Genomic DNA, 72,089 nt, shown 5'->3' with positions numbered 1-72,089 from the left:
AGTACACATTATCTGGGGAGTCCTGTAGTTAAATATCAGCATTTTAAGTAATACAGTCTATGAGTTTTCCTTCTTCTGAGATCACAAGGACAGAACTGTAAGGATTAAAAAGATGTATGTTTATTTTGGATAGTGTTTGGCATGGGGAAATGCTCAATAATTGTTTTGACTACTCTTATCACTGCTCTTGTATGGATCAATAGCATGGCTTGAATGATCATAACACAGTGGCTGTTATAATATTTTTGTTACTGTTACAGATATACAGGAAACACTTGCTGAAAGCTTAAGGAAGTTGACATCAGAAAAGGTTTGATTTTTCTGAGAATCCTTGATGGACTTATAGTTTTACATTTGTTTGGTGCCAAATTGTGACAGAAACCATGTAGAAGAAATTTGGTTAATGTCCTTGTCATGAATAGGACAACTCTACATTGTTATTAGTACAGATAATATTAAAGGTATCTTTTCATTTTCAGTGACCAGTGAGGTAAGATGGGATTAAATGTTTTCCAGTACTTAACAAAGGGATACTGGCAAAAGGTAGACATTGTTGTAACATTAGGTATAAGTATCTTAGAAAATCTTTAAAATGCATGTAAGGACTCTGACCCAGTGGGCCTGAGTTGTCCCAGTTTCTGCTTTTAAATTAGCATTCTCTATTGATTTCAATACAGGTAGAGTGGAGACTGCACTTAGAGAACTCTGGTCTACTACAGTTGGTACCTTGGACAGCACCTCCTGACCTTGCGTCAATCATTTTCAGGACCCGGGACAGCATCCAGGCTCGATTTACTACAATTCTCAGTGGAGCTTGCCCGGTTTCCTAGAGAACAGAATAACTCAGTGTATTTTAAATACTCTGCATACAGTCTCTGGGTATATCTGAAAGAGACTGTTTCCATGGTGGTCAAGTTGACAATCAAGATTAACTGTCATAACCATTTACTTTTAAGGTATTTTTTTTTCTTTTTTTTTGAGATAGGGTTTCTCTGTGTGACAACCCAAGCTGTCCTGGAACTCACTCTGTAGACCATGCTGGCTTTGAACTCACAGAGATCTGCCTGCTCTGTCTCCCAAGTTCTGGGATTAAAGGTGTAGGCCACCACCATCAGACCTGTGGGGGAAGTCCTGTTATTTGCCTGTTATTTGTAAATAAAGTACTGTTGAGCCTATAAGAATCTAGATAGGTGGGGCTAGGAGTCCAGGAGGATTCTGGGAAGGAGAAACACAAGAGAGTCAACATGTAACGCTATGGGGGTAGGAAGCCTGGAACTATTCTCCGGTAAGAAACATACTTAGATTAACAATTATGGGGTAATTACTTAAGTCAGAGCTAGCCAGTAAGAAACAAGCAAGGCCAGCAGCTTCATAATTAATATAGCCTCCTGTGTGTTTATTCGGGACTGATACGGCTCTAGAACCAGGCTGGCAGGAAAGCGGCTCTGGAACCAGGCTGGCGGGAAGGCTCCTTCTCAAGGAAAAAGCTTCTCTTAACACAGACCCAAGCTACTTTTAAGATATTATTTACTAAGGGACAATGTGTGGATCAGTGAATACTGAATTAGGTGATATTTGTAGTGGAGTCAGTGTTTCAAACACAAAGTAAGGATCATTAACAATTCCCTTAAATTTTATTCCCTAGAGCAACATATCCAATAAGAAGCAAACTGGTGTACATTCACCATCTGTAGCCTGTTTGATAGAAAATTTTAGTTTGATATTAAAGAAAAACCTCTGTCTCTCTGCACCCCCAGTGTGTGTACAGGTACTTATTTATGGTGCATGAAAGCCAGATAAGGACATTGGCTCTCCAGGAACTGCAGTTACAGGCTTTTGCAGGTTGCTTGAATTGCTATGTGGGTTCTTGGCTCCAAATGTCAGTCCTCATGATTGCACAGGAAATGGCCTTAACTGCTGATTCAGCTCTTTAGTCCTTCTTTGATTCCTTAACCTGCACAATATATACACAAAGAGGAAAAAGATTCCCTGTGTCACAGTTGAAGACATAGCTATTCATTAGGTGTTTGAATCATAAGAACGATTACATGAAATTCTCTATTCACACCAATCTTAAGGAATTTGATAATGTATACAAGTAAGACATACAAGCATCTAAAGGAGCTATTCTAAAAACATTTTGATCCTTAAGTGAGATCAATAAAATAAACAAATTTTAATGTCCTCATTTACATATGCATATTAATTGCCTTTTGCATTGTCCTTTCAAAGGCGTGACTGGTTTTGATGATCTGTAATGGCTGAGAAGACTCTTGTGAAAAGACATGAGGTATTGAAGTACAGGAGGGGAGGTAGGACTATGCCTATTCTCTTTAGTGTGTAGGAGACCCAGGCTATTGATTTTGGAAGTAGAGTGTGTCCATGACCCTGACACAGTTTCTTTCTATGGGGAATGTTGAGATAGGAACAATGGGCTCAAAGTTTTAAGAAACTCAGTCAACCTTTGGCCCATCTGTGTTAATTTGGGAGCAATGATAACCCACACATTGGCTTTCTTTTTTTTTTTAAAGTAGATTCAACGATCTACCCTTTTTAAAAAAGATTTATTTATTGCATATACAATGTTCTGCCTACATACCAGAAGAGGGCACCAGATTGAATTGTAGATGGTTGTGAGCCACCATGTGGTTGCTGGGAATTGAACTCAGGACCTCTGGAAGAGCAGCCAGTGCTCTTAACCTCTGAGCCATCTCTCCAGCCCCCACACATTGGCTTTCTTGACATCTAAGACACCAGCCTCTCAGGTCTGATACCCACTACCAATCTCACTGGATGTTCCTTTCCAGTCTCTCTACATGCTCTCTCTTGTTTGTGTGACTTCCAGTCATCTCTCTGGGTCTCACCTATACAGTTTTCCTGGTGGATTTAATTTAGTTCCTGAGTATTAAGCCCATCTATATGCAGATGGATCCTCAATGTAAATCTTCACTCTTGACCTTCCTTGAGCTGTAGGCTCATAAATCAAACTGTGTACTGATGTCAAGCTGCTCACTTGAGTTGAAAGTTGCTTTAAATCTACACAGACCCCAAACAGAAGTACTTATCCTCTGCTCCTTTCTCCCTAAACTCTTCCTTGCCGAGTATCTTCCTGAGAGAATGACTTGTCTTTTCCTGGCTTCCTAAGATAAAATATTGAAGCTATTCCACTCCTGTATCATGCATGTTTTGTCTTTAGCACATTGAGTTTTGTCCTAATGTGTTCACTTCTCTTCACTTCCACCACCGTCGCCGTGCTAGACAAGAAACATTTTTTTCCACCTCTGGATTACTTTAATGATATGTAGAGAAATCTTATCTGCATCCGGGGCTCATGTAAAGTTGGCTGCATTTTAATGAGGAAAATCTCTCTTTGGTATAAGTAAAATTAAAAAGAAAAGGCTCTCATAAAAGAACTTGAAGGTTTTCATTGAGAGACCAAGAATATGCTGTCTCTAAAATTAAAGCATATGAGGAATCATGTTTTTCAAAATGCCCCAAGCAACCACAGGACCCTTGAGCTAGGCATGCTCTTTCTTGTTTGACATGAATTGGAATTTTTCACCCTTGTCCCAACCCACGGGACAATCAACATGGGCCTGGGGACACCTAGGAGAGAGATGGAGGACAAGAGAAACAAGAAACGGATGACAAGACAGGATTCTGATCAAGTTGACAACCTTTATTCATCGCAAAGGGATTTATACAGGGGAAGTGAGGAGGGGAAGGAATGGGGGGGGTTAACTGTAGCTGCAATGAACCTGGTGGAGCAAAGGTCAGTGGGAGGGGTAGGTCATCCTGTATCCTCTGGTAACCTAACTGCAGATTCTAACTTTATCTTTCACAATCTACCGTCTATTGTTCAGGCCTATGGCCAGAGTGACTTGGTAAATTACACTAGGCTTAACCTTTAACTGGCAGATAAACTGCAAGCCTGTTTTCTTGGAACTTGGGAACTTTTTTCCTATCTTAAAAGGCGGTGTTTCTGCAGTGTGGCCTGGAGTCACGTCTTCTCTATGAGGACGTGATGATGCTAGAGCTGGATTATGGTGGAGGTCCCTGACATTCCATACACCTGGGTTGTTCAGAGCTGAGCTATGCATCCCTGTAAGTTCTTAAGAGGACCAGTGTCCACATAAGGGGAGGACATCTGGAGACACAGGAGAGTACTGGAGAACTGGCAGTGCTGGTGCAAAGAGGCATGGCCACAGGCACAGGCAGCAGGAGAGCTGACTGCAAGCTAAAGGCAGAGCTTACATCCAAGGTACTATGCACATCTCCATCCTGGGCTGTTAGTCTCTACAACCCAGGGAAGATATCTTCACGTTGACTAATTTGTCTAGTCTGTAGTGTTTTGTTAAGGCACTCTTAACGAACTAATGTACAAGTTCTTCTCTTTTGTGTATAGACCAGAGTTTTTCTTTATTAAAGGGAAAGAAAGAAGGGTTCAGAACCAGAGGGTTTGACTATAAAAGAATCGTAGAGTAAATGGACATTGTCACCTTCATGAACAGCCTGATGTGTAGTTAGATGTCTTTGTGAATGGTGAACTTTCATTGACAGCTTAGAATTAACTATGCTAAGGGTAGCTCAGACAAATTTATGCTCACCTCCATTTGTAGTGTTGGGACTGGTTTCTTAAAAGTCACATTGGGAAAATGGGAGTGTCTTGAAAAATGATTTATCCCATAGAAAATAAAAAATTGTGTTAAATACTAGCTTAAAGTTTATCTTCTAATTTCTACAAAACACCACAACATAGCTGGATGATTACATTTCAGTTTTAATTTTGAAGTTCAGCATAGTTAGTGTGGAGTCATAGACTATAAAACTTTGTTGTGGTTTTCTTTGGCAAAGTGGGAAAACTCAAAGTGTTTCCCTTTCCTTTTGAGACTCAGATTACAGCTCTACTCTACTACCCAAGGTGAGTTCAGTATGCTGAAGTGCCTATGCTAGTGGTTCTCAATCTGTGTGTCTCTGACCCCCTTGGGGGTTGAATATCTATCAGATATTTACATCACAATTCGTAACAGTAGCAAAGTTACAGTTATGAAGTCACAATGGAAATGATTGTGTGGTTGGGGGTCACCACAATGTGAGGAACTGTATTAAAGAGTCATAGCAGTAGGAAGGTTGAGAACCACTGCCCTTGGGTATGGCAATTCCAGGTTGACAGGGGTTTCTCCTCCCTTCAGGAATCAATGTTAGAGAATACAAACTCAATCACAGTTATCTGTGGGTGGACAAGAGCAAGCAGGCATCTGGCAGCCAGAGACAGGCGACAGAAGCAACAGGGTTCTGTCAAGTTGCTTTCTCCAATGCCGTCTTAGAATTCAATTCTTTTTCTTAAGCAGCAACCACGAGCTAATTTGAGAGTTTGAGAGTTTTGCAAAGCAAATAATCTTTTGGTAAAAATTCCCCCACCAAAACAACAACAATAAAAATAAGAAAAAAATGTGTTAACCACATGGCTAAACCAAAAGCATCAGTGTAGAGGAGGCATCTTGTGCAACCGAGACGGGAGCGGAAGAATCAGAACTGTACTGAGACTGCCTCATGCCTGTGTGTCCAGCATCCATCGCCTAGCCATCAGAATGTGTCTTGTCTGGAATGACTGGGACTCTTGATAATAGAATTAGGAGACACCATTCGTGCAAGACTTTCTCTTTTGGGCCACCAACCAGCTTCCAAACCATGATACAGAGACTTATTATTAGTTACGAATGCCTGGCCTTAGCTTATGCTCGCTTCTGGCTAGCTTTTTTTCTTTAACTTGAATTAACCTGTTTCTCTTCATCTACATTTTACCTCAGGGCTTTTTACAATTTTTTCCCCTGTATGTCCTACTCTGTGTCTGGCTCTGGTTGTCTCCCTCTCTATCTTCCTAGTTCTCTCTTCCTTCATCTCTCCCTTTCTTCTTGAGTCTAGATTTCTCCTCATGCTAGGTCCACTTATTCTTCTTCTGTCTAGCTATTGGTCATTCAGCTTTTTTATTAGACCAGCCAGGTGCCTTAGGCAGGCAAGGTGAAACAGCAACACATCTTTACATAATTAAACAAATGCAGCACAAACAAGGGTAACACATCCTTACATCGCTAACACAGGCAGCAGGAACCAATGCAACACACCCTCACATAGTTAAAGTAATATTCCACAGCATGAGCGAATGTAACGCATCTTTGCCCAGTTAAAATAATATTCCACAACAGCCATTCAGCTCCCACATCCATCTGAAACCATGTATTCATCAAAAGACTTAGGAGAAAGGCTTCATTAGCATCCACATTTGTACCCATGTTCAAACCTTCACACACTCACACCACAATGCCAACCGTCTATAGCTATGCCCGCAGGGCTGCTGCGAGTGTGGCCGTGTGTGCCTGAACGAGGTCCTCTTCTAGAGAATTTAAAAAAGGGAAGAAGTGCTTGGGTAAAGAGGGCTTGATTTTAAAATGAGACACAAGTGTTGAGGTTCAGCGCAGTGGCAGGATCTTGAGCTCATATCAACCGAGGCCCGAAGTGTTTTGAGAACATAATGTTTTTCATGGTTGTTTCAGATGGTCTGCCTCTCCTCACCATGATCTTAGCAAAGTCTACACTTTTGGTGTCATTGTTTTGCAAGTGTGAGTAAAGTAGACACTTTACTTTTCACTAAGCCCATTTTCTCTTCCCTACCTTCAATGAAATTGTCTTCATATATTTCCTCTACATACATTTAGGACCACATCAAAGTGTAATTCTCACCTCAGCCTTAAAACACGACTCAGAAAACTCAAGATGGGAAGACTGTTGTAAATGCTTTCTTTTTTGCGCATGCCTTCTTTCTCTATTTTCTTTTTGAGAAATTCATATATGAAGACTGTGTTTACATGCTCTCCTCATCACCCCTCCTTCCATTTCCTCTTGTGTCATCGCCACTCCTTCTCAGATTCATGGCCTCGTAATCTTTACTCATAATCACCACATGCATGTTTATAAGTTTATAAATACAGCCTGCTGAGATCGTTTAGTGTTGCTCCTATGTGCTCAGAGTAACCTCCTGGGATTGGCTAACCCATCAGATGCTCATCCCTGGAAAAGATTAAGTCTGCCTCTCTTGGCTGTAGCTCTTCTACGGGTAAAGCTTTGTGACATTGCCCCCATACACACTGGCATGCCAATTGGTGATGTCAATTTTAGGTCTGGTTCAGGCACCCATATTGTTGAAATTTCCTGGGTACAGCTTCTCTGTCATGTATAGAAGACACTATCTCCCCGTTGACGCCTTGGTCCTCTGGCTTTTACACCCTCGCCCTCTGTGACGCTCTCTGAACTTTTAGAGTAGGGCTTTGTTGTAGATACATCATTTGGGGCTGGGGACCATGCAGTCAACTGTTCTGCATCTTGGGCAGTTGTGACTTTCTGTCTCCCTCTTCTCTTCTGCCCTCTCTCTGTCTCTGTGTCTCTTTATCTCTTCTGTCTTTCATTCCCCTCTCTCCTCCCCTTTCGAATAAAACTTCTCACTTTAGTTCTGTCTGCCTGGTGTGTTTGTCTCTCCACCTAGGTTATCCTCGCCTGCCATGGAATCCGCCAAGGTTCCCCACACTTTATCATAACCTCTCTGTCTGGGGCAGGGAGAGGCCTCAATGAGGGGTGAGAGCTATGCCTACCTAACCTCCATTCTTTCTTTTTATCTGTTGTTATTTTATGTGTGTGGGTGTTTTGTTTGCACGTATATCTGTGCATCAGGTGTGTACCTGGTGCCTGCAGAGGTCAGAAGAGGGACTTAGAGCATTTGAAACTGAGTTATAGATGGTTGTGAGTCACCATGTGGGTGCTGGGAATTGAACCCAGGTCCTCTGGAAGAGCTCTTAACCACTGAGCCATCTCTCCAGTCCCCCTTCTTCTTTCTTGATACTGTAAGGAACTTCTTAGAAACTGCTTTTCTTTAGGTGTTCTCTTAGGATAGGCCCCATGCTGAGTTTCCTTCATCTGAGCATGCCTTGATTTCTCCTTCATTTCTGGAAGACATCTTTAATGTTTTACTGGTTGTTGTATCCTGGGTTGATAGCTCTTTTCTGTTACCACTGAGGAAATGTAACAGTTTCTCCATCTCTCTGGGATATCTGCTGAGGGGTCCCTTGTGATCCCCATTATCTTCCCATTGTAGGGAAGGTGTCATCTGTCCCTTGGTGCTTTCAAAATCCTCCCTTTGATTATAATTCGCTTTAGATGGTTGACTGAGCTCTGCTTTGCTGTGGGTTTCTCTGGCTCTGCTCCTTAGGGAGGAGGTGGGGGGTGGGGAGCCTCATTAGCATCAGCTGAGGGCTGAAGTCTATGTTCCCTGCTTGGCTTTTCGTGAATTGGGATGGGTTAGAGTATTTTTTGGTAATGTTTGACCACAACAAAGCTGTTATTATTATTACTATTATTATTATTATTTGCCACGATCAATGCGTCTTCCTCAGTCCTTTGCATATAGGAAACAAGCTTTCTTTTTGGCATACATTCTTCTGTTGCTAGCTTCTTCAGCATCCAATCTGGCAAGTAAGAGGGAAAAATAAAGCTTAGCCATCTCCCCATTGCGCCTTTCTTTGAATTCTCAGGGCATAAATGAATATACCTTCTTCCATCTAACGTTTAGAATCTTCTCAAGTCCTTGTTTCTAAATAAGGTTCAGGGTTTTTACTTCCTGTCAGCAGGAGATGTTGAGAAAAAGCATACCCACTGCGTGCTCCAGACAGTCTTGGAGTGAGAAAAGGGGTTTGCAGTGGTCTGAACCTGGATTTTAGCTTTGCGGAACTACATGTATCACTAATTACTTTAAGGGATTTTCTGGGAATACAACTACCATGTAAAGGGAGGGGATTACTATATGTTCTCATTGTGTGTGTGTGTGTGTTCACCAATACACATGGAGGTTAGAGGTCAATGTTGAGTATCTTCCTATATTGCTCTCCACATTATTTATGGAGATGGGTCCTTTGCTGAAACTGGAGCTCCCTGATTTGACTGGGCTGGCTGGACAGTGAGGCCCAGAGATCCTCCTCCTGTCTTTGCTTCCCAGTTCTGGGATTACAATTCTCTCCAGATCTCCATGTATTTTGTTCTCAGCTTTACACAAGTCTGTCTCCATTTTAGAAGATGACATCGCTAGTGCAGCGATGCCTGCATTGTGGCAGTCACCTCCACACCCCTGTGCCTGTTAGCACTGGCTGCTATGGCATGCCTAGCGATTCCACCCAGAACTGCAACCATTTGACAGCTTTGTCATTACTTTATGCTCAAATGTCCACATAGGAAAGGAGTATCGTTTACTTAGGAATCAGTTCCTCTGCATTTATTCGTTATACTCAGTGCATATATTGAAACTGAACAATTACACCTATATTTTGAATGGATATCATTTCTCTCTGGAAAGGTGGGTGATTCAGTTAATTGGGATAGGACCAGAGCTTTGGACCAGAGAGCGGTTAGTCAGCTTCTTAGAACTAGAATGAAGTATTTATGGAGATTAAATCATAAAGGAAGAAGGTTTATTTGGGGGTCACCACTCTGGAGCTGTTAGTCCACCGTCCCTGTTTGCTGTGGGTCTCTGCTGAGGGTATAGCATTATGACAAGGCCACACAATGGAACTTAATGAGCCAGGAAATAAAGAGAAAAAGAAAGAGCGCAGAGTCCCACAGTCTTTACTGAATGTATATCCACAATGACATAAGGACCTCCCCCAGCAGGTCCTACCTTCCGGAGGCACTAACATTCCCAGGCCACCCTGGGAAGTATGTCTTTCAGACCTGGCGGGGAGGGTTGAGGGGTGGGGTGGGGGTGGGAGGTGGGGATGTGGTTGGGGAGTGGGGGGAAGCAGGAGGGTGGGGGTTGGCAACAATCATACAAGAAGAGCTGGCAAAGACCACTGATGTAACACAAGTAGCCAATGTGCTAAACTTACAATGATATTAAAAATGTTAAAAAAAACAATATTAACACTGTTAACAATTATTATAGATTATATTAAACAGTGCTAAAGAAAGATGTAATTCTGAAGACAAACCACTAGATGTCTCCCAAACTCCTTTCCAGTGTGAGAGAAACTGGCAGGTCTTTATTTTAGCCAGCTTTAACCTCTTTAGAGAAAGATTAGCAGGGAGGACACTATGCAGAGGGACTGTCGCACCTGCCAAAGATCTCAGTTAACACTGACAGACGCAGTATACATTTAAAGGAACACTTGTGTATCCTTATAGTGACTTAATCTATTTTTTCCTAACTGCCGTTTCTTCACCGTGTATAGCGCAGGCCTAAACAGGACCACTCTGGAGTTCCTTCCATCACAGGGCACAGCCATGATAGCTTTTGATCTTTGCCTCATTTAAAGGGATTGGACACTGGTTATTTGGTGTCATTTTCTTTTCTAATTATGCGAGAAAGAACAGAAGGGAAAGGAGAATTTTCCCCAGCTGATCCTTCTCCTGGGAGGGTGGCCGTATTAGGCGCGAATGAAACTGAGATTACAGAAGGGTTTGGAAGAGACACCACGGTAATCTTTTTCTTTAGCAATATCCACCTTTTCTATATATGCTACCTAGAGACCCTCTCAAACCTATTTCCATGGCCACTTCCGTTTCAGGACTCCCTCTGAAACAGAACACGTATATCATTCCAATTAGTTTTCTTGATGACAGTTTCTCTCTTCTCCATATGGATACCAAAGTTATCTTTCTAAGATGCAGGTTTGTGGCATCATCATTCTTAAAAACAAAAGGCTCAGGGCCAACTCTTCTACCTGCCCCAGGCATTGATGGACGGCAGGGGTAAGGTGGGGATGGCATCTCTCCCCCACCCATGATGCCACATGACAGATGAGTAACTGGGACAGCTCTCCCGTGCTCACAGCCACCCCATCTGTGACCTGCTGGAGCATGTGAAGGGACCAGCCCCACAGACCCAAAGCTGCAGGATCTCCATGACACATGGCAACAGCAGGATAACCAAGAGGAATTCCAGTGACATCCCACCATCGATAGTGTGGCAGAAACCGGAGGCTTTGAACTAGACCAATGACTCTTTGCAATTGATTTTTGCAAGTAAAGATGTAAAAATAAAAAAAATAAAAACAAAAACAAAGGGCAACTTTCACATTAATAAGGTTTTAAATTCTATGATAAAATAGTAATACAAAGGAGGGGGATATTTTTCGGCTGAGTGGGGCTGGGTAGCAAAGCGGCTTAGCTCCTGGCGGACAGGAAGCATAATCTGGCAGGGATAAGAACACACCTCCAACGCCCTGCATCCTTCAGCCAGGCGCCAACTCCGAAAGTTTCCATTACCTCCAGATGATGCCGTCGGGTTATGAGTCCGTGTGTGGATTAATCTATTGCTCTCTTGCTCCCATCTCCTTCCAATAGTGCTGCTAGGTGGGAACCAAGCATTTGACACGTGAGGCTTTGTGAAGACACATCATACCAAATTCAAACACACACCCTCCGGATACGGACACAGGTTCTTTCCTCCTTCTCGGGTCTGCCATCCCTGACCCACTGCCCATGCTCACCTCACATCCCTTCTGCTCTGTTCTTGTCGGGTTTTCCTCTTCCCAGCATGCCCTGCACCTTTGGGTTTCTGGATCTCTACCTGGAACTGGTCTTTTCCTCTTCAACTGGTAAACATTTAACTTCTTTTTAAAGTCTCAGCTCAAATGTCACGTCTCCCGGGAAGCTGTCCTTGCTTTATTGGGTATAATTAAACAATTTGTCTCCTATATTCCCAGTGTCCTTTGTACAGGCTGCTAACTCACTTGTCACACCGTAATGGGATAGTGCTTCCCTCCCCTTCTTCCATCTCTCCTCCTCCATCCCTCCCTTCCCTCCTCCTCCCTTCTTCCCTCCCTCCTCCTCCATCCCTCCCCTCCCTCCTCCTCCCTTCTCCCCTTACTCCTTCTGGCTCCTTTCTTTTTTTTTATTAGGCTGGGAATTGAACCTAGTCTGTCACACATTCCAAGCACATGCTCTAACATTGAATAGCAGCCCCCATCCCTCCATCCCCTGGAAAGCTTTTAAAAATCGAGGTTTATCTTCTATTTCAGAATCTCAGGGTGGACCTATTAATTTGTATTTTGATAAACTCAGGGATTCTTGGGAAGACTTTTTTCATAATAAAAGGAGTTTTCTTTTCTAGATTCAAAGGTATAGCTGGATAAGTAGATTTGTTTATAATCATTATTGTGAAATACTTTAAAAAACAACTTTTTTTTTGAAAATTGCAGACACTTATCTCAACTATGATGACCCAATTTTTGGTAGATAATATATATGATTAGGCATAAGTAGGCAAGCTCACACTGGTAGATTAGCTATCAAATTTGGTCTGACTCTTAGGTATTGTTCTAGAACATTCCATCAGGAATTCACAGATCATTGAAGCATGCTATCCTCATGTTTTTTTACTTGAACTTTAAAAGGAAACAATTCAGATGACTTTGATACATGGGAAATTTAAAATTATTCTGTGGTCTCCAAAAAATGACAGAAAGCAAATTCCATGCCTGGGCCCAGCCTTTAGCAGGGGCTAGGGAAGAGCCGTTGTGGTCACATGTATTTTGAAACTCTGGGAGACTTTGGTTGGCCATACTCTATTGCTGTGACTTAGTGCTTGTAGGACACAGGTGATCCCTGCATTTCAGCTGTTCATACTTAATTTTGGCTGAGTGTTTTGGGATCAGACAAAAAAAGCCATCCCCTCTTACTGTGCCACATCCCTCAGAACAAGTTGGCATTCTTATGCGTAAAGTGGTTGTGAATGGCAAGCTACCCTTGGCAGAAAAAGAAACGCAGCTGGCTGGGTAAGGGAAAAATATATATGCAGTAGAATGTGCCATTATGGGTTTTAAGAGTAACCCATCATATTTTGAAAGTTTTTCAAAAATTCCTTATTCTTATTTTTTCAAATTTGTTTAACCTGACAAATAAAAATATATGTATTTGTTACATACAACATAATGCTTTAGGTGTGTGCATACTGTAGCATGGCTGACAGGACCCATATAGACTGGCTTCAGTTGTAAGCTGTTTGTACAGCCAAAATGTTGACTAATTCAGGATGTCGACGCTTCAAGCTGGGGGCAGCTTAAAGAGTTACCGAAGGCCCAAGCTATCTCAGCAAGTGCTTGTGATCTTAAATTCCCAGGCTACTCTCTTTAAAATAGGGTGACAACGGTAGAGAAAGGAGAACGTTTGAGGAGACGCCACTGTTTGACGCCAGGTGGCCTGTGCATTATGTCCTAGGGCTTGCCTTTCGAGCTCTGACTGACTTTAGAAATTTTTACTATTCTCTAATCACACAAAGGCAGGGAACGGTGCGGGGAATCCCGGGTGGCCACCTCACAGCACGTCAGTGTTCAACATTTTGATGTCGTAGTTCCATATTTTTCTATCAACATTTCCCCCCACCCCAAGTATTGTATTTACTTGCTTGTACTTAACCACTTGGCTTTCATGTGATATAGAATGTATGTGTATTTTACACGTGACATGAAAACAGAAGGGAGGACTATTTGGGAGGAAGGAGGGGACCAGCAAGAGGGTGCAGGGTGGGTGGCGAGAGCAGTGGGGGACAGGAATGAATGAGAAGGAAATACAATGATACACGTGTGAAAACACAATAGTTAAGCCCACTTCTTTGTGTGCTAGCTCAGATAGTAATAAAAATGTATATGTTCTGAGGACAAAATAGCTCTGCAATGCTTGTTTTCGACCTTTTATTTAGAACCTGCAGTTAGGATTACAGGAAATCCACACCAGCACAGAGAACTCACATATGCCTTGGCTCAAGTTATATAATTATAAAAAATTATAAAATAGACACATTTTGTAATTTAAAAAAATTTAAAATTAAGAAATATTAAAATTTTATCACATTTACACATACACACATACATTCAACATGTACACACACACACACTTTTTCTAATATGCAATCAATATAATCAGCACCTTACACCTAATGGAAAAGTTATTTAATTTGGCCTAGTCCTAGTACTGTCTTTATTTGATGTTTTCTGGTTGTTGAAAAATGTCTTTTGTAGCATTTTTTTTCAAACTACCACTCAAATACACTGCATTTGAGTATTGGCTGTCTCATTCATTCTTTCATTCAGCATTTCATTTTGCAATACTCAAACCTTCAGAGAATTGAATGGGTCTCTGTAGCCTGAGCCTTTGGCTTCTGAACTCTTGGTACTGCCCCTTTCATGACAGCTTACACACGTGTGTGGTGGCAGGGTTATCGGTGAGCTTACCAACAGTCGGATTTTGGAGGTCCCCAATAGTCTCTTCATCTTAAACCCTTTCTGTCTATTTTTGTCCAACTTGGGCATTATTTCTACTGAAACAATTTTCTCAGTAACACTGAGAATCCCTGCAGGATTTCCCCTATGCTCACTTGACACAAGCCATGATGACAGGTATTTTTTTTTTCAGATAAATCCTTTAGTATTTCAGTCTCCTATTGAGACCCCTGAGGGGGCATACCCCTAAGCTTCCAGGAGGCCCCCTGGTTGTCCGAGAACATTTGTGAGCATGCCTTTAACTCCTTGACAGGTCCTTCTCAGAACTGAATGTCTGCTCTTTGTCAGTTTTTAGCAAAAGATGGTGTAAAATCACACTCTTGGTCTGTTCTCTAAAGCTCCCTTGGTGTGTGTGTGTGTGTGTGTGTGTGTGTGTGTGTGTGTGCCACAACAGGCATGTGGCAGTCAGAAGACAAGTTACAGGCACTAGTTTTCTCCTATCACGTGGGTCTTGGGAATTGAACTCAGGACCTTAGGCTTGGTGGCAAGTGCCTTTACCTGCTGACCTAATATTGCTGATTCTTGATGTTGAATCTCTTGATTTTAGTGTCTTTTGGCATCTGTAAAGGCTGAGACATTTCAGGTAATCAAATTCTCCTCCCTTCCTGTTGAGCAACCTATCCTCATTTTGCGGCTAAATAGTCTATGCCATCCCCCTTGCCTCCTTTGCGGTTCACAGGCCCGCAAAAGTTAATTTCACCAAGGAGTTAGCTTTGCTCAGCGGGGATCCCTCTTATTTTATTTCTAGCAACATTCTCTTGCCTTCTCCCAACTCCTTATCAGTATAATAAAAGCCCAGGTTTCCACTGACAGTGAGAACTTAGATAACAGGAGAGTTAGAATTCTATCCATTTTTAGCTGACTTGTAAGTATAGTACAAGATAGGGAGTCAATGTCGCTCTTCTGTATCTGAATGTCTACTTTTTTGCAGTTTCTTCTGAAAAAACTTAAGTGAAAATAGCATAGTTTTGCATGTGTATGTGTGTACAGACTCTCTGTGTATGTTCTCATGTATGTGGATATAGACATGTGGAGGCCTGAGGCTGATGGGAGTCTCTTTGTGTGTGTGTGTGTGTGTGTGTGTGTGTGTGTGTGTGTGTGTGTGTGTGTGTGTGTGTGTGTGTTTGAGACAGAATTTTTCTGAATAGCCTTGCCTGTCTTAGAACTTCCTTTGTGGCTGGCCTCCAACTCAGAGATCTGCCCGCCTCTGTCTCCTGAGTGCCAGGATTAAAGGCGTGCGCCACCACTATCTGGCTGATGTGTCTTTCTTAATTAGCTTTTGGTATCGTACACCATTCCCTTCTTGCTCATGTGGTTGCTGAAGAGAACGTTTAATGGTTTGCTACAGAGAAAGTCTTTGTCTTCATGCAGAAGACTCAACATGGTTAGTATGTTAGTTTATCCCACATTATAGCTACAGACAACCCCAATAAAACTCCTTACAAATTACATGTGGATGTCAACAAGCTGATTCTAAAGTTCATACAGGAAACCAAAGGTTCCAGAACATCCAACACAATGTTGAAAAGGGGAATAAAGTCAGAAAATTAACATCATATCACTTCAGTTTTTACTCTGAAGATGAGAGGGGAAATGTAGGTGAAAGGATAGTTACACCTTTAGAGCAGATAATCTGGTAGATACCGACGCCCATTGTGAATTTGTCTTTGACAAAGGAACGAAGGCAATCTCACAGAGGATGGAGATCTCAAAAGTTGCACGTGTGTATGCAAGCACCATTATGCCTTTCCTGCTTTCCTGAAACTTAACTCAAGTAAATCATACAACATTTAGGAAGTGACAGAGGAGAAAATCCAGCTAACTTCAAGTGCAGCGATGATTCTTGATTGTGTATAGATCCCATCATGATGCATGGGAGACACGTGACTCAGCTGAGTTTCATTAACCTTAAGATCGTAAGATTGCATGTTCTGAAAAAAATTCAGTTCGTGCAAGGGAATAAAAAGTCAATTCTGCAGACTGGGCATAAACACTGCGTTTGGAAAAAGGCCTACCTAGTTTAGAAAATCTGCAAAAAGACAATTCCTTAAAAAGAAAATAATTGAAGAGACACCTCACTATAGAAAATACACAGATGGCAAACATGTGCATGAAAACACCCGCAGTATCCTAGTCATGAGGGTCCCGTGAAATTTGGAAGCAGTGTGTGAATCAGTAAACAAATGGAGGTATATTCATACAGTGGAATGTCAGTCAATGATAAAAATGAGCCATTACACCACGAGAAAGCATAGAAGAACCTAGGGCATACTGCTAGCTGAAAATAGCCACACAGGATATGATTTCAGTGACAACCATTTTCAAAGAGTAAAGACACACACTGTGAAGAGATGAAAAGGTGGGAAGGTTTTTGGGTGGTGGAATTTCTTCCTGTAATGTGGTAATAATGGGCATTTGAGGATGTGAATTTAGCAGAACACAGTAACGTATGGGATAACAAGAGAATCTTTGTGTGAAGTGACCTTGGACAAATGTGTCTTCTTACCGATGTACCGTATCAAGGCAAGGGATTCAGTTTAGTGGGAACTGTGGGTGGGCGGAGAGGATGTATGCAAGGATATTGTTTTTGCTTACTCTTTAGAAACACAAAAACTATCTAGAGGCATAAATAAGAACAGTTGTAAGACATTTAATTTGGCCCAAACTGCCCTCCATGGGCCCAGGACTTCGAAGAGCCTGGATGAGAATGTCAGGTGACTCATTGAGGTCACAAGGTTGGTGACATGGTGACTCAGGGCTCTTCACCTGTCACACTTGTCCTCTTGCTGTTATTTCATAGCATTAAAGTGACAGGAAAGCCTTTTTGTAGCACAAACAAGAAACAACGCCAAAACTCCAATTAAAATCCCAATGGGGACAATGTGGGCTTCTGATCTGTCAGGCACATTATCCATGGAAGGCTGGCCTGACACCAGCGCAGGTTTCAAAGGGCACTTCTTTATCCTCTAGAGAAAGATAGATAGAGGGGGGAAATATGGAGGCTGCCACTTCTTAAAATATTTTTCCCTCCACTTGTGAGCTGCCATTTCTCCTAAGAACTCTTACTGAATCATGTGGTTCATGCTTTTATGTCCCCGTGGGAGGGATTTGGCTTTTCTGTTTCTGTGAGTTTTGATAATGCAAGGAAGGCCTCATATTTAGCTAGTGTCTCTGTAGGCACCGGGGAGGTGAGTTTGTCAATGCAAATTAACATATATAATCTCCACACTTCTAGTCACTGGTTTAATATGTGCTCTGTTGGCAAAGGACTCCCTCAGGTAATAAATGTTGAATGCTTGGGAATAATATGCACACCTACAAGCCCAGCTGCTGAAGATTCGGGCAAAAAGACAAAGTAGTTGTTTTGCTCATTAAAAGGAAGGGAGAAAGAAAATTCTGACAAGTTTGCTTTAGGGAAAAGACAAAAATTGTGAATACTTTTTTTGTGGAAATGTATGTGTGTGTGCAAGGTGTGTGTGTGTGTTTGTGTGTGTGTGTGTGTGACTATCAGAGGTTGGTATTAGTGGACTCACTGCTCTCTATTCTGTTTTTTGAGACAGGGTCTCTTATTGAAGCCAGAGATCACCAGTTTGGCCAGATTGGTTGGCCAATGGGCTCTGGGAAGTCAGCTGTATCCATCCATCCCTATCCTAATCCAGGGCTTAGGTTATAAATGTGGGGTGTCTGTTCAGTTTCTTTTTTCTATGAGGGTACTGGGGATCTGAACTTAGGTCCTCATGCTTGCACAGCAGGGATTTTTTTCAGTGGCATAACCTGTAGCCCCAAAACTATCATTTTAAAATTTAACATTAAAAGACATTTCTCAGCAATTTTATTTGATTACTCAACTAAAATAATATTGCTAGCTCTAGGGATAGAGTTCTGTTGCTTTCCAGAGTGGCATAATGGGTCATGATGGTTGTCATGCTAACTTGACACAAGCTAGAGTTATCTGAAAGGAGGAAACCTCATTTGAAAACCTCATTTCTTAATTAATGATCAGTGGAGGAAAGCCTACCTCATTGTGGGAGTACCATTCCTGGGCTGGGTTCTATAAGAAAAGCAGGCCAAGAAAGTTATGGAGAGCAAGCCAGTAAGCAGCATCCCTCCATGGCCTTTGCATCAGCTCTTGACTCCAGGGTCCCGCCATGTCTGAGTTCCTGTCCTGACTTCCTTTGATGATGAACAGTGATGGAGAAGCCTATGCCGAGTAAACCCTTTTCTCTACATCTTGCTTTGGTCATGATGTTTTATCACAGAAATAGTAACCCAGACTAAGACTAGTTGGGACCAGGATAGTGGGATATTGCTGTGACAGACTTGACCATGTTTTTTTGGGGAGGATTGTGGAAGAACTTTGGAACTTTGGGCTAGAAAAGCCATTGAGTGTTGCTGTCTTAGTGAGCTGTTCTGTAGTATCTTGGAAGTTGAGCAATGCAGGTGATGGAGGCCTGGCTTGTGAAGTTTCAGAGGAAAGCAAAGATGCTACCAAGCCTTTTGTGTGAAGAGTCTGTAGTTTGTTGTAGGAATAATCTTCTTGTACACTGTGAAGATGTGTCTTTGCCAAGGTGAGTTCTGATTGGTTTAATAAGGAGCTGAATGGCCAATAGCTAGGCAGGAGAGGATAGGTGGAAGTTCTGGGGAGAGGGAGGAAGAGGAGAAAAATCTAGGCACGTGGAGATGCCAGGAGATGCCGAACAAGTTGGATGAACAGAAAGGGAAAAGAGGTTAAAAAAAAGTCATGTGCATAACATAGATTAATAGAATCAGGTTAGTTTGAGTTGTAAGAGGTAGCTGGGGACAAGCCTCAGCTAAAGGCCACTCTTTCATAATTAATAAGAAGTCTCCATGTTGTTATTTGGGGTCTGGCTACCCAAAGGTAGTCCAACAAGAGAGGTCGCTTGTCAGGTGGAGCTGAAGAATCAGTTGTGATTAACAAGAGACTAGAACCACCAAAGTAAGACCTTTGCTTTGCTGGATGCTGGTTAGTTGAGACTGAAGAATCAGGATCAGTTGTGATTAAGAAGAGGCCAGCATCACTAAGGCGAAGTTTTCTGGGAAGTGTTTTCTCAGGGTCGGCACATAGAAGCTGTGGTCTGGAGGTAGCCAAGGTTGTACATATTGCTGGAAGCCAAAGTAGTGTAAAACTTGATAGTCACACAGATGGTACTGATTTTGAAGGCATGAAGAGCAGCTGGGGGGTGTGACACTCTATGGCAAGTATGGAGTCTCTAAAGAGAGTCCAGCAGAGGGTACTGGTGAGGATGCAGCCCAGTTGTATCAAGGGACCCTGTTGGAAGATCTGCTGCCTAAGGTTGCAGTTCACTATGCTGGGATAGCTCTCTGAGCTTGGTGTAACACGGAGAACTCCCTTTGTGGCAGGACTCCCTCTCTACCGTATTTGGATAATGTCTCTAGAACTGAATGCCTGGCCTTATTTAGAAGCTGTCTCTGAGCTTGGATGCCTAACTTATCTTAAGTATGACCTTTGTTTGATACAGTTCTCTGAAAATGCTACCCCTTGCCACATGATAACTAGGTGTTGTTCTCCAGCTGTATCACAGGACCATGATGCCAAACACAAATTAGGCGATGCTCCAGCTGTTGTCCCCATCCTATATATTCCCATTATCCTGAAATAAAGTTGAGCTGTCTTACTGAAGGCAACTTCTGGAAGGCTGTTTCTGTTGTACTCACAATCATCCAAACTCTGCTTGCCACTTCTGCTCCTTCCTCCCTTGCAGACCAGTGGCCAGCAATATCCAAGTAGGAGGGTGACCCCCAGGACTCCAGCATTTTGGAGACGCTAGTACCATAGATTACCACCAAGAAGAGCAGATGCTGTGGAGTGGAGTCAGCCAGAACATAGAATACAAGTTATGTGTGTGTGCGGCTGGAGGGCAGACACACATACATGACCCAAACCCTTTGGAGAAGGCTAGAAGATCACAAGTGAATCCCAGACACTGGAAATAGAGCTGTTTATACTGTTGGTGTTTGGTTTTGCTCTGTTTGGATTCTGTGCTCTGGTTCTTCCCTCTTGATTTTACTTTTGATTTTAAAAGAGATTTTAGGTTTTAAAAGAGACTGAATTTTAAAGTGTTCGATTTTGAAGAGTGTGGAACTTTTTTATCATTTTAATTTTAATTTTAAATAGCTTGTTTTACATGTCTATCCCAGTTCCCTCTCCCTCCCCTCCTCCCACACTCCCCTTCCCCCCCTCCCTCCCACCCTGTTGCCAAATCCTTCCACATAGGGGATTTCTAGAGTCTGTCATTTCACTCTGGGTAGGGTCCAGGCACTCCCCTAAGAGTCCAGGCTGAGAGAGCATCCCTCTTTGTGCTATAGGCACACGATGACTGTTTGTATTCCAGGGATAGACACTGATCCACAGCTCAGGGCCCCATAGGTTGCCCAGGCCTTCTCGCTGACACTCACATTTGGGGGGTCCAGATCAGTCCCATGCTGGCCTCCCCACTGTCGGTCTAGGGTCCAAGAGCTCTCCCCTGTTCAGATCAGCTGTCTCTGCTGGTTTTGCCAGCCCATTCTTTGCCAATTTGCTCATCACTCCTCTCTCTCTCTGTCACTGGGTTCCTTGGGTTCAGTTCAGTGATTAATTGTGTGTTTGCCTCTGCTTCCATCAGTCACAGGATGAAGGCTCCCGGATGGTTATAGACATCAAGTTCATTATCAGGAATGGGCATTTGAGGTGGTCTCTCCACTATTGCTTAGCTTGCCAATTGGTGTTATCCCTTTAGATCACTCCAGGTCACTCTGGTGCCTGATCTGTCTTCTATCCTATGATTCCCTCTTCCCCCTGTTCTACCCCCACCCACTCAACTGAGGATGTGGAGAGAGGGGAACACTCCTCCATTGCTGGTGGGAGTGCCGACTCATACAGCCTCTTTGGAAATCAGTATGGAGATTCCTCAGGAAAATGGGAACTAATCTACCACTAGACCCAGCAATTCCACTCTTAGGCATATATCCAAATGAGGCAAATTCATACAACAAGGGCATCTGCTCCACTATGTTCATAGCAGCATTATTTGTAATAGCCAGAACATGGAAGCAACCTAGATGCCCCTCAACTGAAGAGTGGATAGAGAAAATGTGGTACATTTACACAATGGAGTATTACTCAGCAGAAAAAACAATGGAATCTTGAAATTCACAGGTAAATGGAAAGCACTGGAAGAAACCATCCTGAGTGAGGTAACCCAGTCACAAAAAGACAAACATGGTATGTACTCACTCATATATGGATTTTAGACATGGATCAGGATAGTGCCAGTCTGCACTTCCACTGATAGAGAGTCTGGGAAACAGGAAAGAACCTAAAAGATGTGCATATATGCATAGTACCCAAGAGAAGAGGATGGAGACAAGATCCTCTGAATGGATGGGGAACACGGCAAGGGGTGGGGGGAGTGGGAGCTGGGAAGAAGAGAGGGGGTGAAGAGGAAGAGAGTGTGGAACTTTTAAAGGTTGTAAAATGTTTTATCTTGTGATGTTGATGTTAAGGTGAGATCTTGGGGATGAACAAGAAGTAAAGGTTATGACTTAACAGTGATATGTTTGTGTGTCAGGTTGACAGGCAGTCAATTGTCCTGGCTACTTTTATGTCAACTTGACACAAGATAGAGTATTCTGAAAGGAGGGAACCTTAATTTAGGGAAAGTTTTTATAAGATGGCTATAAGGCATTTTCCTAATTAGTGATCAATGTGGGAGGTTCCAGTTCATTGTGGGTGGTGTCATCCCTGGGCTGGTGGTCCTGGGTTCTATAAGGCAGCAGACTGAGCAAGTCATGGGGAGTAAGCCACCAAGCAGCACTCTTCTGTGGCCCCTGTATCAGCTCCTGCCTCCAGGTTCCTGTTCTGCTTAGGTTTCTGTTCTGACTTCCTTTGATGACAAATGGTGATGTGGTAGTGTAAATGGAATAAACCATTTCCTTCCCAACTTACTTTGGTCACAGTGTTTTATCATAGTCGTAGTAACCCAAACTAAGACTTTGGAGCATGTATATAAGGCCAGCATTGGGAGGTGGAGGCAGGAGGATTAGAAGTTCAAGGTTAGAGGACCCGCCCACACAGGAAAGACATCAGCCCTTCCAAGACCCCAACCCCAGTGAGTCCAGCTTCAGGTGAGATTGGGTCTCTGGCAGGAACGCCCGCCCAACACCCATCCCCTTGATCTTCCTGGGTGCTCCTGGCACCCAGAAGACCCGCCCACACAGGAAAGACATCAGCCCTTCCAAGACCCCAACCCCAGCGAGTCCAGCTTCAGGAAAGACATCAGCCCTTCCAGGCCCCAAACTCCGTGTCAGCATCCCCAGCTTCAGCTGCAGGAAGGAAGGAGACCAGTGGAGACGGAAAGACCCCACCAGCACCCACTGGAAGAAGAGATGGGAAGAAGACAGAATAAGAGCTCACTCAGCAATAGAAACACCAACATGACCCCACCAGAATCTAGGGATCCAACACCAGCAAGACCCAAAAAGCACTACATAGACGAAGAAGAAGAGACAGACCTTAAAAATTATTTCATGAAGATGATGGAGACCCTCAAAGAAGAAAAGAGGAAATCCCTTAAAGAAATAGAAGAAAAAACAAACAAAAAATCCATGAAATGGGGGAAAAATTCAATAAATAAACAAATCTCTCAAAGAATCTAAAGAGCACCAAGAAAAAACAACCAAAAAAATTAAGGAAACAACTCAAACAGTTGAAGGATTGAAAGCTGAAATAGAAACGATAAAGAAAACACAGAATGAAGGGATGCTGGAAATAGAAAAGCTGGGTAAATTATCAGGAACTACAGATGCACGTATCACCAATAGAATAAAAGAGATAGAAGAGAGAATCTCAGGTGTTGAAGACTCATTAGAGGATATAGAATCGTCAACCAAAGAAAATCTCAAAACCAACAAATCCTTAACACAAAATATCCAGGAAATATGGGACACCGTAAAGAAGCCAAACCTGAGAATAATAGGTATAGAAGAAGGCGAAGAAATACAACTCAAAGGTACAGAAAACATATTCAACAAAATCATAGAAGAAAACTTCCCTAACCTAAAGAAAGATATGCCTATGAAAATACAAGAATCTTACAGAACACCAAATAGGCTCGACCAGAAAAAGAAGTCACCTCACCATATAATAATCAAAACATCAAACCTACAGAGTAAAGAGAAAATATTAAGGGCAGCTAAAGAAAAAGGCCAAGTAACATACAAAGGCAGACCTATCCGAATTACACCTGACTTCTCAATGGAAACGATGAAAGCCAGAAGATCCTGGACAGATGTCCTACAAACGCTAAGGGAACAAGGATGCCAACCCAGACTACTATATCCAGCAAAGCTCTCAATTACCATAGATGGAGAAAACAAAATATTCCATGACAAAGCCAGATTTAAACAATACGTATCCATGAATCCAGCTCTACAGAAAATTCTAGAAGGAAAACCTAGATCCAGGGAAGATAACTACATTCACAAAGACACAGGCAATATATAATCCCACTTTACAAAACACCAAAAGAAAAAGGGAGGAGAAACTACACAAAATAACTTCACTAACAATAAATCAAGCACAAACAAGGATCATCAATCAATGGCCATTAATATCACTCAATGTCAACGGCCTCAACTTGCCTATAAAAAGACACAGACTAGCAGAATGGATACGAAGACAGAACCCTTCCTTCTGCAGCATACAAGAAACACATCTCAACATCAAAGACAGACGTTATCTCAGAGTAAAGGGTTGGGAAAAGATCTTCCAATCAAGCGGTCCCAAGAAACAAGCGGGTGTAGCAATCCTAATATCTAACAAATTAGACTTCAAATTAAAATCAATCAAAAGAGATGAAGAAGGACACTTCATATTCATCAAAGGAAAAATACATCAAGACGAAGTCTCAATTCTAAACATATATGCCCCAAATACAAAGGCACCTACATTCGTGAAAGAAACATTACTAAAGCTCAAAATGCACATAAAATCTCACACACTAATAGTAGGAGACTTCAACACTCTGCTCTCACCGCTAGACAGGACCTCCAGACAGAAACTTAAAGAAACAAAAGAACTAATAGAAGTTATGACCCAACTGGGTTTAACAGACATCTATAGAACATTCCACCCAAATACAAAGGGATATACCTTCTTCTCGGCACCACATGGAACCTTCTCGACCACATACTTGGCAACATATCAAACCTCAGCAGCTACAAAAAAATTGGAATAACTCCATGCATCTTATCAGACCACCATGCTTTAAAATTAGAATTCAACAACAATACAAATTGCAGAAAACCTACAAACTCATGGAAATTGAATAATGCTCAACTGCACCATCCCTGGGTCAAAGAAGAAATAAAAAAAGAAATTAAAGACTTCCTCGATTTCAATGAGAATGAAGACACAACATACCCAAACCTATGGGACACTTTGAAAGCAGTGCTACGGGGGAAGTTCATAGCACTAAGTGCCCACATGAAAAAACTGGAGAACAGTCATACTAGAGAATTAATAGCACAGCTGAATGTTCTAGAACAAAAAGAAGCAAACTCCCCCAGGAGGAGCAGACGCCAGGAAATAATCAAATTGAGGGCTGAAATCAATCAAGTAGAAACCAGACAAACACTGAGAAGAATCAATGAAACAAAGAGTTGGCTCTTTGAGAAAATCAACAAAATAGATAAACCTCTGTCCAAACTAACCAAAAGACAGAGAGAGAGCATGCTAATTAACAAAATCAGGGATGAAAAAGGGGACATAACAACGGACTCTGAGGAAATCCAGAGAATCATCAGGGCATACTTTGAAAATCTGTACTCCACAAAATTTGAAAATTTAAAGGAAATGGACAATTTCCTGGATAGCTATCACTTGCCAAAACTAAATCAAGAACAGATAAACAATCTAAACAGACCTATAACCCCTAATGAAATAGAAGCAGTCATCAAAAGTCTCCCAAACAAAAAAAGCCCAGGCCCAGATGGCTTCAGTGCAGAATTCTACCAGAAATTCAAAGAAGAGCTAATTCCAATACTCCTCAAAGTATTCCACACAATAGAAGCAGGAGGCTCACTGTCAAACTCTTTCTACGAGGCTACAATTACCTTGATACCCAAGCCACACAAAGACACAACTAAGAAAGAGAACTATAGACCAATTTCCCTCATGAACATCGATGCAAAAATACTCAATAAAATACTCACAAACCGGATTCAAGAACACATCAGAAAAATCATCCACCATGATCAAGTAGGCTTCATCCCAGGAATGCAGGGATGGTTCAACATTAGAAAATCTATCAATGTAATCCATCATATTAACAAACTGCGAAAGAAAAACCACTTGATTATCTCACTAGATGCTGAAAAAGCCTTTGACAAAATCCAGCACCCCTTCATGATAAAGGTCCTAGAGAGATCAGGGATAACAGGAACGTACCTAAATATAATAAAAGCAATATAGAGTAAACCAACAGCTAACATCAAACTAAATGGAGAGAAACTCAAAGCAATTCCTCTAAAATCAGGAACAAGACAAGGCTGTCCACTCTCTCCGTATCTCTTCAATATTGTACTTGAAGTTCTAGCTACAGCAATAAGACAACAAAAGGAGATAAAGGGGATACAAATAGGAAAAGAAGAAGTCAAACTTTCACTATTTGCAGATGATATGATAATTTACATAAGTGATCCAAAAAACTCCGCAAGGATACGCCTAGAGCTGATAAACACCTTCAGCAATGTGGCAGGATACAAGGTAAACTCAAAAAAAATCAGTGGCCCTATTATATACAGATGATGAAGTGACTGAGAAAGAAATCAGAGAAACATCACCCTTTACAATAGCCAAAAACAGCATCAAATATCTGGGGATAATGTTAACCAAGGAAGTGAAAGACCTGTATATCAAGAACTTTGTGTCTTTAAAGAAAGAAATCAAAGAAGATACCAGAAAATGGAAAGATCTCCCATGCTCTTGGATTGGTAGGATCAACATAATAAAAATGGCAATCTTGCCAAAAGCAGTCTATAGATTCAATGCAATCCCTATCAAAATTCCATCACAATTCTTCAAGGACCTGGAAAGAACATTAATCAACTTTATATGGAAAAACAAAAGGCCCAGTATAGCCAAAACAACCCTATACAATAAAGGAACTTCAGGAGGCATCATCATACCAGACTTCAAGCTCTATTATAGAGCTATAGTCCTGAAAACAGCTTGGTATTGGCACAAAAATAGGCAGGTAGACCAATGGAACCGAATCGAAAGCCCTAATTTTAATCCACACACCTATGAACACTTGATTTTTGACAAAGAACCTAAAACTGTACAATGGAAAAAAGAAAGCATCTTCAACAAATGGTGCTGGCATAACTGGGTACTGGTATGCAGAAGACTGCAAATAGATCCATGTTTATTGCCTTGTACAAAACTTAAGTCCAAATGGATCAAAGATCTCAACATAAATCCAGCCACATTGAAACTTTTAGAAGAGAAAGTGGGAGATACTCTTCAACGAGTTGGTACAGGAGACCACTTCCTAAACATAACACCAGTGGCACAGGTACTGAGATCGACAATTAACAAATGGGACCTTCTGAAACTAAAAAGCTTCTGTAAGGCAAAGGACACAGTCAAAAAAGACAAAAAGGCAGGCCACAGAATGGGAAAAGATATTCACTAACCCTACATCTGACAGAGGGCTAATCTCCAAAATTTACAAAGAACTCAAGAAACAAGTCTCCAAAACACCAAAGGATCCAATTAAAAGGTGGGGCACAGAACTAAATAGAGAATTCTCAATAGAGGAGGCTAAAATGGCCAAGAGACACTTAAGAAAGTGCTCAACATCCTTAGCCATCAGGGAAATGCAAATCAAAACAACTCTGAGATACCATCTTACTCCTGTCAGAATGGCTAAAATCAAAAACACAGAAGACAATTTATGCTGGAGAGGATGTGGAGAGAGGGGAACACTCCTCCACTGCTGGTGGGAGTGCCAACTCATACAGCTTCTTTGGAAATCAGTATGGAGATTCCTCAGGAAAACGGTAACTAATCTACCAGTAGACCCAGCAATTCCACTCTTAGGCATATATCCAAATGAGGCAAATTCATACAACCAGGGCATCTGCTCCACTATGTTCATAGCAGCATTATTTGTAATAGCCAGAACATGGAAGCAACCTAGATGCCCCTCAACTGAAAAGTGGATAGAGAAAATGTGGTACATTTACACAATGGAGTATTACTCAGCAGAAAAAAACAATGGAATCTTGAAATTCACAGGTAAATGGATAGCACTGGAAGAAACCATCCTGAGTGAGGTAACCCAGTCACAAAAAGACAAACATGGTATGTACTCACTCATATATGGATTTTAGACATGGATCAGGATAGTGCCAGTCTGCACTTCCACTGATAGAGAGTCTGGGAAACAGGAAAGAACCTAAAAGATATGCATATATGCATAGTACCCAAGAGAAGAGAATTGAGACAAGATCCTCTGAATGGATGTGGAACAAGGCGAGGGGTGGGGGGGGAGTGGGAGCTGGGAAGAAGAGAGGGGGTGAAGAGGAAGAGAGTTGGTCATGGGGGAACAGGAAGTCGAGTGGGTGGGGGTAGAATAGGGGGAAGAGGGAATCATAGGATAGAAGACAGATCAGGCACCAGAGTGACCTGGAGTGATCTAAAGGGATAACACCAATTGGCAAGCTAAGCAATAGTGGAGAGACCACCTCAAATGCCCATTCCTGATAATGAACTTGATGTCTATAACCATCCGGGAGCCTTCATCCTGTGACTGATGGAAGCAGAGGCAAACACACAATTAATCACTGAACTGAACCCAAGGAACCCAGTGACAGAGAGAGAGAGGAGTGATGAGCAAATTGGCAAAGAATGGGCTGGCAAAACCAGCAGAGACAGCTGATCTGAACAGGGGAGAGCTCTTGGACCCTAGACCGACAGTGGGGAGGCCAGCATGGGACTGATCTGGACCCCCCAAATGTGAGTGTCAGTGAGAAGGCCTGGGCAACCTATGGGGCCCTGAGCTGTGGATCAGTGTCTATCCCTGGAATACAAACAGTCATCGTGTGCCTATAGCACAAAGAGGGATGCTCTCTCAGCCTGGACTCTTAGGGGAGTGCCTGGACCTTACCCAGAGTGAAATGACAGACTCTAGAAATCCCCTATGTGGAAGGATTTGGCAATAGAGTGGGAGGGTGAGGGGAAAGGGGAGTGTGGGAGGAGGAGGGGAAGAGGGAACTGGGATTGACATGTAAAACAAGCTATTTAAATTTAATATAAATGATATAAAAAAAAGAAGTTCAAGGTCATTCACAGTTTCATAGGGAGTTTGAGGTCAGCTTGGGCTAGAGATTTTATCTCCAACCAACCACTAAACTGAATATATCTATTTTCCATGCTAGTGCCACTAATTTATCAATCAAAGCCTTTCTTTTTCTCTTTAGATTAAGTTCAAATGTGAAATTAACGTATCTCCATCAAAGTGTTTTTTTGACAGTGGCACTATTGAGATTATGGGATTTTGTAGGGGCTATCCTTGCAATCTATAGAAGTCAGCAGCATCTATAGTCTATACTTATTACATGTCAACAATTTATACTTCTTCATGTATGACAAGCAAAAATGCCTGAGACTTTCTAAGTGTCTGAGAAACATTTGTCTAAGCTATTGAACTATTCAATATAGAGCAGTTAAAATGACTAAGTCTAATTAAACAATGAGCACAGAAGACAGGATCTTCAAATAGAGTAAAACACTGATGTGTGAGTGTCTCAGTGATATGCTGATAGGGAGGTTTTTGGGTAAATACCTAGGACTGGAATAGCTGGGTCATATAAGAGACCTAGTTGTATCTTTTATGAGGAATCTCCATACTGATTTCCATAGTGATTGGACTAGTGTCTGTCAACAGGGAAATGAGTAAATACAAGGTGAGATACATACACAGTGGTTTCTAACAAAATCCACAAAGAAAAAAAACCCCGTATCATTAGAAGGAAAATAGTCGAAACTGGAGATATATTAAATAAAGTCAGACCCAGTAAGACAAATACTACATTTTTTCTCATGTATGGAGCCTAGATTCTTACACACACACACACACACACACACACCTATAAATACACATTGACATGAAAGTAGATATGACACTGTCTAGGAATTAAAAGGGGACTAACAGGCCACTGGGAGGTGATTTCTCACTTGCTTGCCTTGGAAACATGGGAACTTAAATTCGATTCCAAGAACCCATGTAATTAATATCTGGGGGTCAGGTGGGGTGGGGTGTCTCACTGGTCCAGTTAGCTTTGCTTACTTAGTGAGCACTAGACTAATGAGAGACCTTGTTTCTAAAGGCAAGGTAAATGATGACTGAAGATTGACCATTGGCTTTGACAGGCATTTGCTTACACACCTGCCTACAAAGGAACAAAATGAGTGCACACACACACACACACACACACACACACACAGAGGCATAAACAAATGCACCCATGCACGCACCCATGCACAGACACCAACCTCAACAAAGGGACCGAGGAAGGGAGCAAGGACAAGAAGGTGGGGGTAGGAGGAGGTGGGAGAAACATGCTCAAAGTACATCATATACTTGTATGAAAATGTGTTTATGTAATGCAGTTCCCTGGACAGTACATACATATCAGTGTGAGAAAATTAATGAGAATCAAATTAGGTAGGCCAGAATTGGTAACATCAGGCACTTCTATCCTAGTGTTCCATCCAAGGACTGAATGTGGTGACCACAGCAGACAACTTGGATTTTTATTTTCCTTAGCATGGCTTGGTATACAACCTGTCTGCTCCATGATAATAGAACCGAGTACCCTGTTATATCCAAATAATGACCAAGGACACCTGTGTTGGTTAGGTTACATTGTTGATTTAATTACTGGGGCTCTAAGTAAAGAATTCAGAGTTCTTTTTTTTTCTGAATAACTGCTAAACTGACCTTTTTCCTTGTAGCCCTTCATCCCCCTAATGACCACATCTACTAGTTTCACAAAGAGTAATTTGCCTCTGAAGGCAGATAATTTCAGCTAACTGTTTTGATCAAGGGAAGATTTATAAGTCTGTGCCAGTTGGCCTAATTGTTCATTTAACACCTTTAATTGTTCCCTGGCTAATTTATTTTTAAGAGATCTCTGAGCTAGCCTTTCTCTTGCTCATTAGGTGCTTGGCAGTTTCCCAAAGTAAGCAAGGGTTGACATCTGCTGTATGGTGCTCAGTGAACTGCAGACTCTTGCTTACATCTTGATAGCATCTACTGCCCTCTTTGGTTGTCCAGATGTGGGTTTCTTCTCTGGAGGCACTTCCCTTTCCAAGCAGGCTAACCACATTCGGCTTAGCAAATTCCTCCTCTTTGGTGCTCTTGGTTCTTGTTGAACCAAGTTGCTGTCAACCAAGAAGATGGTTGGCCAAGTTCCTGTGCATTCTGAGAGCTGGGTGATGTCTCCTACTCTGTTTTATTTTTATATAATGGAAACTTCATAAAGAAACATTTGTTTCATTCACAGTTCTGGAGGCTGGAAAGGTCAAGGGCTTGGGTGCTGGCATCTGCTTAGTATCTGGAAGCAGCCTAGTTTCTGCATCATGCCTTGGCAGATGGCAGCGGGACACATAGTCACAAGAGGCAGAGAAAACCCAAGCTCGTGATAACTAATCCACTCCTAGTACCCTTCACCAAGGCTCTGATCTCATGACCTAATCACTTCCCAGGGTTTGCAATTCTACATTGTTGAGGATTAGGTTTCAATTTGAGTTTTGGAGGGGATGTTATAGTCATCCCTAGCAGGTGCTTTGGGAGTAATCAGACATTTTAGCTCACTTAGGACACAGGAACTTGCAGCTGCATGAGACTTTCATTGCTCAAGTGAAGTAACCAAATGTGGAATTAAACATGAATTCAGAGATAGCCACACAGTCATCAAAAATTGATTGTAGGAAATTCAGGGTTTTGTTTTTAATTTTTAAGTGTGTGTGTGTGTGTGTGTGTGTGTGTGTCTGTGTGAGTGAATGCCACATGAATGTGGGTACATTCCAATTCCAGAAGAGGGTATTGAAGTCCCTAGAGTTGGAGTTTCAAATTGTTGTGGGCCATGTGATCCACACCTAGGAAATTAACTTGAGTCCTCTGGAAGGGTAGGAACTCACTTAGCCACTTAAGCTATCTCTCCATTCTCAAAACTCAGGCTTTTAAAGTTATTTTTTTTTTCAGAACGCCACATCTGGGCTCACTAATGAGGGCATCTCTTTCCCATTCTATTCCTTGTTTCCCTTCCCTGCTGTTTAACTTCCTGGCAGTGGCTCACAGACCACTAATTGTCTCAGGGAATTTCTCAACTGTGCCGCTGTTTCGGTGAACAGTGTCTGTTAGACAATGGTGCACTCCCCACCCCACTGATTGGCTGGGAATAGTTGTTTTTTTGGTTGTTCTCTGGGAGATCCCAAAGCTTTTAGCCTATCAGTAGTGCCCAGAGGGTCACATGGACCCTTAGTTCCTGAATTCCCTCTGCAAGACTCCCTTCATTCCCCCATCCTTGGCTCCCATCGGACATTTTGAACATTCTGAATCTATAAGCAGGGAATGAAAAATATCATACACATTAACCCATACCATGGGGGAAATACAGCTACTCTTTTCATCCATTCACTTTGAAGTGTCTTTGCTGCTCATCCAAATTACTGTCTTAGGACCAGGAGCTTGCCAAAGGTTTTCTCTCAGCTTTAAACTCCTTAATTGAAAACCAAGTTAAAATTCCCTAGCCTCCATGGTTTTAGGTTTCTTAACAACCCCCATTTCTCCCTCTGTCCCTCCTGTCTTTCCCTCCTTATTTTATTTTACAGCGTTGAGGACCAAGCTACAAGATTGGCACCAACAGGAATTAGGAATTCATAGGCTCTCAATTTCATGTAAGAAATTTAGGTGAAAGGGAAAGGGGAAGGCAAAGAGAATGAGATGGGGAAAAGATGGAGAGAGTGAAGGGGTGATGGCTTTCTCAAATGTTGAATATTTGTGAAATGATTCCATTTAATTTGTTTGGATTATTTAAGGTCCCACATGCACCGTGTAATTAGTGAATGTCATCAGAAAAATGCCATCTATCAATCCTCTCTGACTCTACAGATGTGCTAATCTTCTCTGTATCAAGGAGGAAGACACAAGGATAAAATGGAGTTGAACAGAAATGGATTTCCTGAGGAAAAAGGAGGCAAAGAGTGGATACTGGGTAGCCAGTTACTGGAGGCTTTTATTCAAACAGTTTGGCCAATTTCAGGGTTTCTCTGTATACCTGAAGCATACGGCACCATCAAAGTGAAGACCCTGGTTCTTTGGTAATATTTTTACAATTTTGTTAGTGTGTCTCCTCAGTTTGGCAGAAGAAAGGGGGCAGAGGGTCTTGTGGATTGGAGTTTGAGTTATGGCTTTGATGCCTCTTAGCTGTCTCTGTTCTAGTTTCCTTTTTTGTTAGCACAGTTCTACTTATGGAGGACAGTTGTTGTGGATACAAAAGATATGTTGTGTGTACAGTGTCTGTTAGAGGTGGGTACATATTTGGTACTGAAGAATGTCAGTGTTCTCCTCTCTCCTTTGCCAAGTTTGGACTATAATGACCTACTGACTTCAGGTTCTAGGATAGCTATTAGGGAAATTTGCCCTTCTTTTTTTTTTAGCTGCACTGTTGGGACATGTGGGGGCCAGGAATACACCATACTCTCGCTCCCAAAATAGAAATTGATGGTGCAGTATGAACCTTTTAATTGTGTGTTGTTGAATCTCTCTCTTTGTGGGTAGTTCGCGTTCAGACTTTTGTGTGCAATTTTGAGTGTAATTTTGGACTAAGCACATCTTTGGGGTCAGAATATGTGGAGCTATTATTTTAAAGGTCCCTGAGAATTGGGTCCTTTGGAGTTCAATTAGAATCTTTGGAACTTCTATTGATTATATTTGACATAGCAATAAACCCAAGAATGCATATCATTTCACTTAAAATTCTGTAGGTGATACCACACTAAATAAGAAAAAAATCTGTTATTATCATTTCAACCTCCCTTGATGTAGACAGAAATGTCAATGTTGAGTCCTGAATCATCATACTTATTAAGGCATGTTGAGACTACTTCGTCTTAACTTCATCCCCATCTTGTTACTTTGGTCTTTTTCATTCATCAAATAATTAGCATTTTCTGCAGGTGATAAGAAACTAGGCTCACAGGGACAGCTGAGACACCTTTGTTTATGAATCAGAGAGAGCCTACGAATCTTGTTTTAGTGTAATAAAATAAAGGAGACCATGGGTTCTCTCCTCAGTCTCTATCGGATGTCTTCTTTGGACATCTAAGACTTCTGTGTGACATTTGGAATTCTCTGAGCATGTGAGTAGCTGGTTTCAGTGAATCCAGGAAGAAGGTTGCTCCCTAGTGAAGAGCTTATTCCAGGTCACAAGGTTCTTGGTACTTAATGCTGAACTCATCTTTCTGTCTTCTCCTGAACCAGAGAATTGTAGGGCTCAGGCTAATGTTCTTTTCTCTCTAATACACAGGTTTCCCCCAACTGCCACAGGTATGTCTTTAATATGAGGGACCCACTATTTAAAACTGAGAATCCCCCATTTCCTTTTCATACACAGAATCCTATAATCTGAGTTTCTATAAATTGAAAAGATTACTTCCTTTGGGTTTCTAGCATCAGCCTGCTTCAACTAAGGACAGGTAGAGGGGAGATGGCCCATTCCTATTTCAGTGAAGACTTGATGTAGGGTCTAGGGCAGGTCAATGTAGGTGTCTACAATGAAAATGAGAGAGACAAAGAAAGGAAGTCAGAAGGAACATCAAGGAGAGTGTGGGAAAGGGAAGTGAGTTCTGTGTTATCTGTGAAACCCAGGGAGAGAAGCTGACACTTGTACTAGGGCCACAGAAAGGATACAGGGGTTTGGCCAGAGAAGAGAGCTACAATTGTTCTTTCAGGTTTTAATTTAAAAAAGTCAGTGTTTCCAAAACATAATCAAAATGGAAATTTGTTAAGCTGGGATGGAGCAAGGATTATGTAGGTAAGGCTGAACTGTATTAAAACAACTTAAAGCACTTTCTTATCACTCCACGGCACCCTGGGAGTGCTTTGTTACACTAGGTACTATGCATGAAGGCTTTATAGTCTTGGGAGGGATGCATCTGTGCAAATCCACAAGGTTGGCATTATTTCCAACAAGGAGAGCTTCAACAGATGCCTGGTGCTTTGTTCTTCAAGACAAAGGGGTCTGTGAACACAGGTGGCACAGTGGGAGCAGACACAGGTTAGTGGCCCGCTGCCTTTTCCTGAAGAGCAGGGTGTGTCTTCCTTACCTGTGTGGGAGATAAGTTGTTCCTTGGTCATGGGCTAGGGACACTCCCTTTCTCATTTGAATCTTTCCTCCTTGACTTGCCTCTTCCTTGTCTGCTCAGGGAGAGATTACCTTCAGCCCTCCTTATTTTTATTTCAAACCCTCTCATCTAAGAGGTGGTAGTTTGTTCCTTTACTATAATAGGCCTTGCTGCCATTAGCAAAGGAGGAATGTCCAGAAGTTTCCTCTCACTTTTGGCAGAAATGGGACAGAAGCGCACATCTGTATCCGAGGCACATTCACAGCTAGGATGATGGTGGGAGCAGAGGGAAAACAGTGGATTGGAGTTATTGGAGGTGGCTTAACTGTTTCCTGTTTAGTTAATGCTGTGACTTAGGGCAAGCCAGTTCTCTCTTTTGAAGCTGTGGCATTTCTGTTTAATAATAAATGACAGTGACATGTGAAGGCACTATTAGTGAGGTTCAACTGACGGATGGGAAAGTGCTTGAACATGAGTAAAGCTCTTGATCAATGTTGGGTGTTGTCACCATCTAATGGCATAGTGGGGCTCTTGTCGGCCAGATGGGACTCTGAGACAGACACTTAGGTTTTTCTAAGAGGTGTTGACTTCCTACGTGGACCCACAAGGTGCCTAAGTGAAGGATGAAAGTGTTCCCCTTGCACCCTCTACTTTATTTCAGGTGCCATGTTAACTGCTCATGCACTGTCCATCTAACCTAGTTCACCCCTCTTCAAGGCTGCAGGCACAGAGATAAACCTTTGTCCTAAACCTGTGGCCACTTTGGGTTCTTGGAAGAGCAAAACTTTCCAGGTCAGACCAACTCCGGATGGGGACAATGATCCAGAAGAGAGGTCTCCACTCTGGGACAGAAGTAGTTATCTCCTGGATTCAACTTGTCCCTTCAAACAACACGCATTTCCTCAGACAACCTTAAAGCCCGAGGACAGTGGCCAGCAAGTACTTTGAATAGGACTCCTTAATTACACGCACTTCTTGGCCCTACCCTCAAGTCTTCCTGCATTTAAACCTAAAGCTTACATCAGTACCTGGATTGAAGGTGGATTTGGGGTCACTTGACTCCTTTATCTGTCCTACTTCCCAGTGTGGCCACATTGAATCAACCTTCCTCTTTTATCGTTCATCATTACCAGTCTCTTTAATTGGTGCACTGGGACAGGTGGCTGAGCCTGGCAGGTATTCTAGAGTGTGACTTTGTACCTGAGAAACTCTTGGCTGCAATTCTGGAATCTCCAGTAATCTGTCCTTTGTACTATACAAGAGTTTTCCCGCATCTCTGGAAGTGAAGGTGTTTCATGGGAGTCACAGTTCATTTACCCACCTCCACGGGTAGCTTTCCTTGGGGGCCTGTAGAATCTCAGGTGCTTCCCTGGGAAACTTGCTCAGGCAGGGAATGGATAACAAACAAGCAAAGAATTGGATTTGAAATCCTCAACTGCCACATGCTGTGAAGACAGCAACAAAACTGTGAGTCTGGGATCCCAGCGGCCATTCTGCCCAGAGAGGCTTTCTGCTGGATCATCTTACATGTGACTCCAAACTGCTAGGAGTCTTGTTACATCCCAGGTATTTCCCTCATCCATGGTTGATCCTGGGCATAGGTTTCCCCATTCATCTTATGTAACATGAAAAACAAAAGACCCAGAGACTGATATTGGGGCTCAAAGCAGCTGGTCACCAGCTCTTACTGCTACCTCAGAAAGGTGATCCTGGCTCCACCAAACCTCAGACTGTAACCTCTCTTAAGTGTGACTGGAGAATCCTGAGACTTCAACGTCTTCCTAGCCTCAATGTGGCTGGAGAACAAATTCCTGATATTGACTACTGAAGACCCCGCTCCTATCTTTTATACCCCTGTAGTGCTGGGATTAAAGGTGTGTGATCCCAGGTGATGAGATCATCTTTGTGTGATCTGTTTCCCTTTAGGAGTAGATAAATCTTGTGTAGATCTGGGTGGCCTTGGACTCACGGAGATTCATCTACTTCTTAATTCTAAGTCCTAGGATTAAAGGTGTGTGCCACCACCTCCTATCTTCTGGTTGTTGGGATTAAAGGTGTGTATCACCACTGTCTGATCTCTATAGCTTGAGGCTGACTTTACTTTCTGAATCCCCAGGCAAGCTTTGATAAATCATAGAGAATCAATCACCTCAATGTTATTGTAGATGAGCAGCCCTTAACCGTTTCCCTATTACTTGGCCTTCTGTCTCCAGCTGAGGAGTGCATTCCTGAATCCTAGGACAGACATCTTCACATCTCCCTATTCTTACAACATCCAATGGGTGGAATGCCTAATTCACTGGTGGGGGATGGGGTGGGGGGGAGGACGATCATCTAAACTTCTCCCTGCCACCAGTCTCAGCAACCGCTGCATAGAGGTAAGATAGGAGGAAGGTAGAGATAGAGCAGAGGACAACAGGGACTTTACAACAACTACGTCAGCTTCTGGAATGCCAGCTTCCTGTCCTACAGGCTGAGTAACACCAGGCGCATTGGCTAGGGACTAGCTAGACTTGATCAGGAAGCTAAGGACTCCTGGCTTCCTTCCCGTGCATGCCTGTCTGGGACAACTTGGCACTGTCTCAGATAGTCCACTCAGCACCTGCCTCCTGGATGAGGCATGTCTCAGGGGAGCCAGCAGGAAGCCTACTGACATTTATTTCCTTTTTCAGCTTTAAAGTTCCTCTCCTCTGAAACACATCAAGCAATTGCCATGGCAGAGATCTTAAGAAAATCACATTTAAGAGATGAAGGGTAAGTTGCAAATGTCAGGGGTTCACATTATCTTGCTTCTTTGGGGAATCTCTCTTTCCAATTCTGATTGGAGAGGCTGTGAGGTGAAGGATGGGGAGAAACCCTGGATTGAGGGTCTTAACCAGATGGGAGACTGTAGGCGAACCACTCTATCTCTCTGGTCTTCATTCATTTATTTGTAAAATATTGCGGATGGGTAGTGTAAATGGTGCCCGAGGTCTTTCCAGATTTAATAATGAGATTTCACGCAGCCCTTCAGGATAGACTCATCAGAAACAAAGCTGCAAGGCTGTTGCTCATAGCTGCTATTGTGTTACAGAGTGGCCAGAAGGAAAATAGAAGTAAGATGTTTGTTGCTGAGATGGCACAGGACTGCACGCTCCTTATACACCACTGGCAAAATTATTCTTTTTGACTGATGTATCGTTTCTGCAGAACTGAATAACTGTCAGCTCACGGTCATCCAATACACCTGGGCCACCGACACACTGACCAGCAGTGTTTAAAGGCTGAGATAAAACACATTTTTATCAGCATTTTTAAAAGACATTTTAATTTTCATCATTCTATGGGGGGAGTAAAGTAATATTTGATTGCTTTAAAAATTTTTATTTCCTTTATGTCTAATGATGCTGAAAGTACCTATTGGGCATTGTGGTGTATCTACTTAGAAGTGTTTACATGCATTTTGTATATTTTAAACAGAGCTTTTTAAAAAAATCTTTTTATTGACAATTTGTTTAAGTTATTTGCATATGCTGGACATAGCCTTTTCCCCCCCTCACATATTGCTATAAGTATCCAGGCAATAATTTATCTTTTCTTTTTCTTAGTGATGTTATTTGGTGAACAGAAAAAAATGTTTTTAAACTAATGTTTCTTTTCTTTAGGGTACATGAGTCTTTTTAAAGAAAAACATTTTAAAATTATTTTTATGCTCATGAGTGTTTTGCCTGCATGAGTGTGTGTGTGTGTGTGTGTGTGTGTGTGTGTGTGTACTGTGTGCATCCTGGTGCCCACAGAGGTCGGAGGAGTCTATGGAACTGGAGTTAAGGACCGTTGCGAGCCTCCTCGTGGGTACTGGGAACTGAACACAGGTCCTCTCCATGAGCAGTAAGTGCTCCTGACCACCGAGCCACTGCTTTAGCCCCAAGAACCAGGAGTCTCGAGTCTCTCAAGAAGACACTGCTAACTTGAAGTCATCAGGATATTTCCCTAAGTTTTCTCCTAGAAGTGTTTGGTTTTGTGATTGCTTTCGGGTACGTTTGGATTCAGGTTCATGTATTCTACCACACGCCTCTGCTTGTTCCAGCGCATAAGTAAAATGGCGACTGGCTTGGTGAAATCAATTTGCCGAAGCAAGTTTGTGTGTGAACGTGCCCTTGGGAGCGGTGAGGGGCTCCTCTGTGACAGTGCAGCCGGTGTTGGAAACTCATGGAGGATTTTGGTCTTTAAGGAAGTATGAGTAGGAATCACTTGTCACTTGCGTGGCTCAAGAGGAGGAGTACTGCAATGTGATGTCTAACTCACTGTTCTCAGCGGTCGAGGAACGTGCCATGCCTTCGTTAAATGGAGAACGAGGCAAAGAGCGCAGGAATCATGCATTTGGTAAACTACAGGCATCGGGCCGCGAGAGGGAGGCGGCGGTACCCTGATGCCTCTCTCCTTCCTTCCGCCCCGGTTTAGGTCTTCTGTGTGTGTGTGTGCGGGATTGTTTCCACCAGGTGCTGTTGAGGCGGAGCGGGGCTGGAGGAACTCAAGGCATTCCTGAGCCTGTGATGTGCTAATCAGAAAGACAAGCTCCCAGGACCATTGTACAGACTGAAGTTTCCATCCCTCCTTCAGCAAAGAACAGCACACAGGGCCCAAACGTGCTCTCCTGTTACGTTTGGAGCAACGGAGCAACAGGAGCAGGAGTACCGTTTATTGAGCACTAAACGCCTGCCAGCATCCCTGCAGCACAGTGTTGACACGCACAATCTTATTTGATCCTCAGAATGACTTTGGGATAGATGGGTGAACACCCTCTCACCTCACCATGTGTGTGAATGTCTGTGTTTGTATGTGCGTGTGTTTATGTGAGTATAAACTTTCATGTAAGGTTTTCAATACTCCTCCACTCTCCTTGTTCACTAGCGGAGGTGCAACACACACTGCAGAGGATTCAGTGGGGACAATAGGGCCATATTAGGCAGTGTGGCTGGAGTTTCTTGTCCTACAATGTCCCGCCGACATTTTAGCCCCAAATAAACACACAGACACTATATTAACTATAAAACCATTGGTGATGACTAGGGCTTCTTCCTGGCTAGCTGTGTCTTAATTGTTAACCCATTTCTATTAATCTAAGTATCTCCACATGGTCTTATCTTACTGGAGAAGGGTCTGGACCTGTTACTCCTTTCTCTGCTACGTGGGGCCTCCCCACGGTCTCTCTGTTTACCTTTCCCAGAATTCTCGCTTCCTAATCCCACCTATCTTCCTGCCTCTATTGGCCAAATAGTGTTTTATTCATCAACCAATAAGAGAAGCATATATACAGAAGGACGTCCCCCATCAAGACAGGGCCATTTTTAGTGTCTTTGGTAATGTTTTTTTGGCATTATCTTCAAGTTATTTGTTCAGATAATCTGCTGGGAAGTTGATATATCATTCAAACTTGTGATTTTCTTTCTTTAGTTGATGTTCATCTAGACATATTCTTCCCATTGTATGTGTGTGTGTATGTATGTATGCATGCATGCATATATATGTGTGTGTATGTATGTGTGTGTGTATTAAGATTTTTTTCTCTGCAATCTGGCTCCTTTTCCCACTCAATAGCACACTCCAGAAACCTCTGCAAACCAATTTCTTTAATACAAATTTACCTTTAGTAGTTTATAAAGTACTGAATCCCTGAAGTACATTAATGTACCTAACCATTTCCACATCTGTGTGTGTGTGTGTGTGTGTGTGTGTGTGTGTGTTTGTGTCTTCAGGAACAATACCAGTGTTTAGAAGTCTAGAGTGTTGAGGCTTTTGAAGTGTAGAGCTAAGAGGATGTAATTTCTAAAGTTGTCACTAGATAGCAGAGTTGTCCCATGGTGTTAGTAAAACCATTAATTGCATCTGCAGGAAGCAGTAGTGCAGTCTGCTGGGTAAGGAGCCGTGTTCAATGGCACAGGTGGAAGAGTCTTCGGGAATAACCTGGTTCACTTTGTTTTTATTATTATTATTATTATTATTACTACTACTACTTATTATTACTTATTACTATTTATGATTATTATTTCTATTATTAGGAACTTTAAAATCTGTGAAAAAGTCCTCTGAGTAGTGCCCCTTCCCTGCCACACTATGTCAGTCTGTGGCTAGCAGGCTCCGTAGCATAACTTTCTGGGATGAAACCTATTCTGTCCCAAAGACCAGCAGCATCAGAGGCCAGGGCCATCAGTGTAGAGCACAGGAATGGGTCTCATCAGGAGCCATCTGCCTGGGTTAATTGCAACACAGACCCTGGTCCTGTGTGGGTGGGCCTTGTGGCAGCCACAGGATGCTACTACATGCTTGGCCAGAGAGAGGGGAACCTCGGCACCCCATGGTTCTCTCTTCAGGCCTTGCCAGAGCTCTTTAAAGGTCCTAATGCCCAGCTGTGGGCACTGCTATACTTCGTGTCCTGTCTCTGGGAAGAAAAGCTCTTTGTGTCGCGGTACAGTGTCCTGAGGGGAGACCACGGCTATGACCGATGGTCAGGGTTCTGCATAGATCTCAAAGTCATTCCTACAAGGACCGGGTCTCATTCCCAAAGAAGTGGGTGATGTCGAAGCTGTCCTCATTCAGGCTGTTGAGGCAGTGCCACTTATACCAGCCCTTGGGGATAAGACATGGAAACCCATCGTGCCTCCTCCGTAGAATCTCAGCAAATTCTGTCTTCAGGGCTTCCACAAACGTCTCCCAGGTCTTCTCCTTTTTTTGGTTCAGAGAGCTCAACCCTCTTTCTCTGGGGTGCAGCTGTGGCCGAAGAGCAAAATGTTCAGTGTACCATCTCGGAACTCAGTAAGGCTTCGCAGGGTTGTGTAGTTGAGGCAGAAGTTGATCAAGTCCTGAAAGAGCTTCTCCCCAAGGGTGGTTTTGGGGGGATAGCCATCTATAGTTGTACCTCACTGTCCCATTTTCATCAAGCGCATGATCAGACTTCTCAGTGACTTCATCCCTAGCTGCTCAGTGACCTCCATGCAGTCAGAGCAACCCACCATACCATCCTGCACCCTAAAAACCAAAACAAATCTCAAAGAAAGTTTATCTGTTTCAGTTAAAGAAACAAAACAAAACAAACAAACATAAAAACAGGCTTCCTGATAAATTCAGCTGAGAGAGAGGCTAGCTGGTGGTAGCAGCCTGGTCTCTGTAGTGATTCAGCTGGAACTGTTGTTGCCCCTCAATGCATGCAAGCTCCCCACGTGGAGCTATTGCTTCTCCCTCTCTCTTCTGGTGAGCTGCTGAATGAGTGACAGCTCTTTTCTCTCTTTCCCTGTAGGTATGAAAGTCACTTTGGCCACTGCGGTTTTCCTTGGGAAGAGATCTCGGGCTGCAGGGTTACATCTTACTCAGCTCTTCTTGAAAAATGGGAACTGTCTTTTTCCATGGTTTGTAACGGGACTTTCTTTGGGCTGCCAGCTCACAAATAATGACACGGAGACTTCTTGTTATGAAAGCTTTGCCTTAGCTTAGGCTTGTTTCCAAGTAGCTCTTAGAACTTGCATAAACCCATTTATATTAATCTACATTATGCCACATGGCTTGTTACCATTCCTCAATACAGTGTACGTTCAACTTCCTCTGCATCTTCAGGTGAATTCCCAGCTCTCAGATCCTTCCTCTGAGTTCCTATCTCGGTCTGGAAGTCCGGCCTATCCTCTACTGCCTAGCTGTTGACCCGTAAGCTCTTTATGAAACCAGTCAGAAGGTGCCTTGGCAGAGACACATCTTCCCAGCACACAAAAAGATTATCCTACAACATTGGTTCTCATCTTGCTGAAATAAACTCTGGAAAGTTTCATAGGGTCCCTGGGTCAGGGTTCTAGACTCTGTAAGGGGTCCATATGTGGAAATCTCTGGAATGTCCTCAGGAAGCCTGGATGATATCTCCAGAGACAAGAGGATCTATTTTCCATGTAGGATGAAGAAAGAGACCTCACAGTAGAATACTTCAGTCCCCCAACTCCTGTCAGTGTGTGAAACAGACTTCCCTGAAAAAAGACACACCTGTGTTAAAGATTCTACAAGCCCGATTAACTAGTTAGAACTCCTGTTGCCTGTAGTGAGCTGGAATGCTGCAGATGTAAGACCAAATTATCTTGAGATATCTTTACCCCCTTAGTAGCCCATCCCTGTGTCTGACCTAGCACCCTTGTAAGTATCAGATGAAGCAGTTTGAGATATAATAAATGTAACAAACTGCTTACTCCCACTAACCTAAAGGCTAAGAACCCTGTCAGACAACATCTGAGGCTTGTAGCAGAAAATTCCTTGCTGTAATTGCATGTTCCTACCCACGTGTTTGCAATGTGCCTTTCTTTTGTTCTGTAACTATAAAAACTTGATGGAACTCCTACTGCTTTTCAGACACTGCATTTGGAGGCAACTGTCACTCATATTTGTCTTTAGAATAAACGCTATCTATTCCCCTAGGAGTAAGAGCTGTGTCTTTGCAAAGGTGAATGCTGGAACGAACAGAGGTAGAATATGCCCTTTTGTGTGGTGGGGTTTCCTTTCTATCCAGGCAGGGGAGGTTGGGAAGCAGCTTCAGGCTTTGGATTTTAGAAATGTATTTGCATCATCGTGGGGCAGAATACAAAGCCTTATAACAGAAAAGAAATATCAGCAGAGAGCAAAGCCAAGGATGAGACCTTTCACAGCCAGCAGATGAGAATTAAACTGGCGTGGATGAAGTCTCCCTTGAAGAGGCTTAGGGAAGAGCCAGTCATTTTCTCTTTCTCTGCAGCCAGGGCTGCAAATCGGATCCTGGCAACTCTGTATCAATAGACTTCTCCCTCATCTTTGCATGAATTGCTGCTGTTGGTCTCTGAACATCTGTCTTCCTGCCAGTGGTCTCTCATCAGAGTCTTGTCTCTGAATAGGCACGGTACTGAAGCCATCCAGGACATAAGCCTGCTAGTGGTAGCTATGTTTGGATGGCTGCTATTTTGCCTCGGCTGGAAGCAGGGCAGCCCTGAAAAAATGCAAAGTCAGTTGAGTTGGTGCAGCACTGAGAGGTGCTCCTGAAGCTTGGCCGTTCAGAACCAGCTCCTTCAATGAAATGATTCCCAGGATTCTAACATTTCAGATGCCCAAAAGAGAGGGAAGAAAGCCTGAGCTGAAAAGAAAAGGAAAAAAAATCACTTTTAGAAAACAATGTAGTGCGTACAAAGAGAATGTCCCTGCAAATAATGCCGGTCTACTGTAGGGGCCCTTGTCACCCGACCTAGATGGCCTTAAGATTGTCCTTAGATTGACTAAACTTCCTTCGTTCATTCCTCCCTCCCTCCCTCCCTCCCTCCCTCCCTCCCTCCCTCCCTCCCTCCCTCCCTCCCTCCCTCCCTCCTTCCCTCCCTCCCTTCCTTCCTTCCTTCCTTCCTGGTTGAGCAGAAAACACATTAGAAAAGTACGGATCCAGGAAAAGTAGGGTATCTTTGAATTCGATAGAGGCCCTTCTTATTTCAGGTAGGCTTTATGTCAGGGGTTCAGGCGCCAGACACCCACAGTCAACACAAAATTTTCACCGAGTCAGGAGCCTCCAGGGTCTTGTTCTGTGATTTTGGAGAACGAGAGCCATGAATTGTAGTAAATGAGTTTTAAATGGGGTACCATTATGCTGCTAGTCTGGGGGCATAAGGGCTGATGGCAGGAATTGGGGCGAGGCGTGGGGAGATGGCCAATTCAGTTGGCCAACCCATGAGTGCCTCAAGTGTGGCTTCCAGGTGGGGTAATAGGTGACAAAAAACCAGGAAGCAGCACTTGTTTTTTCTGGCATTTGGTCTCCAGGAGGGATTCTCAGAACTGCCACTTTGTGGTCCCTGCCCCACGTGACCAGTTTTTAATCTCCTGCGCTCATCACTATGTGCATTTGTAACAGAACAGCACTTCTGTGTTAGGTGTCTCAGGAGGGAGTGGCTGTGGAGTTTCCCTGGAGAAAGGCTCACTGGGAGAAGGCCATGATGCCAAGCAGAGTGCTGAGGAGCCTGGGCTGTGGGTTCCATGTGACAGGACTTGTTCTCACCTCTATGTCTAGGTGTGTGATGTTAGTCCAGATGACCATGTTTCTCTCAGTGCATTGGTTTTCTCACCTGTAAACTTGGAGCTAATGGACAGGACAGACTGTCGCTAGGACTATAGACTGACACGCAAGATGTAGTGTTCAGCTCTGGATATGCATTCAGAGTCTCTGCAGACCCTCTTATCATTAAAGTGTGACCTTAAACAACCAGGTACGACCTTAACCAATTGTTTGTATGACCTTAACAAACTGTGACCTTAACCAACCAAGTATGACTTCAACCACCCAAGTGTAATCTTAATCAAACAAGTATGACCTCAGCTATCCAAGTGTAATCTTAACCAAGCAACTAGGATCTTAACTACTCAAGAAGCATGACCTTAACCACCCAAGTGTGACCTTAACCAACCAAGTAAACTTAGGGAATAAATAGAGTAACTAGGGAAACAGATCTTTGGATTTCATACTTCCTCACAGTGTTTTAATCATTTAACTAAACACTTCTTTTATTTAGAAACTTTAATCAGCTAAGGAATCTCTACTTCCAGCAATTAAGGGAAATAAGCAGATGGCAACATGGATGGAAAATTCTGTCTATAAATAATGCTTCAATAAAACCAGGGCCACTTTATCGTTAAAATTTAGTGTCAAGTAACCCATTTAAAAAAATAGGAAATAAGCCCTCTGGGAAGTGCTCCTTATGCCTAAACCCTTCTCCTATATCCTTTAAATTTGATTGGCTTAAATATATGTGATTATTATGACCGATTATGGGTAGAGATAAAACAAAACAGAACACATGGCATCAAGTTCTGGTCAGGGTGCTTTGCCTTTATTTAGGAAAGTTTGGAGCTAAGACAGCATCAGAAGGCCGAGCAGCAGGTGGGTTTAGTGGTGGCAGGGTAGGAGGTCAGGAGAACAGGAATCCTGGGAGTGGATTCTGGCTGGTCTGCTCTGAGCTTGTCAAAGGGGTTGGAGGAAATAAAGGAAAGATCCTCGAGGGAAAGAACAAGACTGTCCTTAGGAGGACTGACTTGAGAAAGAGAAGTACTTAGCAGAGGGAAGAAGTCAAAGCTAGAGGCATCAAAGGTGCCAAGGGAAATAAATGTAACCTCTGTGAGAGGTGCTAGGGTTGGTGATTTTCCCATGTAAAGAGATGGTACAGAGGTACAGACGTGTGTGTGTGTGTGTGTGTGTGTGTGTGTAGAGAGAGAGAGAGAGAGAGAGAGAGAGAGAGAGAGAGAGAGAGAGAGAGAGAGAGAGAGAGAGAGAGATGCTCTTACATGTACATGAAAGCTAATGGTTAAGCTTGGGTGTTATTCCTCAGGAGTAGCTCTCTCTCCCTCCCTGCCTCGCTCCCTCCCTTCATCCCTTCTTTTTTTTTTCTCTGTGCAAATGCACACAGGCCAAAGCACGGTATGTGAAAGTCAGAGGATGATTTGCAGGACTTGACTCTCATTTCCCACCATGTGGGTCTGGGGATTAAACTCGGGTCACCAGTCTTGGCAGTCAGCCACATTATCCACAGGGACATCTTGCTAGTCCCCAACTCCACCCAACCTTGTTTTTGAGATAGAGTCACTTTCAGAGACTCAGGGCTCAGTCCCTAGGTTAGACTGGCAAACCATCAAGTCCCAAGGACCATTCTGTTTCTACGTCGCCAGTGGTGGGGCTTGTCTGAACCATGCCTGGCTTTTTACATGGGTCCAGGGCATTAAATTCAGGGCATAGTCAGCGCTTTAACAGCTGAACCACCTCCTCAGTGTCTGTGGCAGGCCCTGGGCCCCCCAAATTTAGTCTTGCATTTCGTAGCAGAATTTGTCTTTGTTTCTTCCTTTCCTCAACCCCACAGTCTAGACGTGGAAAGGTGATAAGCGAGCTCTGACCCCACAGATAAGGACAGCGTTGAGAGACTTTGTTAATATATAGATGCCTTAGCTTTATGTATAGTTTCTGAAGTTTTTGGGTAGTGCTAAATCTGCAAGGAGCAGAGAGGGGTGGGAGAGCAAAGGAGAAGGAGCCCGAGGCCCTGGTGGTGCCCTTAATACCCCGTGTCACCTCTGGGTCACTCCCACGAGAGCACGATAAGCCTCACTCTAGTTGGAACCATAGCTGTTTAGCAGGGAAAGGGTGCTCAACAGGGTTGGAGGACGTGGGAACAACTGTGCAGCTGGTTTTCAAGTTCAGCATGGGTGATTTTTTATTTGGAAAAATAATAAAACAAAGATGATTGCTTGTTTAACGTAACAGCATCTTTGATGGTGTTATCGTTGGTAGGCAACGGACTGAGACCATTCTTTCCACATCAACCCAGAGTTTGCTTCTTGCCTTGGGAAAGCCCAGACCTTCTTCCGCCCTCATTCTCTCATCGGTTAAGTGAGACTTCGGTGTTGTGAGTGGAAGAGCATTTGGGGAATTATCACCAGAATTCTAACCTTTTCAGAGTGCTCTCTAGGTACCAGGTACTATGTACGTTGTATGTATCATATCATTTGTCCTTCCACAGGCCCTGTAATGAAGAATGGCTATTAGTTACGTTTCTTCAGGGGAAGAAACTGAGGCTTGGAAGGTGTGCTGGTTAGGTTTTTTTTTTTTTTTTTGTCAGTTTGATGCAAGTTAGGGTCATTTGGGGAGAAGGAATTCCAATTGGAAACAAACAAACAAACAAACAAAAACAAAAAAAAAACCCTCTATCCAGGCTGGCCCATATATGCATGTTTATGGGGCATTTTCTTGATTAATGGTTGGTGCAGGAGGATCCAGCCCATAGTAGATGGTACTACTTGCTGGGTTATAGAAAAATAGGCTAAGTGAGCCATGAAAAGCAGCTGAGTCAGCAGCCTTCCTCTGTGGTCACTATTTCTGTTCCTGCCACTGACCTCCCACAGTGATGGGGTGTGAAACTGGAGTTGTAAGATGAAACAAACACTTCCTTCCGCTAAGCTGCTTTTGGTCATAGTGTTGGTCTCAGCACTAGAAATGTAACCAGGACAGAATTGTCAAGCGACTTGTAAAGATTTTAAATCCAAGGCAGTCAGGTCCCAGCCCCTGGTCTCTGAATGACTTGCAACATCCTCTTCCTGGCAAATGACACATCTCCACTTGTTCCTGCTCTCAGTATGTGTTAAGAGTAGTTTTGTTTAGTGTCTCCATGCATTCAAATGTGGATGTGCTTTTTTTTTCACTCGGAAGTGTTTTTCCCCTCGGAACAGGCAACTCTACACTGTGTAATCTAGACAGCTTGTCTCTGCTCTTGGGAGCATCTGGGAGAACTGTTCACTGGAAACAAGAGGCTATTCCAGAGTTTAAAAGGGGACAAATGGCTGTGAGTTCTCTGGACTTAGGGTGGTCAGAATTAACTTCCATGCGAGGATGTTGGAATCTAATACGATGGTAGGTTTAATAAGGAGCTGCCCATCTATAGGACAAACAAAGAGGAGCCTTGCCTCAAGCAGTAACCATGGTAACCTTTGAAGTTTTCTGCCTTGGGAGCAACATCATATCTCTACATACCCAGTGGAGAGCATTAGTTACCACTGGACAAGTCCATTCATCTCTGCAGAAGTATCTCTGGTCCTGGGCCTCTGGCTCCTCCAGCATCAATTTTGCCTCGTCTTCTACTCTTCCTTCAGAATTTACTTTCTTTCTTTCCCTTTATATTAATTAACCCTTTTTACTTTAATGGGATTATTAGGCTCAAGCTACACCAAGAACAGAGTATATCTTGAATTCTACACAGACCCCTATAGATGATCACATTTATTTTTTACATTTTATTTAAAAATTATTTTTACTTAAACTTCTACATATTTTGATCATGTTTCCCACCTCTCCCAACTTCTTTCAGCTCCTTCCCACCTCCCTCTACCCACTCAACTTCATTCTCTCCATTTATTTCTCAAAAGAAAACACACACACACACACACACACACTCAAAAAGGAAAATAGAAACACACAAACAAAAAACAATAAGACAAAAAAATGCTAAAACCAACCAAACAGAAAATCTATTGGGGGGGGACATGGAGTTCATTTTGCGTTGGCCAACTACTCCTGAGCATGGGGTCTGCCTGAGAGTGTTGTTGACATACTCAGTGACACTCCACTGGAGAAAACTGATTTCCTCTTTGCCAGCATGTGTCAACTACAAATAGCTTCTTGGTTAGGGGTGGGACTGATTATCTCATTTCCCCTCTCAGGGTTGGAGCTCCATGTGGCTTGAACCTGGGCAGGTCCTGCTCATGTCGCTACAATCTCTGTGAGTTCATAGGTGCATCAGACCTGTTGGATCTGGAAAACACTCTTTCCTTGGTGTCACCCAGCATCTCCTCTTGGTTATGGATCCTAAACCTAGAGGGGAAAGGGTGAAGACATCCCATCTAGAGCTGAGTACTTCCAAGTCTCTTGCTCAAGACACTGCACATAGTCCAATTGCTGGTCTTTGTATCAATTGCCATTCACCACAACAAGAAGAATCCTCTCTGGACAATCACATTTTTACATGAACTCAAAACTGTGGGAGCTACAATCTCCAAACATACTGCTTAGTGACTTTAAAACAAAGGGAAACCCATAGCAACCTGACTTAGGCTTTATTCTGCTCTGTGTACTTTAAGGCTTATGTTGGGGGTTTTGGTAAACATCCTCCATAAAGGGCCAGCTGGTGGATATTTCTTATCTATGACCAATTAATGGTCTCTGTGGTGGCAGGAAAGCAGCATTGATAATAATATAAACAAATGAGCATGGCTGCGTTCCAGTAAAACATTATTTAGAAAAGCAGATTGTAGCTGGATTTGGGTTGTTGGCTATGATTTACTCACCCTGTTCTGATGAAGATAATAGTTTGCTCAGTCATAATTTAAGAGGGGTTTACAGATGCTGGAAAAAGCTGGGGGAAGGAGGAGTAGCTGAAGATAGACTTAGAGTCTCAAAGATGTCTCAATAACCTGGTCTTGTTTTAAGATGCTGAGATTTGAAATGAAATGGATGGGATAAATAGATTGTTACATATTTTAGCTTAAAATATGACCCACAAGTACGGAGGATGAGCATAGACTCTGTAGGTGAGGATTTGCAAGAAAAAGACCTGAGATCTTACTTTGCCTTAAAGTTTATGAGCCTTTGAGACTCCTGAACAGGCAGCTTATTGTGGGATGTAATACAGATCCACAGACTCTTGGGTAGGATCATCCCACCAGTGCGACATGTAACACTTAATTTTAAGATTCCATTGGCAAATCCAAGCTCATTCAAAGGGACTGCACCAGGATGACTGAGGCCAGAGTAACATCATGCGTAAGGACTAGTGAACCTTTAGTTGGAAAAAGAGCAGTCATTATTTTCATATATCTGAATTTCCACAGCGAAAGGCGGCAGGAGTTGTGAGTGAGTTCAAGGACCATGGGGCTGGAGCATGGCAGCTGCTATAAACTTGACTGAACACGTGCAGAGATAGCAGAAGAGAAGGTCAGACTTAGTTATCCTAATAACCATCGCTGACACCCAGTTCTTGGGAACAGTCAGTTGACCCAACAACTGCTTTCACTATTTGGGGTGTAGCAGAATAGTGCTGGGCATCAAAGGGTTAAGGAGATATACTAATGTTCCTCCGTGGGGCAGGAAAGCCAAAATTTCCATATTATAACAAAATGGCCTCTAAGCAAAGATTAAGAGGGTGAGACCAGATGGGTTATTTTTATTGTTTGTAAAAATCCAATAAAAAATTCTCTATAGTGTATAATATCTTTGGCTGGGCAGACATTCAAGTATGGAGGGGGTAATAAAGTCTATTTTCCAACAAATTGCTTGTAGCAGTCAATAGAGAAAAGGGAGAGGTAATAAGGAAGGTGCTTATAAGTTTTATTAGGCCATCTCTGCCACCAAGCTCTCTGAAGGAAGGGAGTGCTTCAGGAAGGCAAACTTAGATTCTCTGCCAGCAGAGTGAAGTCCTCTGCTGTAGAACACTGTCTTCTCCTGGGTCAAGTCAAAGAATTTTTCCTGTGTTCCTGGACCAGGGCTCAGTACTTTACACATCTTGCTTCCTTTATTCTTTTACAGCAGTGGTTCTCAGACAAGGGTGACTTGTGCCTGTTAAGAGAGACTTCTGGGCCTGGAGAGATGGCTCAGAGGTTAAAAGCACTGACTGCTCTCCCAGAGGTCCTGAGTTCAATTCCCAGCACCCACATGATGCTTCACAACTGTCTGTAACTCTAACATACAACACCCTCACATAGACACACATGCAGGCAAAACACCAGTGCACATAAAACAAGAATAAATAAGTTATTTAAAAGCAGTAATGAAAAAGAGACTTCTAATACATAGAGACACTCTGATGACCATAGTTGGGCAGAAGTGAGATATTAGCAGATTAGAATTATTAAAAGTGAGGGATGATACTCATACTAAAAATCCTACAATATATAGAATAGTCTCCACAGCAAAGGATCATGTAATCCCAGAAAGTCATCATTCCGCGATTGAGAAATCTCACTTTATGGGATAGTTGGCGTTCGCATCATCACCCATCTTATGGATGTGGAAACCGAGATGCTTGACATTCCTAAATGCCCTTTGAAGCAAGACAATGACTAGGTATTTTACTGACTTGGTTTTTACTTAATGATTTTGCTTATAAACAGGAATCCCAGGAAATACTGTGCATGGTTGCTATAGCTGTATTTTGGAGCCAGCATGGAAATGGAATTCTGTTAATAAGTTGATGGGGGATGTTCTTCTGTATATATGTTTCCCTTATTGGTTGATGAATAAAACACTGATTAGTCAGTAGCCAAGCAGGAAGTATAGGTGAGGCTACCAGACTACAAGAATGAGGGGGATAAGGGAGGAAATGGCAGTGAAGAGTCACCATGCTGCTGAAGGAGTTACATGCCACAGCCTTGTGGCAATACACAGATTAATAGAAATGGGTTAATAATTAAGACAGAGTTAGCCAATAAGAATCCAGAGCCATCAGTTGAACAGTCTAAATATTAATATAGTGTCCGTGTGTTTATTTGAGGCTAAACTGCAAGACCAGGTGGGACAGAAGCCTTCATCTTCAATAAGTACTAAAGTATTGACAAGCAATGGGTCCCCTCAGTGATAAAGCTGTCAGTGGACTCACACCAAGGGACTCTGGAGGCCCAAACAAATGAGGTCAAGGTCCACTAGTCCTTATTGCCTATCTCCTGGTTGGTTACTAAAAGTGTCTATCCAGGTCTCTCCCTCTGTCCCAGTGGTGCAGAGTTATCTTGTGTAACGTTCATGGAGTAACTAACAAGAGCAGGCCTTACTGCACCACTTTCCTACTCAGTTAGCTGTCTTTGTGTGTGCATATGTCCATCTGCGCACATGCATATGCATTCATGTAGGGGACAGAGGACAACTTTGGGTCTCGTTTACCAGGCCATGTATGCCTCTTTCATTTTTTTCCTTGAGACTGTGTCTGGCGCTGACCTGGAATGCTCTTGGTTGACTAGGCTAGGTGGCTAAGAAAAGCAATAATAGGGGGCTGGAGAGATGGCTCAGAGGTTAAGAGCACTGGCTGCTCTTCCAGAGGACCTGAGTTCAATTCCCAGCAACCACATGGTGGCTCACAATCATCTATAATGAATATGGTGTCCTCTTCTGGTTTCCATGTGTTCATGCAGGTAGAACACTGTATACATAATAAATAAATCTTCTTTTAAAAAAGAAAAGCAATAATAAATGCAATATGGAGGAAGTTAGAAACAGTCTCCATATTTATATATAAGGTTGCTAAAGCAGGAGCCCCTGAGATTTTATGATGAGGCACTTGTGGGCAGAAGGAGGAGAGTGATAAATATATCTGAACCATGCAGTTATTAGGCCTCTCTTGGCTGGTAGCCATCTGACCATCTCTGCCCTTTCCCATTTGCCTCATAAGTTCATTGCCAGTAGAGAAACAAGCCAACAAGGCCCCGGGATCTCCTACCTCCTATTTTTCAATGCTGGGATACAAGCATGTGCTACTGTATCCATATTTTTTTATGTGGGTACCAGGCCTCTAACACAAGTCCTCATGCTTGCAAGGCAAGTATTTTACTAACTGAGAACATTGCCAAGCCCCTTGCTTGCTTTCTGACCATTATTTTGCCAAATGTACTGTGGTGCTAAGTGAAGATTTAGTTAACTTGCAAGAGGTAACTTGATCAATGTTGGTTTGTGCGTTGAGGTGTTTATTGCATAAACCATGAGTCTTGAGACTTCCTTTTGCCTTACCACTTGAGAAGAGACTGCAGAACCTCTGATGGCCCATAAAATGCACAGGGTGAGGTTACCTGGTAGGAGATGGTCATTGAAAAATTTCTTTCCTGTTTCCCTTCCTGCATCAGCCCCCAAATTTAGATGCTGTCAGTATCACTGTCTATTGGAGCAAGAAACTGAAGGTCTCATTTATTACCAAGATTCAAAAGCTAAAAGAACCTGGAGAAATGAGATGCCTTCTTCAGCTTGCCAAAGGGGGAAGTGAGTTGATCTGTGACTTAGAGGCATCTCTTCCAGTTAATCATAGCTTACTCTTTGCTGCCAGCCATCCCCATAAATCTTGATGAAACTAAGAAGAGAAATGATAGATGGGATGCAGAGGGAGATGGAAACAGGCTGCTTGTTCCCACATCGGGTTGCTGGAGCAGGCAGGAGCCTCGGGATCTTAAGATGTGGCCCCTGCAGGCTGAAGGTGGAGAATAATGAATGCATCTGAACCATGGGGTTAGCAGAGCTGGTTTCTTGGCTTATGACAGCCTGTTGGTCTCTGCCTCAAGAGTTCATTGCCAATAAAGAAAACACACTTAGTTCAAAAATGTGTTCCTGCCTCTTTTGATGTTTGGATAAATCACAAGAACCTAGGAGTCAGCCGAAGGGGACTGGAGAAAATATCTCATTTGTACTCTGTCCTCCATTGGTGTTCTCAGATTTGCTGTCCCTGTGTGATAGGGTGTGTCCTTCTGTAAATATGTTTCTCTTATTGGTTGATGAATAAAACACTGACTAGCCAATAGAGGCAGGAAGGTAGGTGGGACTAGGAGACCAGGAGAATTCTGGGGAGCGAAGGCAGGGAGAGGCTGCAAAGAGACACCATGTAGCTGCCAAAGGAGTAACAGACCTGGGCATTTTCTAGTAAGTCAAGACCACATGAAAATACATAGATTAATATTTATGCGTTAAGACAGAGATAGCCAATAAGAAGCCTAGCCATCAGCCAACAGTTTAATAATTAATATGTCTCCGTGTACTTATTTGGGGCTGATTGGTGGTGGGATCTGGTGGGACAGAGATCTCCATCATCACCCGTGAGGGTAAAACTGTGACTGGAATAATCTTTCCTGATGAGACAAATTCTTGGGAAAGAAGTTCTGATTTCAGCTAAGAAGGATTCCCTGATGGTGTTGTATCTACTTTCAGGGTTGCAGTGTCTTTGCCCCCCCCCAATAAAAAAGACAGCCATGCACATCTGCTGGCATTCTTATGATGTGTGTAGGGATAATAATACCTTGCAGAAAGAGTCATCTTCCTGGTGGTCCTGCAGAAAGATATGACTCCTTCCTCTGGACAAGGCAAGATTTAGCATACTTAGGATACAATCCTTGTTCTCACAGGCCTCAACAGTTAAAGAGCATTTATGTGTATGACTTGCCATCCCTGCCACTGGCATCTCCCTTTCTAACCAGACAGTGGAAGGAGTGAGGGCGTCTGTCTGCTCAGGCATGATCTTGGTCTTGCCTACTCTCAGCTGTTCCTTCACTGACTGGACTTCTTCAGGGATCTGATCTCACTGTGACTGCCAGAACTCCCCAGTGTAATACACACCATTACCAGGAAAGGGGGGCATGAGAGGTTCAAGATTAATTTCCATTCAAAAAGCCCTTGTGATCAATGCTGAAGACAGCACTGCTGCAAGTAGACAAGGAGTTGACAGATTTGGTGACTGTGATGTTCAGTCGTGAGGGGAACTGGATTTTTACACAGGAGGAAATGGAAGAGCTTGGCCACTGCAGGAGGTTAGGGAGACGTGACAATGACAGAAGAGAGGAAGCAGGAGAAGCGGTGTCTTTGGGATGCTGTGGGGAGAGTGATGGGTTTTTCTCTGAGCAGTTCTAGGATATTTAAGGCAGAGATGCAGGTGGGGAAGTATGGGGTTGACAAAGAATGTCAGCACTCGTGAAATAGCCACGTGTCTTTGGTGTTGGTATGATTAATAGTCCAAGGGAACAGGTTTAATTATATACCAAGAGGTGTGCACAGAGAAGGGGGGAAAGGAAAGAGGGAACCCCCTTAGAAGACATGGGCAACGGAACAGTGAAGGGTAGAGAGTAGAAAGGGGTAGGCAGGGGAGGGGTGAACCACAGAGAAAGGAGGAGCTGAAGGCAGAAGCACCTATGCTTGTGGCTGCTCAAGAGTGGTTGGTGGGGGATGGGATGATACTATTTGGTATGCCAGCAGGTGGTGGTGCATGCCTTTAATCCTAGCACTTAGGAGGCAGAGGCAGGTGGATCTCTGCGAGTTCGAGACCAGCCTGGTCTACAGAGCGAGTTCCAGGACAGCCAGAGCTACACAGAGAAACTCTGCCTTGAAAAACAAGCAAGCAAGCAAGCAAGCAAGCAAGCAAACAAAAAGAGACTATCTGGTGCTTCTGCCCTGTGGTGAACAAAGTCAATCTCAGAAACACATCAAAGGGGAAGTTTATTTTTGCCCAACTTTCCACTGTAGTGGGGAAGGCATGGCAGGGTTCGTGAGTGTTGGAGGTTCCTGATATTGTGGTAAGTCAGGAAGCAGAACAGCATGAACCAGAGTTTGGGCTTCAATCGTCAAAGGCATGACTTGCTTCTACCAACTAGGCTCCTGCCTGGTCTAGGTTACATGGTTTCTCAAAATAGCCCCACTCAAAGCATGAGCCCGTGTGTGTGTGTGTGTGTGTGTGTGTGTGTGTGTGTGTGTGTGTGTAATGGTGGGTCATGACAGGTGATATGAACTGTCACTTAGACAGTGGAGAAAACATTTCCCATAAAACAGTGAAGACAGACACCTAGGAAACTGAGAGTGAAGGAAGGGTGTCTACCATGGATGGGGAATGTAGTTTGGGTGTGATGTTGGGGGGTGGAAAGACAGCCACTGTCATGGGGAAAAAGGTGAGGAGGACTGTTGTGGCAGGTTTCTGTCTCACTAGGTTCTGCTGCTGCTTCCAGCCCCAAATGAACACAGATGCTATATTAATTATAAAACTGTTGGCCGCTGGAGTTCTGTCTTAATTATTAACACATTTCTATAAATCTATGTATCTCCACGTGGTATTATCTTACTGGGGAATGGTCCAGACCTCTTATTCCTTTGTAGTCTACATGGTGACTGTCTTGGCTGGCCCTCTCTGCCTACCTTTCCCAGAATTCTCCTCATCCTAGTCCCGCCTATCTTCCTGCCTCATTGGCCACAGCATTTTATTCATCAACCAATAAGAGAAACATACACAGAAGGACTTTCCCCCATCAGAGGACATAGGAAAGACCTAGAGAGAGGCATAGGGCTTGCAAGAGGAGAGGGGTGGGTTTATGTGATAAAATATTAGACAGGTGGGAAGGATGAGATAAAAAGTTCGTAGTTAACAATAGAAAAGGAATTTGTTTCTTCCTCTCCACTTTGTGGAGACCAGGAGGGCTGAGTGAAGCAAAGCAGTTCTCCAAGGTGCAGGAAAGAGGAGCTGAGGTGAAGGGCATTAAGACTGCCATCGTGCAGGAGGCTCTGAAAGAAGTGGGAGGGGTGTCAGGGAAGAGTAGAATAGACTTAAATTGCTGCCATATGGAGGAGCGGGCTAGACAGTTAATAAGAACGAATAAAAGGATTAGCGAGCAAGTGATGCTGAGGGACAGATTTGCGATGGGGGCTGGTCAGCAGGCGTTTGTAATTTTCAACAGCTTGGGGACAGGAGTGGATAAAATGGATGATTTGGCTTAGCTGAAGCTGGGAATTGGCACGATTACAGGTTGGGATTCAATCTGAGAGGGACATCAAGGTATTTCTCTGCGTCCATTTTAAACCGTAGAGCCATTTTTGGATGGGTGGCTCCTAGGCTCAGGTCTCGGATGGCATAGCACAAAGCCACTTTTTTGATCTTTCACCCAAGGGCCTCCTGGAGGCAGATTTTCTGATACAGTGCATTTCAAAGGTGAGATTTTGGGGGAAGGGTTGAGGAAAAATGAAAGCATATCTCAGAGGAACAAGAGAGATTTGGACTTGAGATGTAGAAAACCCTGGGAGAACAGGAGGCTCTCAGAGTGTGGTGTAGCTCTTTGGCCTCTGATGTCTGCCAGGAGTCACACCGTGTGACCTTTCTCATTCCTTTTGCTTGTGTGACAAGCACAGAAAGCCCAGATGTGTGTTCAGGCTTGCAAAGTGAAGAAGAAAATGAGCTGGGACCAAATCCCAGTTTTTTTTTTTTTTTGACAACAAAGTGTGGAAAGCAGTTGTGCCCTGTCTTAGTTAGGGTTTCTATTCCTGTGAAGAGACACAATGACTGCAGCAACTCTTACAAAGGAAAACATTTAACTGGGGCTGGCTTACAGTTTCAGAGGTTTAGTCTGTAATCATCATGGTGGGACACATGGCAGTGTACAGGCAGACATGGTGCTAGAGAGGGAGCTGAGAGTTCTACATCTGGGTCTGCAGGCAGCAGAAGGAAAAGAAGGAGACTGTGTTACACTGGGCATAACTTGAGCATATAAGAGCTCAAAGCCTGTCTCCGTAGTGACACACTTTCTCCAACAAGGCCACACCTCCTAATAGTGCCACTCTTTATGGGCCAAGCAAACATACAAGTCTATGAGAGTCATACCTGTTCAAACCACCACACCTCTACCCCACCACCCTCCTTGCAGCAGAAGAAACGGGGAATGAAAATTGTGTGTGTTTGTGTGTGTGTGTGTCCATCTGTGCGTGTGCGTGCATGCTCATACATTGTTTTAATGCATCCAACTACCAAAGGGCATGTGGGCATGTTCCTTAAGTTGTCCATTGTGCGTAGCCACATGCTTATTTTTTAAATTCAAAGATCAGTGAAGCACTCCTATTTGTGCCTTCAAAACACACCTCCAACTTTCCATACCTTCTCCTCCCACATTTCTTGGAGCTGGCGACTGTATTTTCTTGCACTGAGGACACTGAGGCCTTTGGAAGAGGCTTCTATGAAGGTTCCATTGTCAGCGTCTGCACCACGTCCTCCATGCTTCTGCTTTCCCATCTAAAGCCAACCCTAGTATCCCCTCTGCTCTACATCCCCACCCCTATATTGCTTTTTCAGATTGTGTCCGCAGCCACTCTTCCAGTCTTCTCAATGACATCACTGACTCTTGCTCTTTCCATCAATTCATGTAGCGTGGATGAGACAGGAGTGTGGGCTGGCACAGGCGGGGCAGGCAGAGGAGCGATGTATTGCGTGGGTGATGCAGACAACAGGAGAACGGTTTTGAATGTGGCAGATCCATCAAGTGCACCCCTGAAGCCTGCACACAGGGCGATGGAAGGATATACTCCAAGAAAATGATTGGCTATGAAAGAGAGGGCGGTACTCTCGGGTTCTGCATGCTCTTCTTACGCCTGTCTGCGGTAGTTTTTCTGCTCTGCTTGGAGACTTGATACCCTCCCTCCACTTTCCATGCTCCACTGTAGTCCATCGTTCTTCCAGCAGAACTACTGCCTCTCTTCATCTCAGCTTATGTGTTGTGTTGTGTGTGTGTGTGTGTGCGTGTGTGTGTGTTATCCAGCAAAGAACAAGAGTGATCCTTTCTTATGAAGATACTACTACCCTCCCCTCTTCAAACAGTGAAATTTCGCACCACCAGCCTGACCCTTCATTTTTTTTTTCTTGGCTGCAACAAAAATCCTGAAAACAGCATCTGTGATCTTTACGTCTGAGGTACGCCATCTTGATCTTTCTTACCCCTGCCTCATCAGTCCTTTTTCCAAATCCCTCCTTGAAACATTGCTCTTATCCGCATTACTTGAGATATCCATGATGTTTTAGGACATGGCTAGTCATTAATGTTTATCTTCCTTGAATGGCTAGCATGGCTTCACATGGATGCTGCTTACCTGAGTCTTTCGTACATCGTTCACACGTGGCTTGCAGTGTGCTGCACCCTCCTGGCCACCGTTACTTTAACTTTTTGCTAGGTCTTCCTCCTCCCTCTGACCTACAGTTGGCATGGTCTCAGTTCTCTCATGTACCCATCTGCTTTCCTCCAAATCCCATCCTGTTCCATGGCTATAGCTGTTGTGCCCAAATTCTGAACTCCCAAATCGCCAAGAGACCCTTTCTGATGCAAAAGCAAAGAGTCTTTTATTATTTAACGAGTTAACTGTATTAACTTGCTTCTTCTGTTTAAAGCAGTGGCTGGTGTGACAAGGACCCCAAGGGGTCTTGAGGTGGGGAATTTAGTGGGAGGAGCAAGGGGAGTGTCTAGGGGCATGCAACAGCCTCAGGATTGGTGCACTTCTGGGTTTTAATGACCTGCCTTGTGTTGATTGCTCAACTGGTTGTTATGGCCTCTAGGCCCTCCCAGGGTGGTCGTGGTCGCTATGCTCTGTATGTCACTGTTATGGCACTTTTACAGTAAAGTGCTGTAAACCATGCCCAGAGCCCACCAGCTAACTTCTGATTGGTTCCTTGCCATGTGGAAGGTATCTGACCTAGGGCAGCTCCTGCAAGGTCAGAAGACTGGGAACTAAGCACATGTGCTGAGTCAGGGACCTCTGTCTTGCTAGGTCTTTTCTGTAGCCTGTCATGGCTGCTGAAGCAGGGAGCTGGGTGAGGGTGTGGTCCCTTCATAGCTATTTTCTATGTGCCAGCAACATCACAACTCAGAGGACCAGTCCAGACTTTCACACTCCAGATTCCTATATCCAGCTGCCTGCCTGGCACCACGGCTTTAAAGACAGATCATCTTCTCAAGCTGAAAGTCTCTCAAAGCTGAATTCTCATTCTCCTTGTTCCTGCCAAACTAACAACAGCTGCAGACTACCTCTTCCTTGATACTAATTTCACTTTTAAAGTTCTAGACCGTGAAGTTATCCTTGATTTTTCTTCGTCTTCTTCATGTCTAAGCATCAGGAAGCATTGTAGTCTATCTTGACAGCTGTCTGGAATCTGATCACCTCCACTGCCCTTTCTCTCCGTCTCCAGCCAAGCCATCGTTAATCTAGTCTATGAACCTCTACAGTTGTCTCTTGGCTGTCCTTGTCACCACCTTTGCATCTATTTCCCTCACAACAGCCTGGTTCTCCCTTTCAGAGGATCACATCACATTGTTTTTCTAGTAGTTTAAAATCTGCCTGTCAGGCATGCTAGCTCTTCAAACAGCCTAAGCAGTCTGCTTCCATCATGTTTATGATCCCAGTTGCACCTTTACTCCTCTATGTCCGAATGCCATACTTCCCTTTCAGAATCTCCAGCACGATTGACAGAGGTTAACATGCAATAGAAAAGAAGACAGGATCAGGTACGTTATCAGTTGTTGGTAATTACAAAATAGTGCTGTCCATTTCCATGCTCTTGGCCTGGAATCTTAGACCCTTTATATGTTTCTCCTGAATCTTTCCTTACATTGCATTTTTCATGGTTCTTCCTTCTGTTTCTCACTTTTCTTGCTTGTGAAATTTGTAAAACTCTGGCCAACTGTGCCTCTCCTCACAGAATTGACACCATCATGTCTCATGTCCCTACACTACTGCAACAAAGACTTTTCCTTAAAATGTTTCATCTGGTAACCTGAAAAAGTGGACCAAACCATCCCAAACCAAACCACCACCACCAACAAAAAAACCTAGCCCACATGTGTTGCTATGGAAACATTAGAAATTGAGTTAGCGCCCACGGAAACCGTAAGCACCACCCCCAAGCAGGGTGCTGGGAAAGATACTTTGACCGTTTAGAAAGCAGCAAGAACCTTTGCTTCCCTGCCTTGTGAGACCACTTATCCTTGTCAACTCCGCTTGATTAATTAGTGTTCCTGCAGAAAAGAAATGCCACTCACTGTGTATTCGGCTCCAACCCTGAAGCTGGTGGGGCTTACTTTTCTCTGCTAATTGAAATGCTTCCCACACAAAAGCAATAGGCTGGCTTGTCACTTTCCCAGAGAGTACACACTCACCTGTAGATCTGGAGCATAGTTGAGGCATTCAAGTTGTGACAAAAGAAATCTGTCATTCAGTCATCTGCTTTTTTTTTTTAATGGCCCTTTTTTTCCTTTGTTAAACAGATTAATGGGTCCGGAAGAAGAAAAGACTCAGCCACAGAACTTTGATGAGGAGTCTCTATTCCATCTGTTTAAATTCCTTACAAGCTTCCTGATGTGAAGGCTTTGTCTGTAGAGGGGTATCTTTACTGATGGAGCAGCATAACTTACCGGTAGGGGCAGGTAAGAGAGGGGCATCCTTGGAAAGAAGTGGAGGCAAGGCAACTTTCTGCAGGGAGAAAGGAAACTAAGTCTAATTAGCTTTCTGTTGTAAACGTGAGCAGAAAAGCAACAACAAGAACACCACCAATGCGTGGGAGGCTCAAGCCAGAGAATCTGAGTTGGTTTTGTATAACATGTTGCAATGGAACAATCAACCACTAGTATTCATTGATTTAGTTGAATAGAAATTTAACATAGTATCCAGCTGGAGAGCCCAAGCTGTATTGGTTGCCTTGTGCTCAGTTGTGTGCCATGGGGATACCCAACGGCTCTTCAGGTTAGAGTCACTCATTACCTGTGGGTCCCCGGGGAGTCAGCCACTGAATTTTTCTGTCCCTAAGGTTTTTTTTCTTTTATAAATGAATGATATAGTAAAAAATGACAGTAACTGAATGTAGAGAGATTGAAGCAGAGAATGTGTGTGAAAGTCATTGGGAAGGAGTTAGAGCCTTCATGCTTCCAGTGGATGAGACGAGCCCAGGTCATGATAACACCAGGCATGGCAGGCATATAGAAAGACACATAATGCGAATGTTACACCTGCTGTAAAGTACAGTCGTTAGAAAAGTAAAGGGATGAGGTTCATTTTGACAAAAGAGAATCGAGATGCCCTGGGGAGGGAAGAACAGGTGGGCTGAGTTAGTAGTGGGAAGAGGAGTGGTCTTTCTAGATGGAATGGAGAGTCAAGGCTCGTCAAGGGGTCCCCTCTTCCAGATGGCTACTCAGGAGTACCTCCTCGGAGAGTAATAGAGAAAAGTCTTGGGGTGCAACTAGATGAGCAGTTTGGGTTCATTCTGTAAAAGTTGGGGGCCATTTTTAAAAAAAGGCTGCTGAGTGACGATGACAAAATACTCTTCAAAACTCCAGTGTAGCAGAGGGCATTGCTCTAGGAAAGAAGTGCTGAAAGGATTCACCATCATGGGTAAGATGCAAAGGAGGCAGGAACTCGTGCAACGTGTTTCCAAGGGAGACTGAGGCAGCTAACAGATGTGAAGGTGAGCAAGAGGCCAAGGGCAGATTAGCTTTGAGGCCACTGACAGCCTGCTGACAGGAAAGACGGATATGCTAGGGGCCTGTGGTTGTGAAATGAGTGATTAGCATCCTTTGTGGCCAGTGCTATCAAAGTGCAGAAAAAGCTGAGTGGGACAGGAAACTCCTACAGACCCTATTGGAGGTCTCTGGACCTACAGCTCTGCATAGGAATCCTGCGACCCGGCACTCATCACTCAGGTACCCTGTACGATGAAGCTTGATTTCCATCCACGTTTATGCTTCCCACTGTAAGATTACAGGCTTGAGCCTGCCTGACCTTGACGCCGACATCTCTAGTCGTTTGTCTGAAAACTGAGAACTTTGCCAACTTTCAGAAATCTGTAAGGGAGCCAGCTCCTCTAAGCGACGACAGGATGCCTCTGTGGGAGCTTGCTGTACTGGCAGACCCCTCATTTCAGCTATTGGGACTGCCACCAATATCAGAAATAGACAAACCTTCCAGTCAGCAGTTGCATACGAAACCCAGAGAAGTAAACATTTTTATTATTTTCTTCTACCTTAGTCTTGGTTCCATTTTCTGTTGTTGTTTGTTCCATCAGGAAGCAGTTCTTGAATACCCACTGCACGCACAGCCGCAGTGTAATGTCGCTCCTAGGCGCTTACCCTGCATTGCGCATGCGTGCTACCGTTTGACCTTCCTTGTCTGTGAACAGAAAAAGATGACTCAGGGAAAGTTACTGATATGCTTAGAGAGTGGGCTTGGTTTTTGGCAGTTTGTCACGCATTATTTATGGTTAGAGCTTGCGGGTTCTTTGTAAATCTTTTGCCCTCATTTTGCAGACCAGTAGTGGATCCAGAGAGAAGGACAAGCAACTTCAAAGTTCCTGAGACATCTTGTCAGAACTGGGTTAGGGATTTTCATTTTCTGGAAGATGCCTTGAAATCCCACCCTGCCCCTCTTCATGCTGAAAACCCAGAGAAGGTCTTCACAAAATATCCTAGCATAAATTCTTAATTCGATGGGATCATTTATTATTTTTTTCCTTCTCCTCCCTCATCAATTCATGTAGCGTGGATGAGAGAGAAGTGTGGGCTGGCACAGGCGGGGCGGGTGGAGGAGCGGTGTATTGTGTGATGCAGACAACGGAGAACGGTTTTGAATGTGGCAGATCCATCAAGTGCACCCCCGAAGCCTGCACACAGGGCGATGGAAGGATATACTCCAAGAAAATGATTGGCTATGGAAGAGAGGGTTTTGCATGTGCTTCTTACGCTTGTGTGAGGCAGTTTTTCTTGATACTCTCCCTCCATTTCCCATGCTCCAATGTAGTCCATCAATCTTCTAGCCGAACTACTGTCTCCTTTAATCTCAGCTTATGTGTCGTGTATGAGTGAGTGAGTGTGTGTGTGTGTGTGTGTGTGTGTGTGTGTGTGTGTGTATCACTCCTGCACCCACCCCCACCTGTGACCATGTACAGGGGCAACCCTGATTCTGAGATGGACCTCTGTTACATTTGGAATCAGGAAAAACAAAACAGGCTATTGTGTACCTGGGGTCGGGTCTCTAGGTGGGGAGCTTGGATGTGGGAAGATACAATCCGCATTGTTTGGGCCACTGGGCAGAACTTGGAAACGGAGCTGGAGGCAAAGACCCAAGAGATGGAGAGTTACTGGGTTCTGAGGACAGTACTTGGGTTCATAAATAGAATTTATACCTGGCCAGATCTGTCTCTGGTCTTCTCAGCTATGAGAATTTTATGAAGTCTCACTTTGGTTTAAGCGTCTATTGATTTAGCTTTGTGACATTGCTAAGGGAAAGATCTGCAACTGATGAGGTGACAACGTAAGAAAGGAGACTGTAAAAGGAGAGCCAGTGTTTGTCAGCCACTTTGTCTCATGGAGAGTCGTCATTGCTACTAAAAGGGACCTCAGGAGGTTGTTGCCGCATAGGAGACAGTGGGATGCCCCCTTCCACAGTGGTATAAAGAGGGTTGGAATCTCACCAGAAAGGAGACCCAGGAATAACTCTGGCCTTCAGACAGCGCCCGTCTTACCACTAAGCCACGGACTGCTGTTCATGCAGTTGTGTTGCAGCCAAAAGATACATCAACACGTTGAAAGCGGAGTGTAGCGACAGCCTTAGCTGTGGCTCCCTGACTCATGTTGCTCCATTTCTTCTGTCCCCGGAACCCCACGCAACCAACGCACAATGTGAAGTGTTGCCGAATGAGAAGAACACACACGTGCAATTGGAATGAGTCAAAGCGCTTGCTTTCAAAAACTGATTTTAGTTCTCGGAATGTAGTTCTGTGGAGGAGTGCTTGCCTAATACCTGTGAAGCCTGGGGTTTTATCTCCCGTTCTGGAAATGAAATAAAGTAAAATGAAAAACGGGGCTGGAGGTTAGGTTTCCAAATTGTAAAGAGTTTCCATGGAGCTCATACTCAATTTCACCCCCGAATTCTTGCGTTGGTATGACATAATTTCTTATATTCACAAACCAATATTAGCTCAATATTATTAAATAAAAGTTCATACTTTATTCACATTCACTTAGCTTTTACCTAATGCCTTTTTCTCTGTCCCAGGTTCTCATATATGTCACATCACATTTAACATTCATGTCTCCTTGTACACCCCCTTGCCCCCGAAATGTGAGTTTCTCAGGGTTTCCTCAGTTTTGAAGCTGGATGCTGTTTGAATTTTGTATTCATGTATTCATTGTATACATCGATGGCTTCCATGGAATCACATTCATTGATGCATGTCCCTTTGGCCACAGCTATACCCTGCTGTTTCTCCTTCCTTCCTTCTTCCTTCCTTCCTTCCTTCCTTGCTTCCTTGCTTCTTTGCTTCCTTCCTTCCTTCCTTCCTTCCCTCCCTCCTTCCTTCCTTCCTTCCTTCTGGTCCCTTCTTCCTTCTACATGGTCCTATCTCCACTTTCATAGATGACTGAAAGTTCTGTTAACCCCGCCTCCCCTGTTGAAGGAGACTGTGGTTGTGAGTTTTCTGGAAAGACAATCACAGAGATTCAGTCATGTAAAAATGCCGGTTTTTTTCATGTCTGTCATGTATGTCCCATGTAAAGTCACCTTCCCCTGTTTCTGAACTATACTCTTTCAGACAGAGGCTCTAGGCTCAGCCCAGAAGTGAGGAATAGTGAGCTGTGCTCCATGTTTGAGAGAGGGAGAGGAGAGAAAGATATAGATGATAATAGATAGACAGAAAGATAGATGATAGATCTACTTAAATTTACATTCTCCCACAAGTTACTTGTTCCTTTAATTGGTTATACTAGTAATTGTAATTTACTTTATACTTTGAGTTATAACACATCATTATTGATTTATTCATTTTTGTTACTCACAATGAAGGGTTGGGAACTTTTTCTATTGACACTTTAGGTGCTTTGACAGACTCCCAGGGACCTAGGATAAAACTGAATAATAGTGGTCAAAAAAATAGAAAAAGTGTATCAATAAAATGACTCCTATTGATATTCTGCTATACTCATAGATAAGTACCTTGTTCAGACGTCCTCAGAGAATCATCCTCCTGCAGCAGATGGGAACAATTATAGAGACCGACAGCCAGACACTGTAGAGAGTGAGACCTAGAACACTCATCCCTAAATGGGTTGTCTCCATCAAATCCCTCCCCTCAGAGGTCAGGGACTATCCCCGGAGGAAGAGGTGGAAAGAGTATAGAAACTAGAGGGAATGGAGGACACCAAGAAAATAAGGCCTTCTAAATCAATGGCAGCGAAGCTCCTAAGATCTCACAGAGGCTGAGGCAGCATGCACAGGGCCTGCCTCATTCGTACCAGGCTCTCTGCATTTCCATTATGGCTTCCAGTTTAGTGTTTTTATGGGACTCCTGAGTCTGAGTCTGAGGATGATTAGCTCTCTGGTTATTGTACCTTCTCTTGGGCTCTTTTCCTTTTGTTGGTTTGTCTTGTCCAACTTTGATGTGACGGTTTTTATTTTATCTTATTATATTTTATTTTGTTATATTTAAAGATTATAAATAAAGGAATGAATGAAAACCTAGCCTTTAGGGTAAAGGCTAACAACTGAACTGTCATTTATACCTGCTGGGAGATGGAAAATCCAAGGCAGATCTCATGTAATAGATTCCACTGTGTGTGTGTGTGTGTGTGTGTGTGTGTGTGTGTTTGTGAACATGTGCTGTTATTTGGTTTGATGTTTTAATTTTTTGGTGCATTATATTTTGTTACTTTGTTTTCTTGGTTTGGGGGACTTGTTTATCTTTTTTCAGAAAGAGCTTAAAGTTGAGTGGGTAAGGAGGGGGAGATGATCTGGATATGATTGGGGTAGGGAAAGAAATGATCAAAATATGTTTAAACTTAAAAATTGTCTTACATAATAAAAATCATGTGGCAAAATGGAGCAGGATTGGTGGGTAAAAGATTCATTGGGCAGTCCCCTCCAGTCCCTGCCCTGTGCTTGAGGTGAGTCGGGGCTCTGCTCTGGGCCCCAACTCCTGACATTCCCCTGCTTCCTGGGCATGCCCTGCACCTAGAAAGGACCCACCCTACCAGAAAGGATCACCCAGTGTGGGGACACCAGACCTTGAGCAGAAACCCACTTCCCCTTCGGCCTGGGAGCAGGCAGCTGTGTAATGTTTACTGAAAACAATTCAGTGCTATAAAGCTCTTGATAGGGCTCAGATAAGGGCTCGCTCACTGAGATACCATGACTTCCACACCCCCTACGCCTAGAGGCCTCTTCCTGTTCCCCTGCTGTGTCTCCCCGATTCTGGGGCTGGAGATTAAACCACCAGCCAGGAGGGTGAGAAGTCTGGAAAGAATTGTATGCAGATGGATGACAGAAGTCCTTAAAAAGGGAAGCTCTTTTTTCTTGGAGAGACTTCTCCTGAGAGACTTTTCTCTCCTAAGCGGACTGGGGTCTCCTCCTAAGCTGACTTGGGAAGCATAAAGTTTTCTTAAAGCAACCGACCGGTCTCTGTGTCATCTATCCCGACCACCTCGCTACATTCTCGGATGCAGGCCACACAGCAGGTGCGACAACCCTGAGTCTGGCCACACCTCAGCCTTCATTCCCCTCCAGCCCCTGCCCTGTTCTTGAGTCTTCAGTCCTCTCCCTTCTCCGCTTGTGCTTAAGAGTTTCTCTGACCCACCTACACCAATCATGAGACCCATTGGAGTATTAGACCTGCTTGAATGCACTGGAAGAGATCCTTTGACCCATACAAACCAGGAGAGGAAGAGACCCCATGAGATCCCACTAAAAGAAGAGATGTGAAGACGGCAATATAGAAACACAGTCAACAACAGAAGAACCAGTATGACACCACCAGAGTCTAGAAACTTTACACCAGCAAGACCTGAACAGCCCAACACAATGAAACAGAAAAGAATAACCTTCAAAACAACCTTGTGAAAATGATAGAGGTCCTCAAAGAAGATATGAGAAAATCCCTTAAAGAACTAGAAGAAAAAAACAAACCAAAAATTGAAAGAAATCAACAAATCTCTAAAAGAAAGCCAAGAAAAAACAATCAAACAGATGAAGGAAAGAATTCAAACAGTTCAAGATCTGAAAACTGAAATGGAGACAATAAGAAAAACAAAACAAAACAAAAACAAAAACACCACAAATTGAGGTAATGCTGAAAATAGAAAAGCTGAATAAACAATCAGGAACTACAGATGCAAGCATAAATAACAGAATATAAGAGATGGAAGACAGACTCTCATGCACTGAAGATAAACTAGAGGAAATAGATTTATCGACAAAAGAAAGTCTTAAATCTAACAAATCCTTAACACAAAATATCCAGGAAATATGGGACGCAGTGAAGAGACCAAACCTAAGAATAATAGGTATAGAAGAAGGTGAAGAAGTCCAGCTCAATGATGCAGAAAACATACTCAACAAAATCATAGAAGAAAACTTTCCCAACCTGAAGAAGGAGATGTCTCTGAAAGTACAAGAAGCTTACCGAACACCAAATAGACTGAACAAAAAAAACGTTCCCTCGCCACATAATAATCAAAACACCAAACATGCAGAATAAAGAAAGAATATTAGCAGCAGCAAAGGAAAAAGGTCAAGTAACATATAAAGGCAAACCCATCAGAATTACACCGGACTTCTCCATGGAAACTATGAAGCCAGGAAGTCCTGGATGGATGTTCTGCAAACACTAAGAGACCAAAGATTCCAGCCCAGACTACTATTCCCACCAAAACTCTCAATCACTATAGATGGAGAAAACAAGATATTCCATGACAAAACCAGATTTATGCAATATGTATCTGAAAATCCAGCCCTACAGAAGTTTCTAGAAGGAAAACTCCAATCCAAGGAAGTTAACTACACTCAAAATAACATGGGCAATAGATAATCTTACTTTACCAGAAGTCAGAAATAGGGTAAAAACTCACCAAAAATGGATCCAAAGCAAACAAGTATCAACAACTGATGGTCATTATTATCCCTGAATATCAATGGTCTTAACCCACCCATAAAAAGACACAGGCTAACAGAATGGGTACGAAGACAGAATCCATCCTTCTGCTACATACAAGAAACACACCTCAATTTCAAAGACAGATGTTACCTCAAGATTAAAGGTTGGGAAAAGATTTCCCAATCAAATGGTTGTAAGAAGCAAGTGGGTGTAGCTATCCCAATATCTAACAAAATAGACTTCAAACTACAATTAATCAAAAGAGATGAAGAAGGTCATTTCATATTCATCATAGGAAAAATCTATCAGGATGAAGTCTCAATTCTGAACATCTATGCCCCAAATACAAAGGCATCCACATTCATAAAAGAAACATTATTAGAACTCAAATCACACATTAAACCCCACACACTTATAGTGGGAGACTTCAACACCCCACTCTCTCTACTGGTCCACCAGACAGAAACTTAACAAAGAAACAATGGAATTAACAGAAGTTATGACCCAGTTGGATTTAACAGACATCTATAGAACATTCCATCCAAACAAAAACGAATATACCTTCTTCTCAGCACCACACCGGAACCTTCTCTAAAATCGACCACATACTTGGCAATAAAGCACACCTCAACAGATACAAAAAATTGAAATAACCCCCTGTATTTTGTTGGACTACCACGGCTTAAAGTTAGAATTCAATGTCAACACGAATTGCAGAAACCCCACAAACTCATGGAAATTGAACAATGCTCAGTTGCATCACCCCTGGGTAAAGGAATAAATAGAGAAAGAAATTAAAGACTTCTTAGAATTCAATAAAAATGAAGGCATAACATACCCAAACCTATGGGATACTCTGAAAGCAGTTCTAAGAGGAAAGTTCATAGCAATAACTTCCAACATGAAGAAACTGGAGAATTGCCACAGTAGAGAATTAACAGAACACCTGAAAGTGTCAGAACAAAAAGAAGCAAACTCTTCTGGAGTAGACGCCAGGAAATAATCAAATTGAGAGATGAATCAATAAAGTAGAAACAAAGAAAACAATACAAAGAATCAATGAAATAGTTGGTTCTTTGAGAAAATCAAGATAGGCAAACATTTATTCAACCTAACCAAAAGATAGAGAGAGAACATGCACAAAACCAGAAATGAAAAGGGGGACATAACAACAGACACTGGGGAAATCCAAAGAATCATCAGGTCATACTTTGAAAATCTGTACTTCACTAAATTGAAAAATTTAAAGGAAATGGATGATTTTCTGGATAGATATCACTTACCAAAATTAAATCAAGAACAGATTAAACATTTTAAACAGATCTATAACCCCTGAAGAAATAGAAGCAGCCATAAAAAGCCTTCCAACCAAAAACAGTCCAGGGCCAGATGGCTTCAGTACAGAATTCTACCAAAAAATCAAGGAAGAGCTAATACCAATAGTTTTCAAATTGTTCCACACAATAGAAGCAGAAGGATTACTGCCAAACTCTTTTTACGAGGCTACAATTTCTTTAGTACACAAACCACACAAAGACAAAACCAAGATAGGGAATTACAGACCAATCTCCCTCATGAACATTTATGCCAAAATACTCAATAAAATACTCACAAATAGAATCCAAGAACACATCAGAAAAATCATACACCATGATCAAGTAGGCTTCATCCCAGGGATGCAGGGATGGTTCAACATATGAAAATCCATCAATGTAATCCACCATATAAACAATCTGAAAAAGAAAAACCACATGATCATCTCACTAGATGCTGAAAAAGCTTTTGACAAAATCCAACACCCCTTCATGATAAAGGTCTTGGAGAGATCAGAAATAACAGGAACATACCTAAACATAATAAAAGCAATATACAGCCAACCAACAGCCAATATCGAACTAAATGGAAAGAGACTCAAGGCGATTTCCCTAAAATCAGGAACAACACAAGGATGTCCACTCTCTCCTTATCTCTTCAATATTGTACTTGAAGTTCTTGCTAGAGCAATAAAGCAACAAAAGGAGATCAAGGGGATACAAATTAGAAAGGAAGAAGTCAAACTTTCACTATTTGCAGATGATAGGATAGTCTATCTGGAGAAAGGGGAACACTCCTCCACTGCTGGTGGGAATGCCAACCTGTGCAGCCACTGTGGAGATCAGTATGGAGATTCCTCAGGCAAATGGGAATCAGCCTACCACAAGATCCAGCAATTCTACTCTTAGGCATATACCCAAAAGAAAGATGTACACTCATGCAATAAGCACATCTTCTCAACTATGTTCATAACAGCATTATTTGTAATAGCCAGAATCTGGAAGCAAACTAGATGCCCCTCAATTGAAGAGTGGATAAAGAAAATGTGGTACAGCTACACAATGGAGTACTACTCAGCAGAAAAAAAAATGGAATCTTGAAATTCGCAGGCAAATGGATGGCACTAGAAGAAACCAACCTGAGTGAGGTAACCCAGTCACAAAAAGAGAAACATGGTATGTACTCACTCATATATGGATTTTAGACATGGAACAGTGGTTTGCCAGCCTACAATCCCACTGCCAGATAGTCTGGGAAACAGGGAGGACCCTAAGAGAGATATGTATGGAAACCCGGATAAGGGTTATGGGAGGAGATCTCCTAATTGGATTGGGAGCAGAGGGGAGAGGAGGGGGAGAGATAGATTGGAGAAAGAGAGGGGGAGAGGAGGAGGGGGGAGGGGGACATGGGAGAGCAGGAGGGTTGAGCCAGGGAGGGAGTGGGAGAGAGAGGGATGAGAGATGCCATAATGGAGGGAGCCATTATGGTTTGGGGGAGAGATCTGGCACTAGTGAGATCTTTACAGATCTACAAAGATGACATCAACTGGCATTGAGGCTACCTTCGGTGCCCTCCCCTGATAGAGAGATTTATGACTACTTTGTATGCCATCATGGAACCCTCATCCAGTGGCTGACAGAGGCGGAGGCAGACACCCACAGACAGAAGCAGAGCTGAACTCCTGGAACCCAGTTGTAGGGAGGAGTTATGGGCAAGGGAGTCAAGGCCAGGCTGGCGAAATCCACAGAGGCAGCTGACCTAAACAAGGAGGTACACATGGACCCCAGACTGATGAGTGAGAAACCAGCATGGGACTGATCCAGACCCCCCTCCACGCCCCCACAAGCCTGGGTGTCACAGGGGTGGTTTATCTGACCTCGGAGAGTAAATCAGTGTTTGTTCCAGGCATACAAATGGACTCTGGGAGCCCATTCTATATGGAGGGATGCTCTTTCAGCCTGGGCACATGGGCCCAGGATTATATGACAGACTCTGAAGATCCCTCATGGAAGGCCTTGCCATCCCTGGGGAACAGAGGGGAGATGGAGTGGGATGGGGGCTTGGGAGGAGTGGGGGGCAACGGGAGGAGGG

At 43.2% G+C, this 72,089-nt stretch overlaps 1 pseudogene; it reads right to left on the bottom strand.

Annotated features, from left to right (window-relative positions):
* Positions 1–41,153: 41,153 nt before the first annotated feature.
* Positions 41,154–58,890, bottom strand: LOC121136502 (annotated as a pseudogene).
* Positions 58,891–72,089: the final 13,199 nt, after the last annotated feature.

This window comes from Mesocricetus auratus, unplaced genomic scaffold (genome assembly GCF_017639785.1).
Source record: "Mesocricetus auratus isolate SY011 unplaced genomic scaffold, BCM_Maur_2.0 Super-Scaffold_100676, whole genome shotgun sequence".
In the NCBI taxonomy this organism is placed as follows: domain Eukaryota; kingdom Metazoa; phylum Chordata; class Mammalia; order Rodentia; family Cricetidae; genus Mesocricetus; species Mesocricetus auratus.
The sequence above is the reverse complement of the archived record's forward strand: the minus strand, read 5'-3'. Positions and strand labels throughout refer to the sequence as shown.